This window comes from Vicia villosa, unplaced genomic scaffold (genome assembly GCF_029867415.1).
Source record: "Vicia villosa cultivar HV-30 ecotype Madison, WI unplaced genomic scaffold, Vvil1.0 ctg.002685F_1_1, whole genome shotgun sequence".
Taxonomy (NCBI): domain Eukaryota; kingdom Viridiplantae; phylum Streptophyta; class Magnoliopsida; order Fabales; family Fabaceae; genus Vicia; species Vicia villosa.
Genome location: NW_026706004.1, coordinates 177,998 through 250,086, shown reverse-complemented (window position 1 = coordinate 250,086; position 72,089 = coordinate 177,998). Strand labels below are relative to the sequence as shown.

Sequence of the window (72,089 nt, the reverse complement as noted above, 5' to 3'; positions counted from 1 at the left end):
AACGTCTATAAATACGAAACCGAAAAGAAACTTGCATTTGCCCTAGCCATGGTGTTCCTCGTCCCACACGTCCAAGATTTGTTCTAACGGTTCTATTCTTCTCTGAACATCATCATAAACTCAAACAGGCCATCAAATTACATTAAAGCACACTAACATGAGAGATACGAAATTTTGAGATGTGCATGAATATGCTAGCCATGGTTTATGAATTGCAGATACCTTAACGTGTTAGAGGTTACCTGGACTTACCTTTGGATGCCTCGGCAGTATAATGGAGCGATCCTCTTGCGTTGAGAATGCTTGGAATGCTATGTACGATTTTTTTCAACCTTGAGAAAAATTTTAACTTGGAATCCTAGCTCTCTCTTCCTTCTTTTTCGTCCCCCTTTTAGGTCTGAATGTTTAGAATATATAGTGCAGAAACTTAGGGTTTTTGATGGGCTTGGATCCTTGAGTTAGGAGAAAGAAATTTTTGAATAAAAAATGTAATTTCTTTCTAATTTAAGTTCCATATTATTTCCAATCTTTTCCAATCCCTTTTTCCACGAATTTTCATCAATATAATGATATTTAGATGATTGGGTTTGATGGGAAATCAAATCTTTTGATAAAAAATAATTTTACATATTTTATAATAATTTACTATTATTTAAATGAATTAAAATCCACATAAATAAAATAAATATTATAAAAATAAGATAATTATTTAAAAGGTATTTCCTAAGCCCATGGTTATGTTTAGAATCCAAAAATTTGGCCCAAAGGTTCAAAAATCTCAAAATCCAAACTTTCCCTTTTGTGTATTTTCTCCAAATCGCCCAACTTGCGCAAGCCATAACTCACTCAATAATTATCATATGGAGATGATTTAGGACTTTTTAGAAAGCTCAAGATGTCCCCTGAAGGCTCCTTTTGGTTTCATCTCAATTGAGTCTATCATGTCCAAGTTATGAGCTTTGAGAAAAAATGGCTTTTCGCGATCCTTTAGAGGGACCTGTAATGTATTGGCTTATATCTTCCAAATGAAGAAATTTTGGACCTGACATGTGAGAGACAAAGTTGTAGAGAATCAAATTTCCTTCAAGATGAGCTTTGGATGGAAAATTTTGGATGTTCCATGTGAAAGTTATGGCTGGTCAAAGTTCAGTTGACTTTTCCTTAAAAACCCTAATTTAGAAACTCGGGTTCTTAATGATTCTGGAGCTTTTCTTGATGAACCATGATCAATTCTTGATCAAATGTTGAATGATACTTCATAATGAGGATGTTGACCAAAAATCAGAAGTTTTGACTGTGGTTTGACCATAGTTGACTTTTAGGTCAAACTGGTCGACCGTTGATTATCTGAGCAATTGACTGAGCAATCTTTTGAATCGGGGTTTGAAACTTGGCATGAGGATCATTTGAATCATATGGGAGGCCATGGAGTCCAGTGGAGGCATCAGAACCTGACTTTTCTTTGAGAAAGAGAAAACCCTAGTTGGAAGGCTGTTGTTTAGGAGAGTGTATACTCAGTCGAGTATTGATACTTTGATATTCAAATGAGCTTGAGTATGAAAATGTAATGGGCAAATTTTGGGGTATGACAAAATGGAAGGAGAGTTACCAGACTTTATAGTTCCAGAGCCAATTATCTTGCCCTTCTGATCTCCTCCGAACTTGACTTCTCCTCCAGACTTAAGCACCAGGTCTTGGAACATAGACCTTCTTCCTGTCATGTGTCGTAAGCATCCAGAGTCCAGGTACCATGACATGTTGTGCTTTGTCCTTTTTGCAGTCAAGGATATCTGCAATAGGAATAATCTTATCCTTAGGTACCCATATCTTTTTGGGTCCTTTCTTGTTAGATTTTCTCAAGTTCTGATTGAACTTGGGTTTAACATTGTAAGCAATAGGAGGAACAACATGATAATTTTTAATGTGAGTTTCATGATATTTCCTAGGTTGTGTCACATGCTTTTTGGTGTGTGTTATGTGAAAACTTTGAGCATGTGAAGTGTGTCTAATATCATGGGAGTGGCCATACTTGAACTGATCATACAATGGCTTGTATGTGAGTTTCATTTCATCAACAGGTTCAAGTTTGTATGGGGTTTCGCCCTCAAAACCAATGCCAACTCTTTTGTTTCCAGACACAGCATATATCATAGAAGCTAGCTGACTTCTGCCAATACTTCTAGATAAGAACTTCCTGAAACTTAAATCATATTCTTTCAGAATATGGTTTAGACTAGGAGTGGATTTTTCTGAATCAGAAGGAGATCCAACATTATTGGATAATTTTAAAAGTTTTTCTTTTAATTCAGAATTCTCCAACTCAAGCTTCTTTGTTTCAAATTCAAATAGCTTTTTCAGCTTTTTGTATTTGAGACTAATCTGAGACTTGAGTTCCAAAAGTTCAGTTAGACCGGAAACTAACTCATCTCTAGTAAGTTCAGAAAATACCTCTTCAGAATCTGATTCTGATGTAGATTCTGATTCGTCATCTTCTGTCGCCATCAGCGCACAGTTGGCCTGCTCATCTTCAGAGTCTGAATCATCTTCTGACTCATCCCAGGTTGCCATAAGACCTTTCTTCTTATGAAACTTCTTCTTGGGATTTTCCTTCTGAAGATTTGGACATTCATTCTTGAAGTGTCCAGGCTCATTGCATTCATAGCACATGACCTTCTTCTTGTCAAATCTTCTGTCATCAGAAGATTCTCCACGTTCAAATTTCTTTGAACTTCTGAAGCCTCTGAACTTCCTTTGCTTGGTCTTCCAGAGTTGATTTAGCCTTCTGGAGATCAAAGACAGTTCATCTTCTTCTTCAGATTCTGATTCTTCAGGATCTTCTTCTCTAGCCTGAAAAGCGTTAGTGCATTTCTTGATATTTGATTTTAATGCAATAGACTTACCTTTCTTTTGAGGCTCATTTGCGTCCAGCTCTATTTCATGACTTCTCAAGGCACTGATAAGCTCTTCCAGAGAAACTTCATTCAGATTCTTTGCAATCTTGAATGCAGTCACCATAGGACCCCATCTTCTGGGTAAGCTTCTGATGATCTTCTTTACATGATCAGCTTTGGTGTATCCCTTGTCAAGAACTCTCAATCCAGCAGTAAGAGTTTGAAATCTTGAAAACATCTTTTCAATGTCTTCATCATCCTCCATCTTGAAGGCTTCATACTTCTGGATTAAAGCTAGAGCTTTAGTCTCCTTGACTTGAGCATTTCCTTCATGAGTCATTTTCAAGGACTCATATATGTCATAGGCCGTTTCCCTGTTAGATATCTTCTCATACTCAGCATGAGAGATAGCATTCAGCAAAACAGTTCTGCATTTATGATGATTCCTGAAAAGCTTTTTCTGATCATCATTCATTTCTTGCCTTGTCAGCTTTACACCTCTGGCATTTACTGGATGTTTGTAACCATCCATCAGAAGATCCCATAGATCACCATCTAGACCAAGAAAGTAACTTTCCAGTTTATCTTTCCAGTATTCAAAGTTTTCACCATCAAATACCGGCGGTCTAGTATAACCATTGTTACCGTTGTATTGCTCAGCAGAGCCAGATGTAGATGCAGGTGTAGGTGTAGACTTTTCACTTTCATCAACCATCTTTTACTGAAGCGTTTTTCTCTTCCTGAATCTTTTCTAAACACGGTTAAGTGCTTGCACCTTAGAACCGGCGCTCTGATGCCAATTGAAGGATAGAAAAACACTTAGAAAGGGGGGGGGTTTGAATAAGTGTAGCTTTAAAAACTTGACAGATAAAAATAAATTGCACAGTTATTTTTATCCTGGTTCGTTGTTAACTAAACTACTCCAGTCCACCCCCGCAGAGATGATTTACCTCAACTGAGGATTTAATCCACTAATCGCACGGATTACAATGGTTTTCCACTTAGTCAGCAACTAAGTCTTCCAGAGTCTTCTGATCACACACTGATCACTCCAGGAACAACTGCTTAGATACCCTCTAAGACTTTTCTAGAGTCTACTGATCCACACGATCACTCTAGTTACAACCTGCTTAGATAACCTCTAAGACTTCCTAGAGTATTCTGATCCACACGATCACTCTAGTTCCTTACAACTTAATGTAATCAATTCTAAGAGTATTACAAATTCTTCTTAAAAGCGGTAATCACAAACTGTGATATTTCTCTTAACGTTTAAGCTTAATCTCACTAATATATTACAACAGCAATGTAGTGAGCTTTGATGAAGATGAAGATTCTGAGCTTTGAATTTGAGCAGAGTTTCAGCAAGTTAATTTGAGTTGTTTTTGTTCAGGATCGTTAACCTTGCTTCTCATCAGAACTTCATATTTATAGGCGTTGGAGAAGATGACCGTTGAGTGCATTTAATGCTTTGCGTGTTCCGTACAGCATCGCATTTAATGTTATACGCTTTTGTCAACTACCTCGAGCCTTGTTCACGCTGTGTCTACTGACGTAGCCTAGAATAGCTTTTAACGTTCCTTTTGTCAGTCAGCGTAGCTTGCCACTTGTACTTTCTTCTGATCTGATGTTTGTGAATACAACGTTTGAATATCATCAGAGTCAAACAGCTTGGTGCATAGCATCTTCTGATCTTCTGACCTTGAAGTGCTTCTGAGCGTGATACCATCAGAACTTCAGTGCTTCTGTTCTCTTGTTCTTCTGATGCTTCCATAGACCCATGTTCTGATTCTGCTTCGACCATCTTCTGATGTCTTGCCAGACCATGTTCTGATGTTGCATGCTGAACCCTTTGAGACAAAGCTTCTGAGCGCTGAATTATGCGTACTCTTTATATATTTCCTGAAAAGGAAATTGCATTGGATTAGAGTACCATATTATCTTAAGCAAAATTCATATTATTGTTATCATCAAAACTAAGATAATTGATCAGAACAAATCTTGTTCTAACACTATAAGGTGCCATCGACACAGGATTGGTTCCAGGAACCAACTCAATAGCAAACTCTACTTCCCTTTCAGGTGGTAGCTCCCTAACATCTTCTGGAAAAATTTCTGGAAATTCTCGTACCACTGGTAATTCATTACTCACTACTCTTCTTTCATTTCCATCGATGCAATTATCATAAACACGGCTGCCCCGTCTTGAATTGCTTCACTCACTTGTCTTGCAGTCATTGCCAACTCATCGACATTAACTTCTTCAGGAAAGATGACCGTCTTCGTAAAACAATTAATATGAACTCGGTTAAATTACAACCAGTTCATCCCCAAAATAATGTCAAGTTGTTCAAGTGGAAGGCACACTAAGTCCATTCCAAACTTTCTACCAAATATATCAACAGGACAGTCAAACATGCAGATGAAGTGGTCACTGAACCTGACGCAGGAGTGTCAATAACCATACTTCCATTAATCTTTGATATCTCTAAATTTAACCTCTTAGCACAATCCAATGAAATAAACGAGTGAGTCGCACCAGTATCAATAATCGCAATTAAAGGTGTGTTATGTATGAAACACGTACCTTTAATCAGTCTATCCGCCGAAGTAGTTTCTGATCCAGACAAAGCAAAGACTTTCCCTCCAGACTGGTTCTTCTTTGGCTTGGTGCACTGCGGACTGATATGACCCTCTTCGCCACAGTTATAGCAAGTTACAGTTCTCATTTTGCAGTCAGCAGCAATATGACCCATTCTATTACACTTGAAGCATTTCCTTTCCTCGCGATTACACTCGTTCCTCTTATGCCCTGGCTCACCACAGTTATAGCACCTAACGGAAGAGCCAGAATCTCCCCCACTAGGCCTTTTCCAATCACCAGCTCCTGGGTTTCCTCTATGATTGCGACTTTACGTGTCTATTAATCTTATGACTGCAAGTGCACAGTCGTGTCGTGTAGTTTTAAAAGATATCGAATCCACAGGGACTATGAATCGATCTACCGTTATCTAAGGTTACTATGTAAAGCTAGGCTACTAATATTTTGATTGTTCCTAAGGGAAAGTGATTGTGAATATTAAGAAATATAATAATAGACGGATATCAGTATGTATTTCGTTTAACTTAAGGTGATCCGAAGGTCCATTGGCTAATGCATAATTCGATTAAAAATCTTTATTAATTCAATTGATTAAAAATCCTCCTCTCAAACTTTCGCTCTGTTGATTTAGATTACTATCCTAACTCGTAATGTACGCTTTCGCCATCCCATTAGATTTTAGTAAAGCTTTTTGGAAACAACGTAATTAATAAAATGCTCGTTTTATGAAGTCGTTATCTATTTAAATCCCCTAATCTCAAACTTTCGCTCTGTTGACTCGGAACATGCTAATATCCCTAACGTACGCTTTCGCCATCCCGCTCGGGTGTAAAAACATTTTTTTGAAAATAAATAAGTTCTAATTAGTTTTAATACGCTTTCGCCATCCTTAAAACTAATGTCCTATGTCTACTATCAAGTTAAAGATCTCAAACTTCCACTCTATTGATTTTAACCTTTGACCGTCTTAACCCCTCAAACTTTCGCTCTATTGGTTTTAAGACTTACTAATTAAATTAGACATACAAACCAAAAACAAGTGATATTTAATAAAATAATATTAAGCCAATTTATTTTGGATCCCACGGTTAACTTACTTTACATACCGATATCTTAGTTAACTAGCTAGACATATTAATACGGTTAAGCATGCATAAATTAATTTGGTTTATAATAAAAGGCATGTTAAATGGCATACAATATATCATGCAATAAAAATAATAAATAAAGCGGTAAATGATAAACCTGAATTAAAATAAATCTGAATTGAATCTTGAAGTATCGAACTTCCACCACAGGTCGGCTGGATCGTTCTTCGGAATTACACGGAAAGAAATTTAAAACAAGGAATAAAAAGGATAAATCTAACGTAAGGCTAGATTTATAAAAGGTTCACAACAATTTCCGGTGTAGAAATTGCTGTGAGAAAATAAGACTGTTTAATTGAAAGCAGGAAGAAAATAGCAATCGCGAAACAATTTCGGCAGCACTTCGTTAGCAAAAAATCGGACCGGTTGAAGTGAAGTATCTGCCTCTATTTATAGGCGAGCCTTTGCAGTTGGAATCCGTGAAATGAGGGACTTTCTCTGACCGGGACTTGGAGACGTGCGTCTCCACTTTTTTAGGGGCTCCTTTGAACGACTTGAGACGTGCGTCTCAAGTGGAGAAGATTTAGAAGGATTGGAGACGTGCATCTCCACTTGGTGACATGGCAGGAAGTTGCTGGAGACGTGCGTCTCCTCTTGCTTGTGTGATTTGGGCCACGTGCAGATTTGTATCTTCGTGGGCTGGACTTGAACTTTGCACATTTGGGCCTTATTTGCACCTCCTTTTCACTTCAGCACCCATTTTTCATCTTTTAGGCACAAATAGTAGTCATCTTAGCTCCTTTTCACAAATAGTCTCAATAAGAGAGTAAAACCTGAAACAAAGCAAATACTCGCATAATATCATAATAAAACAATATAATAAACGGAAAATGCTATAAATATTTATGGATTTCGAGCTAAATATACGATATAAAATCGTGTTATCACTCTACCGTATGGTTTACCTTTGTCCATAGGCTTCTTACCCTTCTTATCAACTAACTCGCGAGAGTAAGATGATTTCAGCTTAAGACTATCTTCCTCAAAGATCCTGCTACAGTCCACCAAATCAGCAAATCGGCGAATTCTTTGATACCTGATACCCTGTTTGATCTCGTCACGAAGACCATTCTCAAACTTGATACACTTAGAGAATTCTCCAGCTGCATCGTTGGTGTAGTGTATGTAGTACTTAGCCAATTCCACAAATTTGGAAGCATATTCCGGCACTGTCATACTACTCTGTTTCAGCTCCAAGAACTCGATTTCCTTCCTTCCCCGCACATCTTCAGGAAAGTACTTCCTCAGAAATTCACTCTTGAATATGGCCCAAGTGATTGCGATTCCATCTGAATCCAACTCAGTCCTAGTAGTAACCCACCAATCAGCAGCTTCTTCTGATAGCATGTGAGTACCGTACCTCACCTTCAGATTTTCTGCACAATCGATCACTCGGAAGATCCTCTCGATCTCTTTCAACCATTTCTGAGCACCATCAGGGTCATGGGTGCCTTTGAATAGTGGAGGGTTGTTCCTCTGGAAGCTGTTCAACTGCCTGTCAGCACCAATCGCAGCTCCATTAGCATTCCCTCCTAGTACACCAGCAATCATGCCTAGAGCCTCTGCAATAGCGTCATCGTTCCTTCCACCTCTTCCAGCCATTGTTCTGCTCAAACACAAAACAATCTCGTTAGGATAAAGGTATCGACAATGTTTACCTTACACTAGTCGCATACAAGGGAATACTGACACTAAGACTCTGACTCTAACGACCGACTATGCTCTGATACCACTATTGTAACACCCTTCTAAACCCCCGCGGAAATATAACAAAAATCAGAGTAAATTTTCAGCAAGGATGCTACAATTAATAAAATAAACAAAATACCAAGTCGTTTGTCATGCTTTATTAGAATTAAACCAAATATCAAACATGTGTTTAGCACAGCGGAAACTCATTTTAACAATGTTAAGGAACATGTCCAAACAAATCAACAATACATAATCCATAACCAATAATGGAAACAATGTATATCAAGTAACGCTAAGACTATCAATCCCAGTGTTACAATCAAAGCATGACTCGACACGAACTACGGGCTAGCCTACGAGCTATCCTCACCAAGTGAAGCCGCTACATCCTTAATCTGGAATCATCAAAGTAAGGGTGAGTTTCATTCGAATTAATAAGCATTATACAGTCATAAGCAATAAAATCTCATAGTAATTATCATCCACTCAATCATGTATGCAATCGGAATTTATTACAACAAACAAGCATCAGTACATAAGCATCATCTATCACACCACACAAACATTCAGTTATATCAGACTATAATGCAATGAATGGACTGACACTAATGCATGTGGTACCAAAATTCGTGAATCACATTCACAGGACTTCTCTCTTTGATACTGCCCTTTAGTCGCTCACACCCCACATGGGCACACGACTAACCTCATCGCTCACACCCCACATGGGCACACGATGACTGCCTGCTAATCTCCGCACAATAGGAATTAGCCGTCAAGGATCCGTTCACCAACGAGTCCAATGCAAATGATTTATGAATGAATGCACACATGTCACATACTTATATCATCATCAATCCGATGCTTAACATCGCTTTATCACATCTTACCAATAATGTCACAACAAGTATGTACATGTACAAGCGTCATTCAATCATTTATATACGTACACCACAACAACATAATAACATATACATCATGTTAATGTTAATATTTACCATAATTCAATTCATCAACAATTTAATCGAATAAATAAAATAAAGTCGGCCACTGCCCGTTTTATCACTTTATCAGATAAAGCATCTAATTAGCTTCGCAACACCCAAAACGGCACATAAATCGAATACTCGGATCAAAAGTTATGGGTTTTTAAAAATAAAACATTTTTAGAAAAATATGCAGTAGAACCCGATTCGTCCCACATGGGAACCGGTTCCTGGCTGTTTCCCAAAACATGCTTCAGGTTTTTACTATGGGGAACCGGGTTGTCCCTATCTGGGAACCGGTTCCCAGCAATCCAGAATCCTCACGTCTCTGTTTTTATAAGGGGGAACCGGTTCGTCCCACATGGGAACCGGTTCCTACGTACCTGCACAGCCAAATTCACCATTTTGACAGCAAATCCCCTACCCCATTTCCCCAAATCATGTACGTACGAACATAACACACAAATATCATCAATTTTTTACACCATCACACATTTCAAACAAGTTTCAGACATATATTAACAGCATATATCGTGGGTATTATCAAAATCATGCTAAATCATACAAGTTCATCAAAACCTAACAAAAGTTCCCAAACCCGACACGTACGATTGAACTAAACAACAATCTTAATCAATCCTACTACTTACAATCGCATAAGGTTTACTAACCCGAAGAATCCCCCCTTACCTCAGAGTCGAATCTTCGAAGGTCTTCTTCTCCTTTGGCTCTTCTCTCTTTCACGTGTTCTTCAGTTCTCAGACTCTGTCCCTTTTGCTTCTCCTCCTCTTTTCCCAATTTCCTTTATTTTATGAAAAATAAAATATCTTAATGGGCTTGCTTAGTTAACACTCCCCCTTCGCTAACTACCACACTAAGCCCAATGCCAATATTTCATCATTTTCCACATAATTCCCAGAAATAATTAATTCTAATAATTTAATTAAAAAGAATAATTAAATTAATAAACAAGAATTAACGGGGTGTTACAGACAGTGGAACACGTTGCTAGGTTTCAAACTGAAGCAGGCGATATATCCAATAATGAGAACTTAAAAATGAAATATTTTCCAAGTTCTTTGACAAAAAAATCCTTTACTTGGTTCACCACTCTGTCGCCACAGTCTTTACATTCTTGGAGTCAATTAGAGAAAGTATTTCATGAAAAGTTCTACATGGGACAGTAAAAAATTAGCCTCAAAGAATTGTCGAGTGTAAGGCGAAAAGTAGTTGAGTCGATTGATGAATATTTGAATCGTTTTAGATTAATGAAAGCACAATGTTTTACACAAGTCCCTAAGCATGAGATAGTCGAAATGGCTGCCGGAGATCTAGATTATTCTATTAGGAAAAAGTTAGACACACAATACCTTAGGGATATGGCAAAATTGGCGGATAGAGTTCGCCAAGTCGAACGTTTGAAAGCTGAAAAGGTGAGAGCGAATAAATATCACAGAAAAGAAAAAGTTGCATATATTGCAGCTATTGAAACTGACTCTAATGTCGATAGTGTTGTTAACGAGAGTGAGGTTAATGTGGCAGAGTTAAAATTTAGACCTCCTTATGTGTGTAAATTACTCAAGCTGTCGAACGGAAAAAATCCCATAGAAAATAATAAGAATGAAAAATTTGTCAACAAAACATATACATTTGATATCACCAAATGTGACGAAATTTTCGACCTGTTAGTGTCTGATGGTCAAATAATAGTGCCCCCAGGATAAAAAAATCCTCCTTTGGAACAAAAGAAAAAAAGGGGATTTTGTAAATTTCATAATTTTTTGGGTCATAAAACATCTCAACGTGTGCTTTTCATAGATTTGGTGCGAAAGGCTTTGAAGGAAGGCATGCTGCAATTTGAAGAAAAACCAAAGTCTTCGATGCAATTTGATGTTGATCCATTGCTGGTTGGAGAAGCCAACTATGCTGAGACTTTCGACATAATGATGGTCGAAGCTACTGAATGTTTCAACAGAGGAAAAAGTGTTGCTACTGATGGCAAATTGTTGAGTCTGGTTTATCCCAGGCCTAACGAAAGTTTGTTGAAGTTTCTGGAGAGGTGTCACCAGAATAACTCTCAAGTAGGTCTTTGACCAAGGTGTGACGCTGTGTATGACGTGGATGCTACCAAGAAAAAAAGGTTTGATCCTCGTCGAAGTCAGGATCGCCAGTTTTTGTTCGAAGGAGAAATTAGTGTTCGTCGTAATGAAGTTTACAGGAAAATGTTTGAGAGACCTAAGACTTTTTGTCCTCCCTCTGATGTCTCACGAAAAATGGGTGAAGCCCATTAACTTTCACGGTGGAAAGCATCCATAATGGAGAATACATGATTCTGGAGCAAGTGCTGAGGGTTCCAAGAGTGGCAGTAGGTCGAGAAGACATGATTAAGTGTCTCCAAGTTATAAAGGAAAAAATCCTATGTCAAGGACCCAGTGGAGACGTTATCAAAGGAACCAAAAGTCCAAAATAGAAGGCTCGACTCCAGTTCAAGGAAAGTTTGATAGGTATCAGCCAAAACCTTATTATAGGAAGATGACTGAGGAGCAGACAAGGATAGCGAACAAGCGGTTGTCGACAGGTGTGGTTCTAGAAAAGAAAAATGTTGCTGATGGGATAATGTTAGGAAGGAGCCTGAGTATACTCCCGGGTCAGACGAGGAACTAGTCGATGATAATTTCGATGTTGAGTCGGATGAGTTGCTGATCAACTGTGGCATTGTCTCTGTGCTTCCTGCGGAATATGATAGAATTTCGGAAGTGTCAAAAATGGTGATGATTTCGTTCAAGATGAAGCTGCGGATGAAAAACCTGTGTGTTATTATGTGATGGGAAATGGTGTGGTCGAAGAACAAAAAGCTGTGGTTGAGAAGCCAGATCATGGGATGATGTATCACCTTAAGCCATTGTTCATAAAGGCTAAGGTTGTGGTGTCCCAATAAATAAGGTCTTTGTCGATGGTGGGGCTGCTGTGAATTTGATGCTTCATTCTTTACTTTAGAAGTTAGGTAAATCTGACAAGGATTTACGGCCACACAATATGGTCCTTTCTAATTATGAAGGAAATACTAGTTGTATACTTGGAGTGATACAAGTAGATTTGGCTGTTGGTTCGACTACCAGGCCAACAATGTTTATGGTGATTGCTTCTCAGGCTAACTTCAAATTGTTGTTAGGACGAGAATGGATACATGGAGTGGGTGTCGTACCATCTACTTTAAACATCAGAGAGTTGCTATTTGGAGGCAAGATGGGATTGTGGAGAATGTTGAGGATGATCAAAGCTATTATAAAGCTGATATGATTAAAGTCAGTCGAAAACACTTCGACCAACATTTGGCCAATGTAGCTCATTGTTATAAGGCAGAAGAAGTCTATTCATCAGATGAAAGTGTGTCTAAGTATTTAAACTTGGACCCCAATTATGGCTTCATATGGAACAATGAAGATCCAAATGAACCATTAAATGAAGAGAATCCACCCTCTGGGTGGACAGGTGTCGACAATAATGACAGCTGAGTTAACATACTTGGATCGAATTTCGTCCTATTTGGCCGAACATAAAATGAAAACGGCTTTAGATGCCAAGTTGGAACAAGAAATGGCTTTGGAAGCCGTTGTTGAAAATAGTGAAGGTGGCTCACTCAGCCAGAACAAAGATTCACAAGACAGGTTCGACTGTATATATGACGACGAACCATTAGGATTTGAAAAGGATCCAAATAGCCTGGTTCAAAGAATGCAAGCTCAAGATCCACTTGAAGAAATAAATCTTAGGTATGATAACAATAAAAGACCTACCTATGTGAGTGCTAACATTGGGTCAGAGATGAAGGCGAAGCTTGTGCAACTTTTGAAGGAATTTAAGGACTGTTTCGCCTGGGATTATGGTAGATGCCAGGTTTGAGTCGAAATGTAGTTGAGCATCAATTGCCAATGAAACCTGGTAAGAAGCCTATTAAACAACAACCTAGGAGGTTCTCCCCTGAAATCATGACGAAGATTAAAATGGAAATAGAACGGCTGTTGAAAAGCAAGTTCATTCGAACTGCAAGGTATGTCGAATGGTTAGCTAATATTGTGCCTGTAATTAAGAAAATGGCACTCTTCGAGTATGCATTGACTTTAGAGACCTAAATAATGCTACACCTAAGGATGAATATCTAATGCCTGTGGCTGAGATGTTGATTGACTCCGCTGCTAGTTTTGACTACCTAAGTATGCTAGATGGTTACTCTGGCTATAACCAAATTTTTATAGCCGAAGAGGATGTGCCTAAGACGGCACTTCGATGCCCAGGTGCTTTAGGTACATATGAATGGGTAGTAATGCCATTTGGTCTCAAAAACGCAGGGGCTATGTATCAAAGGGCTATGAATTCTTTATTTCATGACTTTATTGAAAATTTCATGCAAATTTATATTGACGATATAGTTGTGAAATCTTCCTCAGAAAATGGTCATTTAGATCATCTTCGACAATCCTTTGAAAGGATGAGGAAATATGGTTTAAAAATGAATCCTTTGAAATGTGCTTTTGATGTTCATGCAGGTTATTTTCTTGGTTTCGTTGTACACAAAAAAGGAATCAAGATTAATCAAAATAAAACTAAAGGCATTCTGGAGCTAAAAGCGCCAACAACAAAAAAGCAGCTTCAATCTTTATTAGGGAAGATCAATTTCTTGAGGAGATTCATATCAAATCTAAGTGGCAAGACGAAGATATTCTCACCACTACTCAAACTCAAGAATAATAGTGATTTCCATTGGGAGGAGGCACATCAACAGGTGTTTGATCAAACCAAAGAGTATCTAGTGAAGCCTCCCATACTATTGCCTCCCAGTAGAAACAAATGTATGAAGCTGTATATAGCTGCGTCTGACTTGACGATAGGGAGTTTGTTAGCCCAAGAGGATGATAATGGTGTCGAAAGATCCATATATTATCTTAGTGGAGTTTTAGTCGATGCAGAGACTAGATATAATGATATAGAAAAGTTATGTCTATGTTTGTATTTTTCATGTACTAAATTAAACCAATATATAAAGCCAGTTAATGTGTATGTTTCGTCTCATTATGATGTTATCAGACATATGTTATCTAAACCAATTTTGCATAGTCGAATTAGGAAATGGGCTTTAACATTGACTGAATTTTCTTTGACGTATGTCCATTCGAAAGCTATGAAAGGACAAGTTGTTGCTGATTTTATAGTCGATCATGGTATAGTTAATGTGCCACTTAATATGGTCTAAACACGCCCTTGGCGTTTGTACTTTGATGGTTCTAGCCATAAGGATGGCGCTGGGGTTGGGTTTTAATAATTTCTCCTCAAGGAATTCCAACGACTTTCAAGCGTCGAATGAGTAAGTCTTGTTCAAATAATGAAGTCGAATATGAAGCTTTTATCACTGGTCTAAAAGCCTTAATAGATTTGGGGGCAACCTAAATCGAAATCAGAGGTGACTCTCAATTAGTAATAAGGCAAATTAAGAAAGAATATAAGTGGATTAAAGAAATTTTAATTACTTATTATGCTTTAGTAACTAGGTTGTTAGAGAATTTCGACTATGTCAATGTAGTCCATGTCCCTCATGGCGAAAATCATGAAGCAAATGAGTTAGCTCATATTGCTTCAGGTTACAGAATTTCTAAGGACAAATTAGAGGAGTTAATTGAGATAAAAGATAAATAGGATTCAACTTTATTTCCTTCTGAACATTTGTCTATAGAAAAACTTGGGGGGGGAGGGGAGATGAAGGCATAACTCTCGACGTATTACAAAAAATAGAAATTGGTGAAATTTTTGCCATAGACAATATGTCAGAAGTGGATTAGCAAAAATTGATAGTTCAATATTTAAAAAACCCAGTCGGATTAACTGATAGAAAAATTAAATATAGAGCTTTGAGTTATGTAATTCTGGGAAATGAACTATACAAGAAGACTTCAGAGGGTGTATTATGGAAATGTCTAAGCGAAGGTGAAGCATATTTAGCAATATCAGAAGTCCATAGTGGATCTTGTGGGGCTTATCAATCAGGTTACGAGATGAAATGGCTTTTGTTTCGACAAGGTTTATATTGGCCAACCATGTTGAAAGATTGCATTGAATTCGCAAAAGGTCGTCAGGAGTGTAAAAAATATTCAGGTATTCAATATGTACCAGCCAGTGAGTTACATGCTATAGTTAAACCTTGGCCGTTTCGAGGATGAGCTTTGGACTTAATCGGGGAAATTAAACCTTCGTCGTCTAAACAACAGAAGTATATCTTGGTTGGAATAGATTATTTCACAAAATGGATAGAAGCAATTCCTCTAGTTAATGTTGATCAGGAAGCTGTAAGTAGTTTCATACAGAAATATATTATTTATAGGTATGGGATACCTGAGACTGTCACTACTGATCAAGGATCAGTTTTTACTGTTCGAAAAATGCAAGAATTTACAGTCGAAACAGGATTTAAGTTATAAACATCGATGCCATATTACACTCAGGATAATGGCCAAGTCAAAGCTGCTAATAAAGTCATCATAAATTTAATTAAGAAACATGTGGGAAGAAAACCAAAAAATTGGCATCAGACTCTCGATCAAATTTTATGGGCATGTGGAACTTCCCCAAAAGAAGCAACAAACACTACACCTTTTCGTCTGACTTATGGACACGATGTTGTATTACCTGTGGAAATATATTTACAGTCGACAAGAATTCAAAGACAAGTTGATATTCCATCAGATCATTATTGGAACATGATGATTGATGAATTAGTCGACTTATACGAAGAGAGGTTAATAGCTCTGGATATATTAATTAGGCAAAAACAAAGAGTGGGTAAGGCTTATAACAAAAGGGTAAAGGCAAAAGTGTTTGCAGTAAATGACTATGCTTGGAAAGTGATTTTGCCTATGGATCAGAAAGATAAATCATTAGGCAAATGGTCACCAAATTGGGAGGGACCATTTAGAATATTGCGAATATTCACAGATAATGCTTACGAGATTGAAGAATTAGCTTCAGATCATCGAATTATGAAAGTATTTGAAAAAATATAAACCTATACTTTAGGAAATTGACATAGCAAGAACATAAAAAATAATAATATTAGAGCAATGGCCAGAAGGCTAGGAGGTACAAAAAAGGTGTTGTTTAAAACACCAGATATAAAAAAGATAGTTCTTATTCTAAAAAGTTGGGAATCTATTCTTAAAATCGACTAACTTAGGCTTTTCTAAAGATAGCTTGGACTCAAGTCGAGCTAATCCAGTCTTGAGAGCTTGAATATTTTCTTTAAGCTCAAGGGCTCTTTCACTATGATCGATTCCTTTCAAAGCCTCTTCATTGATGGCTTCATAAGAAGGGAGTCCTTCGATCTGGGCCAAAGCAGTCTTTTCTTTCTCAAGTTCGGCTACTTTCTTGTTAAGCTCGATGATTTGGGCTTGATAGTCAGAAATCTTGCTGTTGATCGTGTCTCTTTTTCACAAAACTGTTGGACTTTCTCTTGAAGTTCTTTGACCTTTTTAGTAGAAGCAGCACTGAAGTCCCATTCTCTATCCATTTCAAGAACTTTGTTCTTCGTTTGAAGATTAGTGTTCCTACTCAGCATCAAATCTCGCCAAAGTTGGTCAAAATAGGCCTCGAAGTCGAAGAAATACTGGGATATTGGTGCAGGAAGTGACGCCTTGATGATTTGGTCAAGCATTTTCCGTATTTCTCCTCCAAGAGAATCTGATTCTTCAAGGACCAGTAGAAATTCAGGTTCATGGAGATGGTCATGAAGTTGACAAATTAGAGACACAATGGGAGCTTCGATTTCATCTTCTAGAGTCCTCGACTGCGTAGGAGTTTTCTCTATAAGAGAATTCTCCCTAAGCTTTTGCAAGCGTAATAAGGCCTCTAAAGGGTCAATCTTCTTCAGATTCAGGATTTCTGATTGATCAAGAGAGCTGTTAGAGTTGTTATCTTCAATCACGGTTTTGAGTTGAGTTTGGGGTTCAACTATAGGAATGCTTGTCTCGACAAAAGGTTGAGGGTTATTCTCTTTGTGAACTGGAGAGGGAGCTAATTTCTTGTCATTGGTGGAAGTCATGTGAATCGTCTCAGGATGTTTTTGAGTTGGAGAAGTGATAATGTTGGATTTTTGAGGTTGACCAGGAGGGGTATTGGTTGAATCAACATCACTCCCAAAAGCATATGTCCTCTGTGGACTAAGGAGGCTAGTAGTTTATGGGTTTGGTTCGACAGTTGCCTCAGTATTTTTGTGGATCTCATCGACATTGTCCAAAATTATTAGGGGTTCCTACAAACAAAATTGTCACACTCTGTTAAAAAAAAGACTTAGTTGAGAAAAGACGAAGTGGAAATAAAGCTTTACCTCAATTTGGGTTTTTGATGATGATGCTTCTGTTTGTTTATTCACAACAATTTTGGGAGGAGGAGGTTGTTTCTTGGTAATTTGTTTCTTATTCTTTGCTGGAGTCGGAGCAGGAGGTCGAGAAAAGATTTCACCTTCGTCATCTTTTGGTGAAGTAGTTTCTTCAGAATCATCACTCACAATTAACTAAGAAAAATGGTGATACGCATGCTATCATATAAAGATTTCTTAGGAGTCGAATAAGATAAACGAAAAGGAACTACCTTTCTCACAGTGTTTGTTTTTTATTTTTTGATGATATTGGTGGTGTTTGAGCTACCCTGACGCTTTCGACCCTGAGAAATTGAATTGAGTTAAATTCAAGATAGGAGCTAAAGACAATCATACACCAAGATAGTCATACCTGTCTAGTCGTAGGACCTTCAACTTCGACAGCAGGGTCGTTACCTCCAAGACCTGAAAAGTTGAAAGTTAAGAAATTTTGTTCTTTGCATAAAGGAAATGGCGAAATTACTAGGAGCTTACTTATGTTCAGTCGGTCTTCCAAAATATCAAAGGCAGTTTTCAATTTGTTGACGAAGAAGGGGGCATCGAACAGTTGGTAGTATTGGCACCACCAGTCTTCAAACTCTTTAGTTGTCAAGTAGGAGTTTTGGAAGGTAAACTTGGGAAGTTCTAGAAACTGTTTATTATGGAACTTTAAACAGTCGACATGGTTTCGAGAGGTGAATGGTCTTCCCGACCAACAAATGCCAGTCTCATGAGTGTATAGACTTTTGGGTAACATTTGGCTAAGGCCAAATTATCGAGACACCAGGTTAGGTTGATAACCTATAAACCCATAACATTTGCCAGTGGATTCAATTCGATATGATAAAAGAGTTGGAATTAAAAATGCTGCCTAAATAGCATTCAGGTGAGCATGTGTTATAGGAGTTCTTCTGGGGAAGATAGCCCTAAACCAACTAGGCCCAAAGCACCTGTTGGAAAAAGGAGCCGTGGACGAAAGGAAGAATTTACATTCTGGGAACAGTTTAGTGAACTTCATGAAGTTCGTCTTGTTGGACTCACATTGGGGAGTCTGCAGAGCAAGCTTAATGCCTTCGACACGACGGTCATGCATGACTTCCAAAATAGTTGGTGATACTGTGAAACCAAGATATGATTCGAAAGTGGCATTTAGCCAGTGTTGAAGTAGCCAGTAAGGGCCTGATAAGGAGAGTGGTTTTGGAGTTTCGTGAAGGTGTTTCAGTCTTAAAGAAGCTAAGCCTAAGTTTTGATAAAGATAGGCTAACAACAGCTTACCTAAGGAAATCTTTTGACCCTCATGCACTTGAATGGCTGATAACGCGAAAACGTATCGCATATTTAGCTTAATTTACATGCATTATTATTCTATTTTATTTTGATTTTATTATTTTATTTTGTATTATGCCGGTATTTCTATTTGTTTTCAGGAATTTATTTAATCGGAGCTCGCAAATGAAATAGTCGGAAAAAGGACTTAAAATGGAGAAGAATTGCTTAAAATGCCAATTAAATAAGGAGGTGCAAATAACAAGAAGCAAAGGCCCAGAACACACGCAAGCCCAACACGCACAGGAAGTGGAGCACGTGACGTGGGGCACTTTGAAGTGCCTGCCGGTCGGCATACACCCCCTCCTACCGGTCCGCACCCCCTTGAATATTAGTGTGTGACGTTAGTGTCGCGGGGAAAAATCGTTATCTTTTTTTTCTGGATGAGACACCTGATGCCTTCTTTGGGCTCGAGTGCTCAAAAAAATGATTTTTCTTTTGTACCGACCAAACTTTTTATTGTTTCCAAAGTAGGAAAAGGAAAAAAGCTGCAATAACCTAAAAAGTGGGGGAGAGATTCCGGGTAAGAGGGTTGGTTATACGAAGGGAAGGTATTAGCACCCAACGTATCTATAGTACTCTATAGGTTTCTTTGTTTTGTTTATTCCATTCTTGTTGTGGTGGAGGTTCTTGTGAGAAAGAGGTGGGACCTAAGGTGTTTGTTTGATTATGCTCGCAAAGATCATCGCGATCCTCTGCATACATATCCCTTAGAGGGAATCAGAGCATCTGTAGCTCGGGGTCTACGGGTGCTAAGGTTTGAGTGGTTTGAGAGAGAAGTTTTGCTCGCCAAGGATACGACCTTGTGCCTACGTATTCTCAAAGGGATGTTGAGAAAGTCAGAGCAATCGTAGTTCCCACTTATGCTAGTGGAAGCAAAGGAAAAGAGACAAATGTCATCTAAATGTTCGATGTATCTAATCTATATCATCACATACATCTGTTTGATTTTTGTTTGAAAATCTTTTCATTATAAGCCCTGGGCTGTGCCACTTATGGCGCTTAGAATGATAAAGATGTTTTTGTTGTTTAACCAGCCTTGTGGCAAAAACTTTCAATGAAGTCAGCCTTGTGACAAAAAGTTTTGATTAATCAGCCAGCCTTGTGGCAAAAGTTTCAATGAAGTCAGCCTTGTGACAAAAACTTTGATTAATCATCCAGTACGGTGGTAAAACAGTTTGATTGATTAGCCAGCCTTGTGGCAAAAAAGTTTGATTGATTGATTGATTGTTTGTGATGATATAAAAGAGATACTCCTATCATAGAGATGAAAAATGTCTAATCTCCTAGGGTATTTGTTTTGGATATTGGGGATGCTTATAAGAAGCCCGTGGGTCCTTGTACGAAGCCCAAGAGGAGGCTATCCAAGGGTCCTTGCATTGTAAGCCCAAGAGGAGGCTATGGGAGGGACAATCCAGGGTCCTTGCATTGTAAGCCCAAGAGGAGGCTATGGGAGGGTCACTCGTTTGTACAAAGCCCAAGGGGAGGCGTGGTATAGTTGGTTTGAGCTCTTAGAGCGATTTCACCGGGAAACCATACTCTATGTCCTAACCTAAACTAGGGGAGATTCTTTGCACGAAGCCCAATAGGAGGCTATGGGGAACCTAGTGTTGTACTAAGTTGAACAAGTATATATAACACAATCACAAATATGAACAAGTACGAACAAATATGAACAAGTACATAAACAAATATGAACAGTTATACATATATGACAAAGTGTGTGTGTATATAATGGAGTTTATGAAGGAAATATACCTGTAAGCATGATCCATTTGTATACACAGGGGCTCGGGACTCATACTCGGGGAGAGGTCCACTTGAATTTATTCAAAAGCTATGTAAACAAGTATTTACAAAGGGGCTTGGGACTTATACCTACATGGAGGCCCATGGTATTTTTTGGGAAGATTTAAAGAAAACCTTCATTTTTGGTTTGTTATTCAAAGTTAAAAAGACAGATTGAGATATGTACAAAAATGTGTGTGTACAATGAAATACCTAATTTCATGTACTGGAATGGGTATGTACAAAAGGGGCTTGGGACTTATACCTACGTGGAGGCCCGTGTTTTATTTTATAAAACATGGTTGATTGTTTATTTACAAACGCGTCGTTTCGTCGTTTTGAAAACAGTTTGAAAAGTATTGTTTTGAAAGAGTTTTCTGTACAAAGAAAAACTGTGAAAAGAAAGAGGAAAGGGACTTATACTCTCTAATATTCGAGAGGCCCATATCGCTTTGAAAATCAATTGATCAAATAAAAAGATTTAATCAATAGTTTCTTTTGAAATCAAAAAGAGATGGTTTATCGTTTTTTTGAAAAGAATTGCGATCGCTTGTTTTAAAACGATTTGAAATTGAAAGAAAACAAATTAATCAAGATAAACAAAAAGATTATGCTTAATTAACACCTAAATGATTAGGGTTTGATCACAAAATATTTATAAGTGATTAGGTTTGAAAATTAAATGAAAAAACAATATTTAAAGTATTTAAAAACATTTAAAATGTATCATTTTAAACCTAATTAAAAACATATTAAATAAATCTTTTTTTTTGTGATTTTTTTTGATATTCATAAAATATATATATTAAATAAGTGGTGTGTAAAAAATGAATGAAAAATGAATTAATTTGGTTAGTTAAATAATTAATTGAAGTTGTGAAGAAAATGAAAGAAAATAGGTACTAAAAAATTGGTTTTGTCTCTACAAGGGTTTGAACCCACGACCTCACGCTCACCACTCAAAAACATAACCAACTGGACCACGCGCGTGGTCCGATTATCAAAGGCAAGGATTAGGTTATATTTTGAGTCAAGTTACTAAATTCAGCTTCAAAAATATGGCGCCAAGAACATGAATCCCAATTGAATTTGAAAATTCTGGAAACTGGATCAAATTGATCAAGTGAAGGGTCTAATTCACTCGTTTTTTCACAAGGATCACGATGGTGGTCTTTAATTCCATTTATTTTCACTCTAAGGGGGTCAATTCTCTGATGAACACGAAGAACCCTAATTCTATGATTCATTCTAAAATCGTGTATGTGCAAGTTAAGATGCAATTGATTGAGGGTTAATGATCCTCATAGGTGCAGAAACAAGATGGTATGCTCACATTTCATTTATGATGCGTGCAAGTATGAGTTTGAAGTTCATGAGGCATACCTTCAAAAACGGCCAAAGTGGAGATTGAATTCTTCAGTAGAGGTGTTACAGATGCTTTGCAATAATCTGGATAGCTTCAATGATGATTATGGAACATGTTTGGATGCTTGGAGTGAACTGAATTCATCTGAGCATAGCCATGGGACCCGATCTGCAGTTGCTTGGAGTGAGGATCGAATTTGAAGATTATGAGGTTACAGGTCATATGTGAGTGTTTGGATCATTCATATGAAGTATATGGAGGGTGTTAGAAGTGATAGTTTGGGCAGATATGGCTTGATGTGAGAATTGGCATGTTAAGGTTCACTTTATGCAAACATGGAGGTGAGATGGTGATTCTGAGTTTTAAGGTGTTTTTGGGTGTGTGGATGGATCAAACACATCACATTTGATGTTTATGGGATGTTAGAACCCTCACTTTGCTCAGAAATTGCAAGGAATGGAAATTGCAATTCTCCCTCTTTGAAACTCATGAAACTTGTAACTTAAGAAAGAAGAGAGAAAACCTATGATTATGAGGTTTTGGTGTGAGTTTGAAGATGATTTGAACCTCTATTTATAGGCCAAGGATTCTGAATGCAAAGCTCTTGCAAGTTGATCAAGAAGTGATGATTTGGCTTAAGAGATAAAATGGAATCTTTCACATTAAATGCAAATGGTTAAAAGTGACTTAACCATGGTTATTTCTCTAGCTTCTTATCCTCTTCCATTCTGATCTTCAAATCAGAAAATATCATTCAATTATTGCTTCTATGCATCATTGCTTGGATTATAGGTCATGTAGTCTTGAAACTTAGTGAAAAATGGTGCAAATCCAAGTGAAAATGATCACTAATGTCAAAATTCAAAACCATGGCTACACTCCATATTTTTTCATGCTCTTGGTCATTTTGGAAAGCTCATATTACACACTTCAAAACCCTAGTTGAAAGTTTCTTCAAGACCTTTAAGGAAATGGGTGAAAAAGATCCATGAACTTTGAAGAAAATGAAGTCTTAAGTGAAATTTTCAAAAGATACCAACTTTGAAGCTCCATATCTCTTAAATGGTTGATCTTTTGGAAAAAAATTATATGTGACAAAGTTGTTCATTGGATCAAAATCTACAACTTTCATGTTGGAAGTTTTTTTCAGTTTGTAGGTGAAATTTTGAGTTATTCCCTTCCAAAGTTTGAAAAAAAACCATGAAAAACACTTAGAAATTTTTCTAAGTATGGAAAGTCAAACTTTTGACTTTTTGATTCTTGATTGATTTTCTTGATTTTTCTTGATCAAATGACTTCATATATCATACATTGATGATTAAAAACTTCAAAAGTCATGGTTGACCAAAATTCTCCAAAAGTCAATGGTGATCTTGTACAGTTGACTTTTTCAAACGAATCGCGTTTCTGGAGATTTCAAATGAAACAGGCTATCCTCACCAAATGAATGGTATGAATGGATCATATTGAGGCATTAGAGGATATTGAGCCATGGTTTGAGTTGTGGCACCATGTCCTGATTAAAAAGTCAGTGGTTCAGTGAATTAGGTCAAAAACCCTAATTGTCGACCTGATGAAATTGATGACTGTGGATCTTGAATTGAGATGTAATTTCCATTGTATATTGTCATAGGGATTATTTGAGGATGATTGAAATCTTTGATTGGATTCCTGGGGGTTTTTAGGGTTTCCCAAATGTGATCCCTGATTTCAGTCCCTGATAGTTCAAAAACCCTAATTCTGATGACTTGAAATTTCACTGTTGATCAATCCTTGTGTAGGAGATGTATTGAGCCAATAGATTAGGCTAAAATGATGTACTTGGGATGTGAGGTCATGTCCCCAAGTCATTATGTCAAATTCTGAGCAAAAGTCAGGAGTATGCTATCTTCAGTCAAAACCCTAATTTGGTTGATTCAGAGCCTTTGAGCTTGTTGAAATGAATCTCTGAGGACCAAATGTTGATTGTTGATGAAGATGATTCATTTGAGATGAAGGGGGAACAAAACCCTAATTGATTGTTACTTGTACTGATGAGTGATTTCCTGATTAAATCCTGCTGAGTCACAAGTAGCAAACACAAGCTATGCAATTTGTTAGGGATGCAAATGATGCATATGCAATGATATGAGGTGGTATCTTAGGTCAAAAATTGGGGTATGACAGATGCCCCTATTTAAGTTTCTTCAACCTGAGACATGAAGATTGAAAATCTTCGTTTTGATAGGGTGGAAGAGACTTAAATATCAGAAGACGCGAATTTTGGACCTAAGATACCAAAATTGCGAAATAATGCAAGGATGCCTTTACCGAGGGGATATCAAAAACTGACTCCACTGAGGACAAGAGATCGGGAAGGATGTCTCAATCCGTTTTAGGAAGAGAATCCATTTTTCCCTGTTCGGGAAAGCAAGTGTATGCTTCACCGGGGAATGATAGCTTTGTAAGAAAAGCTTACCTACCGACATTATCGACTATCAGCACGGGGATAGACTTGTTTAATAATGCGAAGGTGAAAGGTATGAAACTGTATTACCGACTACCAACATTGTGATAGACTTGACAAGGTAAAAAGAGTTTCAAAGGTTCGGTTAATATTACCGACTATCAGCCTTGTGATAGACATGTTTAATAATATAACCAGAACAAAAGGGTTACCGACTATCAGCCTTGTGACAGCGGTTTTGAAGACATGATCAATTATCAGCCGAGTGATAAAATGATCTTGGAGACTTTGCTAGGGAAATTACTGGTTATTCAGCCTTGTGAACAGTAATAAGGCCCTGATTTGTCAAATGGTCTTCATGATTGATTTCCTGGAGAGGAAAAATCTTTTGAAAGAGAAATAAACCGCTCAGATGATGAGGCTATTGCTTATTGTCTGTTTTCAACGACTCTGTTTGGTGGAATCGGAATTTGAATTTCTGGCAAAGACAAGGTTCTAACCAAGAATGAATTGGAAAGAAACGGTCAAACAAGACTTTGTACCCAATGAGGAATGAACTCAAATGGGATTTTCTCCTTCGTTTTGAGAGGAGAAAACTAAAGCAACCTTCTTCCACGAGGAATGATCTCAGTGGGGAATTGGAGAAAGAAGATGTTCTTTCTGCTTATGGGTGACAACCTGTTAGAGAGATGACACGCCCATACCTGCTTCTTTTTTTTCTTTTTTTTTTAATTTTTTTGCTTTTTCTCTTTTTTGGGATAGATATATCCTGAACAAGTGATTTTAGGCAGACATTTGAAAAATGCAATGATGCATAAATGATGCAAATATGTATGAATGATGAATGTCATGAATGTCGCATGCATGCTGACGAAACTGACAGACAATGAAGTATATACTGGAGATGGACCAACGCCGCAATACAACCAGATACTTGGCAAATGTTTTTCAACATGTGGTAGATAGCACGGGTGATGAATGGTGTTGCATGCTTTCAACTTCTTTGGGGAAGATAAGCATCTTTTTCTCACTGAGATGGAAAAATCTTCTTTACTGGAGATGGAAAATCTTCGACACTGGGGATAGAAGACCTTCTTCACTGGGGATAGAAGAGCTTTTCCTATCATAATCCTTGATTCGTCCTATGGAGATAGCTGTTGATGTTCCTTCTGTTGTTCACAACTCAAAGGAAAGTTTCGCTTTTATTTTGAAAAAGTGAAGTAAAATTCATTTAAAACTTTTTTTTCTTTTCTTTCAAAAACGAATAACACAATTAAAGCGTCATTTTGCAAGCTAAAAGAAATTAGAGATTGCAAACAAGTGGGCACAAGACTCAAATTTATTTAATAGGATGGTAATCAGCTAAAGGCGTGATTCCATGGAGTATTTACAAAAGTTGGAAATGGTAATTATGCGGAAAAGGCTACATTGAAAGCAATAACCACTATTCCCCCTAACAAATTTGAGTTCCAACTGTGCTTGTCGCTTCAGATTGACAATGATTTGTTTGAAGATCCTTTGATGAAAATGACTCCTCAGATGACGAAGTACGGACTGATGCAGTTACTTTGTCATAATTCCTTAATTTTTGCCTAGATTGCCCTTTCAGGTTTTCAATCTACCAGGATGAATTTTTCTGTTTATTGTCTCTAATTTTTGCCTGGACCGCCCTTTCAGGTTTTCAGTCCACCGAGACGCTCATTTTTGCCTAAGTCGCCCTTTGCGGGTTTTTGACTTACCGAGCTGTTCTTTTGTTCTTTTTTAGACAAAGTATTTCTTGACTGCATCAGCATTCACAGGATGTGGGAGTTCATCACCATCCATGGTTGTAAGAATCATGGCGCCGCCAGAAAATGTTCTTTTGACAACATACGGGCCTTCATAATTAGGAGACCATTTGCCCCTAGAATCTGGTTGAAAAGACAAGATCTTTTTAAGCACGAGGTCGCCTTCTCGAAATTCACGAGGTCGAACCTTTTTGTTGAAGGCTTGTTTCATCCTTGCTTGGTATAACTGTCCATGGCATAGAGCAGTCATACGTTTTTCTTCGATTAAGTTCAACTGATCGTATCTGCTTTGACACCATTCAGCCTCTGATAACTTGGTCTCCATGAGGACTCTCATTGATGGAATTTCAACTTCTACGGGGAGCACAGCTTCCATGCCGTATACTAGAGAAAAGGGAGTTGCCCCTGTTGAAGTACGCATTGAAGTACGGTACCCATGTAAAGCAAATGGCAGCATTTCGTGCCAGTCTTTGTAAGTGACGACCATTTTCTGGACAATCTTCTTTATGTTCTTGTTGGCGGCTTCGACGGCGCCGTTCATTTTTGGTCTATAAGGAGAAGAGTTATGATGCTCAATCTTGAATTCCTCACACAATTCTTTCATCATTTTGTTGTTCAAGTTTGAACCATTGTCAGTAATGATCTTGCTGGGAATACCATATCGGCAAATGATGTTATTCTTGATAAACCTCACAACCACTTGTCTTGTAACATTGGCGTAAGATGCTGCTTCGACCCATTTGGTGAAGTAATCAATGGCTACCAAGATGAAACGATGACCGTTTGAAGCTTTCGGTTCGATCATTCCAATCATGTCAATACCCCACATGGAGAAAGGCCATGGAGATGAGAGAACGTTGAGTAGAGTCGGTGGCACATGGATCTTATCTGCGTAGATCTGGCACTTGTGACATCTCTTCACGTGTTTACAACAATCAGATTCCATTGTCAACCAATAGTATCCTGCTCTTAAGATCTTTTTGGACATTGCATGCCCATTTGAATGAGTTCCAAAGGACCCTTCATGCACTTCATGCATTAACATGTCTGCTTCGTGTCTATCCACGCATCTGAGCAAAACCATGTCAAAATTTCTTTTGTATAGTACGTCTCCGTTCAGGAAGAAACTGCCAGAAAGCCTCCTTAGAGTTTTCTTATCTTTGTTTGATGCCCCAAGCGGGTACTCTTGAGTTTGAAGGAAGCGTTTGATGTCGTGGAACCACGGTTTATCATCGATGACTGCTTCAGTTGCAAACACATAGGCAGGCCTTTCAAGGCGTGTAATTCTGACTTTAGGCATATCATTACAATGATTGACTTTGAACATGGAAGATAGAGTAGCCAAGGCATCTGCCATTCGATTCTGATCTCGAGGTATATGATGCAATTCAACCTTGTTGAAGAAAGTCAACAGACGTCTTGCATAATCTCTGTAAGGAATCAAGCCAGGGTGGAAAGTTTCCCATTTGTCTTTGATTTGGTTGATCACGAGGGCTGAATCTCCATATATGTCAAGGATCTTGATCCTTAAGTCAATGGCTTCTTCGAGACCCATGATACAAGCTTCGTATTCTGCGATGTTGTTGGTACAATCAAATAGCAGTCTGGCGGAGAATGGGATATGAGTACCCTTGGGAGTGATGATGATTGCCCCAATTCCATTGCCAAAAGCGTTTACTGCTCCATCGAAAATTAGGCCCCATCTTGATCCAGGCTCAGGACCTTCTTCAGGTAACGGTTCGTCACAATCTTTCATCTTCAAGTACAAGACATCTTCATCAGGAAAGTCAAACTTGAGAGATTGATATTCATTAATTGGTTGATGCGCCAAGTGATCGGCGAGAATGCTTCCTTTGACTGCTTTTTGAGCACGGTATTCAATGTCATATTCGGATAACAACATTTGCCATCGGGCAATCCTTCCTGTTAAGGCAGGCTTTTCAAAGACATACTTGATCGGATCCATTTTGGAGATTAACCAAGTAGTATTGTTGATCATGTACTGGCGGAGACGTTTTGAAGCCCAGGCCAAAGCACAACATGTTTTTTCGAGCATGGAGTAACGAGACTCACAATCTGTGAATTTCTTACTCAGGTAATAGATGGCATGCTCCTTCTTACCGGTTTCATCTTGCTGTCCGAGCATACAACCCATGGATTCTTCCAACACAGTAAGGTACATGATTAATGGTCTTCCTTCAACTGGAGGAATCAATATTGGTGGTTCTAACAGGTACTCTTTGATACTGTCGAACGCTTTCTGGCAATCTTCAGTCCATACAACCCCTTGATCTTTGCGGAGAAGCTTGAAAATTGGCCCACATGTAGCAGTCATTTGAGAGATAAATCTGGAGATGTAGTTCAATCGTCCGAGAAATCCTCTTACTTGCTTTTCAGTTTTTGGTGCAGGCATCTCTTGAATAGCTCTGACTTTGTCGGGATCTACTTCGATACCTCTTTGGCTGACAATGAAACCTAAGAGTTTTCCAGATCTAACCCCAAAAGTACATTTGTTAGGATTCAAGCGAAGCTGATATTTCCTTAGTCGTTGAAACAACTTCAAAAGGTATTCAATGTGTTCTTCTTCTGTGCTGGACTTGGCTATCATGTCGTCCACATAAACTTCAATTTCTTTATGCATCATGTCATGAAAGAGAGTAGTCATTGCTCTTTGGTAAGTTGCGCCTGCATTCTTTAATCCAAATGGCATCACTTTGTAGCAAAATGTACCCCATGGGGTGATGAAAGATGTCTTCTCCATGTCTTCAGGAGCCATCTTGATCTGATTATAACCGGAGAACCCGTCCATGAAGGAAAAGACGTTGAACTTAGCAGTGTTATCAACCAGCATGTCAATATGTGGTAATGGAAAGTCATCTTTTGGACTGGCCTTGTTCAAGTCACGGTAGTCAACACACATTCTGACTTTACCATCTTTCTTTGGAACTGGCACTATGTTGGCCAACCATTGAGGATACTCAGAGGTGACAAGAAAACCTGCGTCGAGCTGCTTTTGAACTTCTGTTTTGATCTTGTTAGCCATATCAGGGTGAGTCCTTCGCAATTTCTGCTTAACTGGCGGACATTCTGGCTTCAATGGCAAGTAATGCTGAACAATATTGGTATCCAACCCAGGCATATCTTGGTAGGACCAGGCAAACACGTCAACATATTCTTTGAGAAGGTCTGTCAACTTACTCTTGATATCAGCATCAAGCAGCGATCCAATGGTAACTTCTTTTTTGTCTTCTTCAGAACCCAAATTGATCTTTTCTAAAGGCTCTTTGTGAGGCAGAATGGCTCTTTCCTCGTGCTTAAGTAATCGAGAGATCTCGTCCGGAATCTCCTCTTCTTCCTCTTCCTCGGCTTCGAACACAGGAAACTCAAAGTTGGGAGAGGGCATAGGGTTATTGCATTCAATGGGTTTATCAATAGTAAATCTGCACATGTGATTTATATTTATTTCAGAAAATTTATGAATGCAAGAGTGTATGCAGATTTTTTTTGAAAAAGTTTTTTTTTTATTTTGGTTTTTTAGGATTACCATTTCCAGAAAAAGCAAAAATAAAACATATAATGTAGGGAATTCAAAATGACACTTTATTTATGATTCATTTTTGAAACAAAGCCCTAAACACAAACTCATTTGCCTTGGGCAGGACAAAGAGGGAAACTTTTAAAACAAAGCCCTATACACAAAGTTATTTGGGCGGAATATTTAAAAGCTAAGCCCTATAAAACATCTCTCTGCTTTGGGCAAGGCAGGAGGTCAAAATAACAACGAGGTGATTACTTTGAGCGGCGAACAACATTCGGAACGTCGACAGCCTTCCAGTAGCAACGAACTCCTCTGTGCATTATGTATTCAGGAAAATTCTCCCCAGAATTATCTTCAGCTTTGACATTGACCGCTGGTCGAGCAGGATTTGAAGGTCCTGGTTTGTCAACCTTGTTCTTTGTAGAGTTGAAACGGTCTTCTTCTACTTTTTGAAGAGCATAAGACGAGTCACAATCTTCAGAATTTTCAGGGTGTTCTTCCCAGTCTTCAGGATGAAGAGACTCATTGTCAGCGACACTTTCTGAGTCAACTGCGGGACCATTTTCCCCTTCATCTTCAAAAATGGCATTTATGTGATAATAACCATCTTCAGGATTATAAACCTTGGCAGATGCATTGAAGCTGAAACCTTCAGTAATTTCAAGCTGCTGAGGAAATTGACAGGGCTGATAAGCCTCTTCTGGTTGACTATTATATTCGAAGGAATCTCCCCATCCAGTTGGTTGGATATCCTTAATCGCAATCTTGTAACTTTCAGGTGCAGTGTATTTCACCATATAATCAAATTTTCCACTTGGTTGTCCCAAGGTGTCCCAAACCTCTGCAGGAATAGGCGGAATTTCTTTAGCACTTGTTTTCTCTGAAGGAGGATATGGTTCTTCCTGAGATATGTATCCCGAGTCATTGAGATAACATTTCCATTCTTCTTCAGGATCAGGTAGACCTTCTTCAATGCATTCTTCAATAAGGACATTAACCTCTTGAGGAATTGGGTTAAGGAATCCTCCACTAATGAATGTTTCTTTGATCGGTCGAAGGGTTTCATCCTTCTTGGTGCAGTTTGAGAATGTTGGTGAACATCCGAGACCTGCTCTAGTTTCATTCTTGGTAGGGATCACAACTTGCCCCCAGCTAGTGGTAGTTCCATCTTTCACTACTTTCACTGCCTCTTTGTAAGAAGAGATCGATGCTTTCTTCTTGGAAGACTCGTCTTCTAAAGAGAGACCTTGGAACTGAGTTCCTTCCACATCATCAGCACTGATGAAAGAGAAATTGGATAAATGGCTCACCATCAAGGCTTGTTCTCCACTTATTATTACCAATTTTCCATTTGTTACAAATTTTAACTTTTGATGGAGCGTAGAAGTTACTGCCCCTGCTTCGTGGATCCATGGTCGTCCTAACAGACAGCTATAAGCAGCTTGAATGTCCATGACCTGGAAAGTGATTTGAAATGTATGTGGACCAATTGTCATGGGAAGGTTGACTTCGCCGATAACAGACTTTCGCGATCCATCAAATGCTTTGACAACTACACCACTGAACTTCATAGGCATTCCTTGGTAAGACAAGCGAGCAAGAGTCGTCTTTGGCATCACATTCAAGGAAGATCCGGTGTCTACCAACACATTGGACAAAGAGTCTGACTGACAGTTCATAGAAATGTGCAAAGCAAGATTGTGATTTTTACCCTCCTCGGGGAGTTCTTCATCACAGAAGCTTAAATTGTTGCAAGCAGTTATGTTGGCTATTATCCCATCAAAATGGTCAACAGTCACATCATGATCTACAAAAGCCTGATCCAAGACCTTCATCAGGGCTTCCCTGTGGGCTTCTGAGTTTAACAGCAATGAAAGTATTGAGATCTTTGAAGGAGTCTGCATAAGCTGATCCACAATCTTGTATTCACTTCTTTTGATAAGCTTCAAAATTTCGTCAAAGTCAGGATTGACATTGGTTCCACTGGACTGACCAACATCAGTGTTTGTATTACTGACAGGAGTTTCCACAGGATTCCCCACTGGTGTATTAACAGGATTTTGCCCAGTTACAGGAGCAACAGGCTGCTTTGGAGGTAGTGGAGTATACACACGTCCACTTCTTGTTACTCGACTCACATCAGCGATGTTTACGATAGATGAGAGAGTTGGTAAAGGAACTTCTTGTCCATCCTTTATCATTGTTGCATTGTAGTTGTATGGAACTGCCTTGTCAGAGTCATAAGGAACAGGTCCAGGTAGACAAATGATCAAAGGAGCAATAGGAACCTTTGGCTTGTTGTAAGTAACTTCTATGCGCTCAGGCATGTTGAAATGAGGAACGATGACGTTAACTGTAGGCATTTCCGAGTTGATATCTGAGACTAAAAGCTCATGCGGATAACATCCTATCATGTTAACTTCATTTTCATCCCTATTTCTGTAGATCTGAATAGTACCATTATCTAGCAAAACTTGGAGATCTCTTCTCACAATCGAACACCCGTGAGGATCCACACAACATATTCTACAGGAACCGTATTGATGCTGGCGAAAATTCTGCCCCCGACAAAGAGTAGCGTGCATTTGTACCAAATCTGCTCTTGAGAAGTTGATATTATAGACTCGGTATTGGCCAGGACATCCATATACCATGTTTACAACATGCCCTCCATGATTGGGCAGCGGATTTGCTTGCACATTAGGGTTCAAATTTCTGAAAGAGAGAAGATTAGATCTAACCAACCTCTGAACTTCATATTTCAAAGCTATGCAATGCTCAAGATCATGGCCAGGTGCTCCTTGATGATAAGGGCATGAGACCTCAGCTTTGTACCACCATGGGAGTCTCTCAGGTACTGGTGGTGGTGCTCTAGTTTGAACGAGACCTTTTTCAATTAAAGCAGGGTACAATTCTGTATAGGTCATTGGAATCGGATCAAATTGTGGAGCTCTTTGCACACGATTCTGATTGTTGTTAAGTTGTTGAGCCTGTTGTCGAGGCTGTTGTTGTTGAAACTGCGGGGTAAATCCCGGATTTGGCGTTGTATTAACGACTGGCGCAATAGCAGAAACCTGTTGTTGACGACTGACATTTCCTCTTGGCCTCCCTTGGGATACCATGTCAACACTTTGTTCTTTCTTCTTTGGGAAACCACTTCCGAACTTTTTGGTTCCGCTTGAAGATCCACCTTCTTTAGTTAGACGTCCAGTTCGAACTCCTTCTTCTAGACGCATCCCCATGTTTACCATTTCGGTGAAATCACTTGGAGCACTAGCAATCATGCGTTCATAATAAAACGGACTTAGAGTATTCAAGAAGATCTTTGTCATCTCCTTCTCTTTTAACGGTGGATTAATCTGAGCAGCAGTTTCTCTCCATCGTTGGGCATATTCTTTGAAAGCTTCATGATCTTTTTGAGCCATGGATCGGAGCTGATCTCTGTCTGGAGCCATATCCGAGTTATACTTGTATTGTCGGACAAAGGCCTCACCTAGGTCATTGAATGTTCGAATATTAGTGCTATCCAAACCTGTGTACCACTTCAGTGCGGCACCAGTCAAATTGTCTTGAAAGTAATGGATAAGCAACTGATGATTATCTGCATAAGTAGACATCTTTCTGGCATACATCACGAGATGACTTTGTGGACAAGAACTACCTTTGTACTTCTCAAAGTCTGGGACCTTGAATTTAGCTGGTATTTGTACACTGGGAACCAAACATAGCTCCTGGGCATTCTTTCCAAACAAATCTTTGCCACGAATAGCTTTGACTTCCAGTTGAATCTTGTTGAACTGTTCTTGGAGATCTTCCACAAGGTTACGCTGATTTGTGCTATCACCTTGATCATGATAAATCTCATTGCCATCATAAGGAACAGTGTGAACCGTAGGGGTCGGAACTATCATAGTGGGTTGAGAAAGTGCCATAGTGATTTGGGAAAAAGTTACCCCTGAATGTGGAATAAATGCTGAACCTTGTGCAGCAGGTGCTTCAGTTGTAGCTGTTTGAACCCCAGAGAAATTATGGCGGAAACCTGTACCAAAACTGAAAGGCGGGCCCCAACCTTCTGGCATGGAGAAAGATGGAATGTTGAATGCAACTGTAGAAACTGGAGTAGTGACTTCAGATGTTACTGTTGCTTGACTGTTGGGTGGCGGCGGCTGATTCTGTGCGGCCATTAAGGAGTCAACCAGAGTAGTGAGACTTTCCAACTTTTCCTGAAGGGTGGTCACCGTACCACGGAGCTCAACATTCTCTTGTTCAGAGTGTTCCATTACTCTTCTTCTGCTTGAACGAGTATTGTATCTGTGATCTGATTGCGAGCGTGGTCGAGAAACTTTGAGACGCGACAGCTTGACGATCTATTGGAGAAAGATCCAAAAGATAAGACTCTATACAACAGACTCGATATGCAGAATGATGTATGCAAAAAGAAATTTATGATTTTTCCAAACATTTTAAAGATTATTTCCTTGCAAACATTTGAACACAAACAATTCTTTTATTGAAATAATGGGAAATGTTACAACATTGGAGCGTAGCTCCTTACAGAATCAAATGATACATGAAAATCTAAACAAATCCTAAACATCTTCATCAGACGAAGAACCAAATGCGTTGTGCAGCTTGAGCTTCATGATTTCTTTCCCATAGTAAGCTTTCAACTCGGCCTTTTCAGCCCTCAGCTTGTCAACAACATTCTTCCAATTGTCAGGCATCGGAGCGTTGCTTGTCGAGGCTTCAGGATTTTTCTTGCTTTCTTTGATGTATCTTCTGATTGCGGCGTCTTTCCGACGGATCTTCTCATCTTTGCTCATGAGCCATCCATCTTGATAATAGAGAGTTTCTTCGTGATCTTTCACTCTTTTCTTCAACTTTCTATTTTCCTCATCAGTTTTACGAAACTTTTCTTCCCAAGAGTCCTTTTCTAATCTCATCTTGGCTAAAATCTCCTGGTATTCTTCCACAGTGTTAATGGGAACATTGGGTAGTTGAGACACCACAGGGAACATGGGTTTTTCATAATCATAAGGCATTCGAAACTCCTTTGCTCTTTTCTTCACCCAGCTGGTGTAGGCGTTCGTAGCAATGCAGTTCCTTATCTCACCTTTTCCTTTCCATCGGACGTCGTACCAAGCTCTCACCATTCTTGTTTTCAACCCTTGAGGATCCTCCCCTTCTTGGTAGAAGTAGCTTTCCACTGCGAGACCAACAGGTTTAACTGAATTTGCATACCCGAGTTGTCGTCGGGCTAGGACCGGATTGTAGTTAATTCCTCCTTGTGTACCAATGAGGGGTACATTGGCGAATTCTCCACAACTATCAATGATTTCTGTGCCGCAGCGAGCCAGAGCATACCAATGGATATCATTATTAGTAAGGGACATAAGTCTTCGAGGCCAATGCAAACCTTCTCGGTTTTCCGTGAAAATAGGAGACTTAGGTAAGTGTGAAACAATCCATTTGTACAAAAGAGGTGCACAACATACAATGATTCCACCACCTTGGCGATTTTTGTGATGAATAGAGAAATACATGTCACCAAGCAAAGTCGGAACAGGATTTCCATTCAGAAAGATCTTTATGGCGTTGATATCAACAAAGTCGTTGATGTTGGGAAACAGAACCAACCCATAGATGAGCAAGGCTAATACAGCTTCAAAAGCTATCATGCTACCAGTGTCAATGAAATCAAAAGCTTTCTTTATTAGAAACTGCGAAGTCAAACCCGGAAGGTTTCCTTTGGTAGTCCAATTACTTTCTATTTCAGATTTCTTTAAGTGGATACTTGCTGCAATGACTGGTGACTTAGGAATGGCTTCCAAACCATTGAAAGGTATTTTGTCAGACACAGGAATACCCAAAAGATTGGCATATTCTTCCAAGGTTGGTACCAACTGATAGTCTGGAAAGGTGAAACACCGGTAGACGGGATCATAGAACTGAACCAGAGTTTTGAGAAGTCCTTCATCAACATGAGTGTTCAAGATAGGCAAAAGCTTTCCATGGCTTTTCCTAAAATCGGAAGGATCTTGTACAAAAGATGCTAATTCTTTCAGTCTTTCCACATTAGGAGCTTTGAAACCGTACTTCTTGGTATGCCTTTTTACCCACTCCATAACTTAACCCTATAATGTTTGCAAGGAAAATTTCTAAATTTTTTTTTTTGGAAAAATCATGTTTTTATGGAAAAAGATGGGTTTTTTAATGAATGTATGAATGCATGGATGCATGGATGCCACATATTCAAACATGGTAAAGCAAACATGGTAGTTCAAACATGGTAACGCAAACATGGTACTACAAACATGGTAACACAAACATGGTACACACAAGTTCAACGGTCCAGCGTCACGAGCATGAGGTCAGAGAACCAAACATGGGATAGTACTAGGGTTTATCACCTGCAAAACATGTTCTACTGATACGTCAGAGTCCACATTTTTCTTTCGGATATTACCAGCTTGCACAACTGAACTTGTGAGCCAGCAATATTCTCAAGAAAAACTCGTCTGAGTGTGGTTCTCCGCATGACAACTAATCCAAGTCTACACCTGAATAGTTTCTGCACCACAACCTAATAAGGCCAGGATGGGTTGGGGTTCTACAGCCAACTCAGCTTCTACAGTTCAATGAAAGCAATAATGTCTTCGCAACTGAACTTGCTAAACATATACTACCAACAAGGAACCTCCACTGAGCGGAAGGATTCTCATGCTGACTTTTTAAGGACTGAACTCCTTGTATGCCATACATGACTATACCCTCCACCTAATTCTTATGTGTACTTAATCCGGGTTAGGATTTGTCCATAATGTATCACTTGTAACAGAATCACACAAGTAACAGGACCAAGGAACCACACATGTAAATAAAATAAAAACAAAACAAATAGAAATAACCCTTTCTTTGGAAACAACACAAAGTTTATATCCCCAGTGAAGTCGCCATTTTTCTGTCGCGGGGAAAAATCGTTATCTTTTTTTTCTGGATGAGACACCTGATGCCTTCTTTGGGCTCGAGTGCTCAAAAAAATGATTTTTCTTTTGTACCGACCAAACTTTTTATTGTTTCCAAAGTAGGAAAAGGAAAAAAGCTGCAATAACCTAAAAAGTGGGGGAGAGATTCCGGGTAAGAGGGTTGGTTATACGAAGGGAAGGTATTAGCACCCAACGTATCTATAGTACTCTATAGGTTTCTTTGTTTTGTTTATTCCATTCTTGTTGTGGTGGAGGTTCTTGTGAGAAAGAGGTGGGACCTAAGGTGTTTGTTTGATTATGCTCGCAAAGATCATCGCGATCCTCTGCATACATATCCCTTAGAGGGAATCAGAGCATCTGTAGCTCGGGGTCTACGGGTGCTAAGGTTTGAGTGGTTTGAGAGAGAAGTTTTGCTCGCCAAGGATACGACCTTGTGCCTACGTATTCTCAAAGGGATGTTGAGAAAGTCAGAGCAATCGTAGTTCCCACTTATGCTAGTGGAAGCAAAGGAAAAGAGACAAATGTCATCTAAATGTTCGATGTATCTAATCTATATCATCACATACATCTGTTTGATTTTTGTTTGAAAATCTTTTCATTATAAGCCCTGGGCTGTGCCACTTATGGCGCTTAGAATGATAAAGATGTTTTTGTTGTTTAACCAGCCTTGTGGCAAAAACTTTCAATGAAGTCAGCCTTGTGACAAAAAGTTTTGATTAATCAGCCAGCCTTGTGGCAAAAGTTTCAATGAAGTCAGCCTTGTGACAAAAACTTTGATTAATCATCCAGTACGGTGGTAAAACAGTTTGATTGATTAGCCAGCCTTGTGGCAAAAAAGTTTGATTGATTGATTGATTGTTTGTGATGATATAAAAGAGATACTCCTATCATAGAGATGAAAAATGTCTAATCTCCTAGGGTATTTGTTTTGGATATTGGGGATGCTTATAAGAAGCCCGTGGGTCCTTGTACGAAGCCCAAGAGGAGGCTATCCAAGGGTCCTTGCATTGTAAGCCCAAGAGGAGGCTATGGGAGGGACAATCCAGGGTCCTTGCATTGTAAGCCCAAGAGGAGGCTATGGGAGGGTCACTCGTTTGTACAAAGCCCAAGGGGAGGCGTGGTATAGTTGGTTTGAGCTCTTAGAGCGATTTCACCGGGAAACCATACTCTATGTCCTAACCTAAACTAGGGGAGATTCTTTGCACGAAGCCCAATAGGAGGCTATGGGGAACCTAGTGTTGTACTAAGTTGAACAAGTATATATAACACAATCACAAATATGAACAAGTACGAACAAATATGAACAAGTACATGAACAAATATGAACAGTTATACATATATGACAAAGTGTGTGTGTATATAATGGAGTTTATGAAGGAAATATACCTGTAAGCATGATCCATTTGTATACACAGGGGCTCGGGACTCATACTCGGGGAGAGGTCCACTTGAATTTATTCAAAAGCTATGTAAACAAGTATTTACAAAGGGGCTTGGGACTTATACCTACATGGAGGCCCATGGTATTTTTTGGGAAGATTTAAAGAAAACCTTCATTTTTGATTTGTTATTCAAAGTTAAAAAGACAGATTGAGATATGTACAAAAATGTGTGTGTACAATGAAATACCTAATTTCATGTACTGGAATGGGTATGTACAAAAGGGGCTTGGGACTTATACCTACGTGGAGGCCCGTGTTTTATTTTATAAAACATGGTTGATTGTTTATTTACAAACGCGTCGTTTCGTCGTTTTGAAAACAGTTTGAAAAGTATTGTTTTGAAAGAGTTTTCTGTACAAAGAAAAACTGTGAAAAGAAAGAGGAAAGGGACTTATACTCTCTAATATTCGAGAGGCCCATATCGCTTTGAAAATCAATTGATCAAATAAAAAGATTTAATCAATAGTTTCTTTTGAAATCAAAAAGAGATGGTTTATCGTTTTTTTGAAAAGAATTGCGATCGCTTGTTTTAAAACGATTTGAAATTGAAAGAAAACAAATTAATCAAGATAAACAAAAAGATTATGCTTAATTAACACCTAAATGATTAGGGTTTGATCACAAAATATTTATAAGTGATTAGGTTTGAAAATTAAATGAAAAAACAATATTTAAAGTATTTAAAAACATTTAAAATGTATCATTTTAAACCTAATTAAAAACATATTAAATAAATCTTTTTTTTTGTGATTTTTTTTGATATTCATAAAATATATATATTAAATAAGTGGTGTGTAAAAAATGAATGAAAAATGAATTAATTTGGTTAGTTAAATAATTAATTGAAGTTGTGAAGAAAATGAAAGAAAATAGGTACTAAAAAATTGGTTTTGTCTCTACAAGGGTTTGAACCCACGACCTCACGCTCACCACTCAAAAACATAACCAACTGGACCACGCGCGTGGTCCGATTATCAAAGGCAAGGATTAGGTTATATTTTGAGTCAAGTTACTAAATTCAGCTTCAAAAATATGGCGCCAAGAACATGAATCCCAATTGAATTTGAAAATTCTGGAAACTGGATCAAATTGATCAAGTGAAGGGTCTAATTCACTCGTTTTTTCACAAGGATCACGATGGTGGTCTTTAATTCCATTTATTTTCACTCTAAGGGGGTCAATTCTCTGATGAACACGAAGAACCCTAATTCTATGATTCATTCTAAAATCGTGTATGTGCAAGTTAAGATGCAATTGATTGAGGGTTAATGATCCTCATAGGTGCAGAAACAAGATGGTATGCTCACATTTCATTTATGATGCGTGCAAGTATGAGTTTGAAGTTCATGAGGCTTACCTTCAAAAACGGCCAAAGTGGAGATTGAATTCTTCAGTAGAGGTGTTACAGATGCTTTGCAATGATCTGGATAGCTTCAATGATGATTATGGAACATGTTTGGATGCTTGGAGTGAACTGAATTCATCTGAGCATAGCCATGGGACCCGATCTGCAGTTGCTTGGAGTGAGGATCGAATTTGAAGATTATGAGGTTACAGGTCATATGTGAGTGTTTGGATCATTCATATGAAGTATATGGAGGGTGTTAGAAGTGATAGTTTGGGCAGATATGGCTTGATGTGAGAATTGGCATGTTAAGGTTCACTTAATGCAAACATGGAGGTGAGATGGTGATTCTGAGTTTTAAGGTGTTTTTGGGTGTGTGGATGGATCAAACACATCACATTTGATGTTTATGGGATGTTAGAACCCTCACTTTGCTCAGAAATTGCAAGGAATGGAAATTGCAATTCTCCCTCTTTGAAACTCATGAAACTTGTAACTTAAGAAAGAAGAGAGAAAACCTATGATTATGAGGTTTTGGTGTGAGTTTGAAGATGATTTGAACCTCTATTTATAGGCCAAGGATTCTGAATGCAAAGCTCTTGCAAGTTGATCAAGAAGTGATGATTTGGCTTAAGAGATAAAATGGAATCTTTCACATTAAATGCAAATGGTTAAAAGTGACTTAACCATGGTTATTTCTCTAGCTTCTTATCCTCTTCCATTCTGATCTTCAAATCAGAAAATATCATTCAATTATTGCTTCTATGCATCATTGCTTGGATTGTAGGTCATGTAGTCTTGAAACTTAGTGAAAAATGGTGCAAATCCAAGTGAAAATGATCACTAATGTCAAAATTCAAAACCATGGCTACACTCCATATTTTTTCATGCTCTTGGTCATTTTGGAAAGCTCATATTACACACTTCAAAACCCTAGTTGAAAGTTTCTTCAAGACCTTTAAGGAAATGGGTGAAAAAGATCCATGAACTTTGAAGAAAATGAAGTCTTAAGTGAAATTTTCAAAAGATACCAACTTTGAAGCTCCATATCTCTTAAATGGTTGATCTTTTGGAAAAAAATTATATGTGACAAAGTTGTTCATTGGATCAAAATCTACAACTTTCATGTTGGAAGTTTTTTTCAGTTTGTAGGTGAAATTTTGAGTTATTCCCTTCCAAAGTTTGAAAAAAAACCATGAAAAACACTTAGAAATTTTTCTAAGTATGGAAAGTCAAACTTTTGACTTTTTGATTCTTGATTGATTTTCTTGATTTTTCTTGATCAAATGACTTCATATATCATACATTGATGATTAAAAACTTCAAAAGTCATGGTTGACCAAAATTCTCCAAAAGTCAATGGTGATCTTGTACAGTTGACTTTTTCAAACGAATCGCGTTTCTGGAGATTTCAAATGAAACAGGCTATCCTCACCAAATGAATGGTATGAATGGATCATATTGAGGCATTAGAGGATATTGAGCCATGGTTTGAGTTGTGGCACCATGTCCTGATTAAAAAGTCAGTGGTTCAGTGAATTAGGTCAAAAACCCTAATTGTCGACCTGATGAAATTGATGACTGTGGATCTTGAATTGAGATGTAATTTCCATTGTATATTGTCATAGGGATTATTTGAGGATGATTGAAATCTTTGATTGGATTCCTGGGGGTTTTTAGGGTTTCCCAAATGTGATCCCTGATTTCAGTCCCTGATAGTTCAAAACCCTAATTCTGATGACTTGAAATTTCACTGTTGATCAATCCTTGTGTAGGAGATGTATTGAGCCAATAGATTAGGCTAAAATGATGTACTTGGGATGTGAGGTCATGTCCCCAAGTCATTATGTCAAATTCTGAGCAAAAGTCAGGAGTATGCTATCTTCAGTCAAAACCCTAATTTGGTTGATTCAGGGCCTTTGAGCTTGTTGAAATGAATCTCTGAGGACCAAATGTTGATTGTTGATGAAGATGATTCATTTGAGATGAAGGGGGAACAAAACCCTAATTGATTGTTACTTGTACTGATGAGTGATTTCCTGATTAAATCCTGCTGAGTCACAAGTAGCAAACACAAGCTATGCAATTTGTTAGGGATGCAAATGATGCATATGCAATGATATGAGGTGGTATCTTAGGTCAAAAATTGGGGTATGACAGTTAGTCACACACCCAGGCCGAGAAGACGCTGTTTTCAGTTTCCGCCATTTTCGCCTCCGAAAGAATAGCAACAGACGGAAACAAACTCCACATCAAGACTCTGCACATACTCTATAAATACCCTTCAAGAATTATTGAGAGGGTGACGAACCTTGACCTAGTGCCGTATTATTTTTCTTCTGCAATTTTATTCTCCCCCGAACCAATACTCTGCAATAGTTTTCCACCCCGGAACACTATTGCGTTTCAATTTCTTTCAAGCTCCAGATTTTAGTTTTAGATTCAGTTTATTTTCTGTAATTGATTTTGTTCCGGATCCAAGGATTGATACTTCAAGATTATTCATTACAGTCTAGCATTTTAATTCAGGTTCATTTAATAGCTTTAATTATTATTCTCTGTTTATGTTAATTTATCGAATTATGCCCGGAATATTATTTATTTGCTATGCTTATTCTGTTCCGTCTATTAAAATAATGTCCGGCTAAATACTTTTTATCGGTATGTAAGGTCACATAATCGAGGGAATCGAGTAACTCTATCGACGTATTTTATTAATTAAATTTATTTATCTGGTATTAATTTCTAATGCTTATTTTAACTGTTTTGTAATGAGAGTTAAAAAGAATAGAAGTTAGGATCAATAAAAACGAGAGTTTGAGATTTTAACTGGACAGTAGAAATTAAACATTAACTTTAAATACAGCGAGAGCGCTTTAAGATTAATTAGACTTCATCGATTTTCAAAAATCATCTTTAAACTTTATTTGATACAGCGAGAACGCTCACTTAGGTTTAATAATGAGATCGTAATCAATAAACATGAGAGTGTGAGAGGAAGGTTTTTAAACAAGTGATTTCTATAGAAAGAATATTTTAAATCACGATTCACGTCGATAGTTTACTAGATCCCCTACGTCCGACCATTACATACCGATAATATTACCGCTTATTTAATTTAATTATATTTCTTTTAATTCCCCGTCCGATCATAATAATCAAATATTAGCCTTAGGTTTACGTAGTAACGATTAACTACACTAGGTCGATTCTTAGTCCCTGTGGGTTCGATATCTTTTAAAACTACGCGATAGACTGTGCACTTGCAGTCATAATCACAGACATACCCCATTGCCGCGATCAAGTTTTTGGCGCCGTTGCCAGGGAGTAATTTAGTTGACAATCGTAATTAACTGTTACGTTATAGAGACTAAGGCAACTTAATTATTCTAATTCCCTTTGTGCATGCTAAGTACTCGCTCTCGAAGTGAAGACTTAATGCTGTCAATTCCCGAACCGGAGCGTTCTATATCTGTATCACGTCGATTACAATGTACTCGCACTCTTTTTCCTACTCCTACTTCTGAACCAGTTGAAGAATCAATCATGGGAGAACAACCGCGTCCTCTCAAATCTTACGCTATTCCTTCGCAAGCTGAACCACACAACAGCATTGCTGCTCCTGCTATTGAGGCAAACAATTTCGAGCTAAAACCATCATTGTTGTCAACTGTACAACAAAACCAAATTTCTGGAAATGCGACGGAAGATCCTAATCTTCATTTGTCAGTGTTCTTGCAATACGCAGACACTGTAAAGGCGAATAATGTCAGTGCGGAAGCTATCCGACTGCGCCTTTTTCCTTTTTCACTGAGGGATAGAGCTAGAGCTTGCCTCTAGTCTTTACCCTCCAATTCTGTCACGACCTGGAATGAACTTAGGAAAGTCTTCCTGGCACGTTATTTTCCACCTAGTAAGACCGCCATGCTAAGAGCCCAAATCAATGGGTTTAGACAAAAAGACAACGAATCGCTATTCGAAGCGTGGGAGAGATACAAAGACATGCTTAGACTCTGTCCACATCACGGATTAGAAGAATGGTTAATTATCCATACCTTCTACAATGGTCTCCTCTATAATACGAGACTTACAATCGACGCCACCTCAGGTGGCACACTGATGGACAAAGCGTATGCTGATGCCTATGCACTTATCGAGAGTATGGCTCAGAATCATTATCAATGGGGAAGCGAGAGAGCTCAATCATAGAAAACTTCTGGAGGCAAATCTTCAATGAAGAGTGGGATGTACGAGATAACTAGCCTCAACCGTGTTAACGCCAAAGTCAATGCCCTAACTCAGAAGATCGAAAACCTCACTGTAGCACCTGTAGCCGCCGTGGCTGCTGTTTCCCCAAATTGCGAAATATGCGGGATGTCTAGACATGCTGCCCCCGAGTGCCATCTTTTGGCAGGAGTTTCCCCTGAACCAGTAAACTATGCTCAAGGAAACCCCTACTCAAACACGTATAACCCAGGATGGAAGAATCAACCTAATTTCTCGTACAAGAACAATAATGCTTTGTACGCACCTGGTCAAGCACACCGTGTACCGCCTGGGTATCAAAAGGCACCATTCGCTGCTCTTAACGTCCCTAGGAAGTCTAACTTAGAAATAATGATGGAAAATTTCATAGCCACTCAAACTCAGACTAATAAGGATTTCATAAACCAGAACATGCACACTAATGAGCAAATCAAACAGTTAGCGACTAAAGTAGACGCGTTGGCCACTCACAACAAGATGCTCGAGACACAAATCTCTCAAGTGGCACAACAACAAGCACCTACTGCCACACCTGCTAGGACATTTCCAGGACAGCCACAACCAAACCCAAAAGAACATGCTCATGCTATTATTCTGCGAAGTGGTAGAGAGATGGACGAACCGATTGATCCTAGGCTTAAAAACCCTGCTATGTTCCAAAGCCCTAGTAAGACAACTGAGGAGGAAAGTAGACCCAAGGATAAACCAAGCAACCCGAAAGAGAAAGAGGACAAGGAAGGCGAGACGGAGGAGAAAGAAGCGCCATACATACCTCCACCACCTTATAAACCACCCATCCCGTACCCTCAAAGACTCGAGAAATCTAAAAACATAGGGCAGTTTAAGAAATTTGTCGAACTTCTTAAACAATTGAACATCATGATAACACGATTTTATATCGTATATTTAGCCTGAAATCCATAGATATTTATAGCATTTTCCGTTTATTATATTGATTTATTATGATATTACGCGAGTTTTTGCTTTGTTTCAGGTTTTACACTCTTATTATGACTATTTGTGAAAAGGAGAAGAAATGGAGCTAAAACGACCTCTATTTATGCCTGAATGATGAAAAATGGGTGCTGAAGTAAAAAGGGAGTGCAAATAAGGCCCAAATATGCTAAAGATGACCCAAAGCCCACAAAGGAACAAATCTGCACGTGGCCCAAACCATCCCAGCAGTTGGAGACGCACGTCTCCAACGTTCTCTATGCCACATCAGCAAAAGGGAGACGCACGTCTCCATGCCCCTATTTTTGCTCCACTTGAGACGCACGTCTCAAGTCGTTCAAAGCACTTCTTGAAGAAGCGGAGACGCACGTCTCCAAGTCTCAGTCAGAAAAGCTCCCTCAATTCACGGATTCCAACTGCAAAGCCTCGCCTATAAATAGAGGCAGATATTTCACTTCAATCTGTCCGATTTCCTGCTAACGAAGTGCTGCCGAAATTGTACCATGCATTATATTTTCTGCCTTCCTTTAATTCAAACAGTTATTTTCTCACAACGATTTCTACACCGGAAATTGTTGTGAACCTTTTATAAATCTAGCCTTACGTTAGATTTATCGCCTTTTATTTTCCTTGTTTTATTTTCCGTCCGTTTAAATTCCGAAGAACGATCCAGCCAACCTGTGGTGGAAGTTCAGTACTCGAAGATTCAGTTTCAATTTATTTAATTCAGGTTTAATATTTACTGCCTTTATTCATATATTTATTTGCATGATATATTATATGCCAATTAACATGCCTTTTATTATAAGCCAAATTAATTCATGCATGCTTAACTGTATTAATATGTCTGGCTAAATTACTAAGGTATCGGTATGTAAAGTAAGTTAACCGTAGGGATCCGAAATAAATTGGCTTAATTATGTTTTGTTAATTATCACCTGTTTTTGGTTCGTATGTCTAATTTAATTAGTAAGTCTTAAGAACAATAGAGCGAAAGTTTGAGATCTTAAGACAGTCAAAGGTTAAAATCAATAGAGCGAAAGTTTGAGATCTTTAACTGGATAGTAGACATAGGACATTAGTTTTAAGGATGGCGAAAGCGTATTAAAACTAATTAGAACTTATTTATTTTCAAAAATTGTTTTTACACCTGAGCGGGATGGCGAAAGCGTACGTTAGGGATATTAGCATGTTCCGAGTCAACAGAGCGAAAGTTTGAGATTAGGAGATTTAAATAGATAACAACTTCATAAAACAGGCATTTTATTAATTACGTTGTTTCCAAAAAGCTTTTCTAAAATCTAATGGGATGGCGAAAGCGTACATTAGGATTAGGATAGTAATCTAAATCAACAGAGCGAAAGTTTGAGACGAGGATTTTTAACCATTTGAATTAGTAAAGATTTTTAATCGAATTATGCAAAAGCCAATGGACCTTCGGATCACCTTAAGTTAAACGAAATACATGCTGATATCTGTCTTTTATTATATTCTTTATTTCTCACAATCACTTTCCCTTAGGAACAATCGAAAAATTAGTAGCCCTAGCTTTACATAGTAACCTTAGATAACGGTAGATCGATTCATAGTCCCTGTGGATTCGATATCTTTTAAAACTACACGACACGACTGTGCACTTGCAGTCATCAGATTAATAGACACGTAAAGTCGCGATCACATCACAATTCCGTTTACAGAAGCTATTACCCAAATGCCCTCATATGCTAAGTTCCTAAAAGAAATCCTATCGAATAAGAATAAATTAGAAGACAACGAGATTGTAACACTCACTGCCGAATGTAGCGCTATAATTCAAAATAAAATGCCACCTAAGCTGAAAGACCCAGGAAGTTTCTCCATACCTTGCAATATAGGGAAATTTGTCATAGACCAAGCTTTGTGCGACTTAGGAGCTAGTATTAGCCTAATGCATTTGTCCATTTGCGAGAAACTAAACATGGGAGATCTAAGACCAACCAAGATGTTAGTACAACTTGCAGACCGATCTGTCAAGTATCCTGTAGGTGTTCTTGAAAATGTACCCGTCCGCATCGGACAATTCTACATCCCTACGGATTTCATAATTATGGACATAAAGGAAGACGTCAATACTCCTATAATCTTAGGAAGACCTTTCCTAGCTACCGCTGGAGCCATTATAGACGTAAAGAAAGGAAAGTTGACATTCGAAGTAGGTGACGAGAAGGTCGAGTTTATTTTAACACAGTTCCTTCAAGCCCCAGCTATAGAGGACACATGTTATTTGGTGGATGTTATTGATGAATGTGTAAGAGAGATAGGATTATCAGAAGAATCTTACTCTGAGGTTATAAAGATTCCGATGCCCCTGATTTTCGAAGATGACAATTGGCATTCGGAATATCGAGACGATAGTTTAAGCGAATGCTTAGCATTAACACCCAACCCTATGTCGTTCCCTAAGAAACCAACCTTGTACCTTAAACCATTACCCAAGACTCTTAAGTATGAAGATCTAGACAATAAGCTCAAAAGACCAGTAATAGTCAACGCAGAGCTAGGAGCCACAGAGACCGAGAAACTATTACAAGTTTTAAGAAAGTATCCATCTGCGTTGGGATATAACATTGCTGATCTGAAAGGAATAAGTCCTTCCATATGTATGCATCGCATCATGTTGGAAGAAGATTGCAAAACCTCTAGGGAGCATTAAAGAAGGATTAACCCTATCCTGAGCACAGCAGTTAAAGATGAAGTTACCAAACTTCTTAATGCTGGAATTATATATCCAATCTCTGATAGTCAGTGGTTAAGTCCGGTCCATTGTGTACCAAAAAAGGGAGGCATAACTGTTGCACCCCAAAATTTGCCCATCTAATTTTATTTTTAATTGGCTTATTGCTTTGACATCAATTGCACCTTAGGCAAACAATAAAACCATGCATCTCATTGAACACATAATTAAAGGATCAAGGATCCTGGATTAGGGCTTTCTCTTATTTATATCATCAACTTTTGGCATCAAGAATTGGTTCATTATCTCTAAGTACGATATAAGCATCTTGGATTGAGTTACTTCCTAAGATTGGACTTGTTTAAAAGGGCTTTTATTATCATTTGAATTATTGGATCACGAGATTACATGGATTACGAGATATCATAGCCCAACATTCTTTGTTTATATCTCTTCAAGACGATAAAAAAAAGATTCAATTGGGACAAGAGGATTAATTTAAATATTTGGAACTTGTCGTTTGGATCCAAGCAATAATTTGAACATAATTCACTCAGTGTTCAAGAGTCGACATCGGAAAGGTCAATTACTTAAATTCTACTACAAAAAAAAAGATCCACTACAATATGCTCCAAAGTTTCATTGCACAGTAAACTATACAAAATAAATAATAGCCTATTGTTTCCAATCTCATGCTTCATCCTAAGTGACAATTGCTGATCTTCAAGCTTCCATATCCCCACAATGCTTCATGTAAAAATCTCCATGCTGAAATTATCTTCATGTCCATGCTAGACTCAGTTTTTCTTTTATAACCCATCAGCCTCCAAGAGTCAGCTAACGATCCATACCAGCATTCATCCAACATCATCCCAATACAAAGCTCACGAAGACTTGCAGCCATATTAAACCTTCACATCTGGAAAAGTTCAGCAAACCAAAGAAAATAAACCAGTTAGCAGCAATACTTAACCAAACAAGACCAGTCCCTAGAAAAAAATACAACATCAGCATATAACTAACTATCCATTTACTTTTTTAAGCTGACAGTTGCAACTAAATTTAACTATTTTTAAAGTAACTGTCAAACCAATTCCCTAACTATTTCACTCAACACTTAACCACCTCATAACAGAATTGAGAACTTGCAACTAACTGTCAAACAAAAGTTCTCTAACAGCTTCCTAACCGATTTTATAACAAACTTTCCTAACCTAACAGATTGGTAACCATTGGTAACTGAGATTCAATAGAGAAACCAGAATTTGTAACTAACCTTGGATACCCCTATATAACACCATCTTCATCATTCTTCAAGCTCTCCCACCACTTTTCCGCAAATCATCACAATCATTCTCAATCTTCTTCTTCAATTCACCATTCTCCTCCACAATCCTTCCATCACCATTTTCCACTTTCACCTTCATCTTCATCCACTCTTATCCTTCAATCGACCTCCATTGCATCATCTCCTTCACTCTTGAATCTTCTTCTTTCTCTCTTCATCTTCTTTACCTCTGAACCAAGCTCCAACCTCCATAATCGATCAACCTTCATCTTCTTCACCTGGATTCATCACCTTTAATCCGCAATCTCAATTAACAAAAACTTCCATCGATCCCTCTTCATTCATTCTACAGAAGAAGCAATAGAAAAGATAAAAAGAGGAAGCTGACATCGAAAAGAAAATCAGAGAGGAAAGAGTAACAAAAAAAATGAACCTGCACAATCTGAGAGAATCGTCACAGCAACTTTCATCATCAATCTTGCTCTTCTTCAATAATCTTCAAGAATAACTCCACTTCACGATAATCTTCACGGCAACTCCAAGAAATCATCAAACTCTATTCTTTTCTTCAGATCCTGCATCTTAACGCTTCAAATTAATCATCACCAACGCAGATACGAAAAGAAGAAGACGCGAAATCTGAAGGTGCGCAAGCAACGAAGGATACCTAATTGGAAGTTTTCCGTCACGTTTATTTCGTCAATTCGAGCTCTGAAGAAGCAGCGGACGTTTCTCCGACAAGTAATCCGATCCTTTTCATTCACCTCTATTGCTTGTCGTTGGTATTCGTGATTATTACTTTCAAGCAAAATCGGAGACGAGATTGAGTCGGAGAGGACGGCAAGGTTAAGACGTCCATCGCGCCGTCGTCGTCGTCGGTTCAGGAGAGGATCTCCGGCCGCCGCTCTGTAAGTTCTAAGTTCGTAAGAGTTAATTCGTCGCATCCCGAACCCTAATTCCCCCTTTTGTTTATTTTTATTTTTATTCTTAATTCTTAATTAAACCAGTAATTAGTTCTGAATGAATGATAATTGGATCTGAATCAATCCCTCTTGGGCCATGAAATTGCTCTTCACACCATCCCATAGGCCCGTCCTCTTTTTGGCCATAGAATCTGAATATGAAAACATCTCTTGGGCCTGATCCCAGTTCGCACCCCCTCTGGGTCCATATAACCTATTGGCAACAAAAAGCTCTGTAAACAAAAAATGCCTTTGGGCCAGACTTGGGCCCTGCGCCCAGATTCACTTATGCTCCATAATTTCAACATGCACCCCCTGGATTCACATAAAAAAAATTAACTAGCAATTTAGTATTTTACTTAGATTTTGTTATTTCTTTTAGATGATAAAAATACTAATTTTTCTACTATCATTTTTAGACTTTAATCCAATTTTTTGACATATAAAAATAATCACTAAAAATATTAGTTTTTAGGCTATTTGTTTTTTAGCCTTTTTTTCTTGACTTGTAATTCAATTTCTCTCATAAAAATCAACATAAAAATAATAGTACTTTTAATTCACTTTTGTGCTATATTTTGACTTGTTCAATTTCATGCTCTTGTACTATTTTCATATATCCTACTTATGACTTATAATCGTGACCTTATTTTCATGTCTCCTTTAATCCTAACCTTAGGTAGAAATCCCATTTCATATTAGGCTAGTTTTCACTTAGGCTAGTTTCTTTTCCTTTTCATATTTGACTTGTATTTTTTATGGGATTTAATTCAAGTATTTGTTAGATGTTTTAACTCTTCCTTATTAGATGTTTCACTTAGGCTAGTTTCTTTTCCTTTTCAACTTTAAAACATCTAATAAGGAAGAGTTAAAACATCTAACAAATACTTGAATTAAATCCCATAAAAAATACAAGTCAAATATGAAAAGGAAAAGAAACTAGCCTAAGTGAAAACTAGCCTAATATGAAATGGGATTTCTACCTAAGGTTAGGATTAAAGGAGACATGAAAATAAGGTCACGATTATAAGTCATAAGTAGGATATATGAAAATAGTACAAGAGCATGAAATTGAACAAGTCAAAATATAGCACAAAAGTGAATTAAAAGTACTATTATTTTTATGTTGATTTTTATGAGAGAAATTGAATTACAAGTCAAGAAAAAAAGGCTAAAAAACAAATAGCCTAAAAACTAATATTTTTAGTGATTATTTTTATATGTCAAAAAATTGGATTAAAGTCTAAAAATGATAGTAGAAAAATTAGTATTTTTATCATCTAAAAGAAATAACAAAATCTAAGTAAAATACTAAATTGCTAGTTAATTTTTTTTATGTGAATCCAGGGGGTGCATGTTGAAATTATGGAGCATAAGTGAATCTGGGCGCAGGGCCCAAGTCTGGCCCAAAGGCATTTTTTGTTTACAGAGCTTTTTGTTGCCAATAGGTTATATGGACCCAGAGGGGGTGCGAACTGGGATCAGGCCCAAGAGATGTTTTCATATTCAGATTCTATGGCCAAAAAGAGGACGGGCCTATGGGATGGTGTGAAGAGCAATTTCATGGCCCAAGAGGGATTGATTCAGATCCAATTATCATTCATTCAGAACTAATTACTGGTTTAATTAAGAATTAAGAATAAAAATAAAAATAAACAAAAGGGGGAATTAGGGTTCGGGATGCGACGAATTAACTCTTACGAACTTAGAACTTACAGAGCGGCGGCCGGAGATCCTCTCCTGAACCGACGACGACGACGGCGCGATGGACGTCTTAACCTTGCCGTCCTCTCCGACTCAATCTCGTCTCCGATTTTGCTTGAAAGTAATAATCACGAATACCAACGACAAGCAATAGAGGTGAATGAAAAGGATCGGATTACTTGTCGGAGAAACGTCCGCTGCTTCTTCAGAGCTCGAATTGACGAAATAAACGTGACGGAAAACTTCCAATTAGGTATCCTTCGTTGCTTGCGCACCTTCAGATTTCGCGTCTTCTTCTTTTCGTATCTGCGTTGGTGATGATTAATTTGAAGCGTTAAGATGCAGGATCTGAAGAAAAGAATAGAGTTTGATGATTTCTTGGAGTTGCCGTGAAGATTATCGTGAAGTGGAGTTATTCTTGAAGATTATTGAAGAAGAGCAAGATTGATGATGAAAGTTGCTGTGACGATTCTCTCAGATTGTGCAGGTTCATTTTTTTTGTTACTCTTTCCTCTCTGATTTTCTTTTCGATGTCAGCTTCCTCTTTTTATCTTTTCTATTGCTTCTTCTGCAGAATGAATGAAGAGGGATCGATGGAAGTTTTTGTTAATTGAGATTGCGGATTAAAGGTGATGAATCCAGGTGAAGAAGATGAAGGTTGATCGATTATGGAGGTTGGAGCTTGGTTCAGAGGTAAAGAAGATGAAGAGAGAAAGAAGAAGATTCAAGAGTGAAGGAGATGATGCAATGGAGGTCGATTGAAGGATAAGAGTGGATGAAGATGAAGGTGAAAGTGGAAAATGGTGATGGAAGGATTGTGGAGGAGAATGATGAATTGAAGAAGAAGATTGAGAATGATTGTGATGATTTGCGGAAAAGTGGTGGGAGAGCTTGAAGAATGATGAAGATGGTGTTATATAGGGGTATCCAAGGTTAGTTACAAATTCTGGTTTCTCTATTGAATCTCAGTTACCAATGGTTACCAATCTGTTAGGTTAGGAAAGTTTGTTATAAAATCGGTTAGGAAGCTGTTAGAGAACTTTTGTTTGACAGTTAGTTGCAAGTTCTCAATTCTGTTATGAGGTGGTTAAGTGTTGAGTGAAATAGTTAGGGAATTGGTTTGACAGTTACTTTAAAAATAGTTAAATTTAGTTGCAACTGTCAGCTTAAAAAAGTAAATGGATAGTTAGTTATATGCTGATGTTGTATTTTTTTCTAGGGACTGGTCTTGTTTGGTTAAGTATTGCTGCTAACTGGTTTATTTTCTTTGGTTTGCTGAACTTTTCCAGATGTGAAGGTTTAATATGGCTGCAAGTCTTCGTGAGCTTTGTATTGGGATGATGTTGGATGAATGCTGGTATGGATCGTTAGCTGACTCTTGGAGGCTGATGGGTTATAAAAGAAAAACTGAGTCTAGCATGGACATGAAGATAATTTCAGCATGGAGATTTTTACATGAAGCATTGTGGGGATATGGAAGCTTGAAGATCAGCAATTGTCACTTAGGATGAAGCATGAGATTGGAAACAATAGGCTATTATTTATTTTGTATAGTTTACTGTGCAATGAAACTTTGGAGCATATTGTAGTGGATCTTTTTTTTTGTAGTAGAATTTAAGCAATTGACCTTTCCGATGTCGACTCTTGAACACTGAGTGAATTATGTTCAAATTATTGCTTGGATCCAAACGACAAGTTCCAAATATTTAAATTAATCCTCTTGTCCCAATTGAATCTTTTTTTTTATCGTCTTGAAGAGATATAAACAAAGAATGTTGGGCTATGATATCTCGTAATCCATGTAATCTCGTGATCCAATAATTCAAATGATAATAAAAGCCCTTTTGAACAAGTCCAATCTTAGGAAGTAACTCAATCCAAGATGCTTATATCGTACTTAGAGATAATGAACCAATTCTTGATGCCAAAAGTTGATGATATAAATAAGAGAAAGCCCTAATCCAGGATCCTTGATCCTTTAATTATGTGTTCAATGAGATGCATGGTTTTATTGTTGGCCTAAGGTGCAAATGATGTCAAAGCAATAAGCCAATTAAAAATAAAATTAGATGGGCAAATTTTGGGGTGCAACAGCTGCCCCTATTTAATCATCTTAAACCTGAAGGTGAGATTGGCGCTAGCCTTTTGAACATTCAAGATAGAAGAAGATTAAATATCAATGGAACCTGAAAAATTTGCCTGATGAAAGATAGGATCCACCGGGGAAAAGGAATGGTGTCAACTCTACTGAGGAAGAACGTATCAACTCTGGATTGAACAAATTAACTCTGAGTTAGAAATGAAATATAACTCAACTCTGGGTTGAAGAAGAAAAGTGAGTCAACTTTGGGTCCAAGAATAAAGGGAATTCAACTCAGGGTTGGATAAGAGGTAAACATCAATTCTGGATTGAGAACGGAAATGGAACTCAGTATTAGTGGGACGGGTATCAACTCTGGGTTGAGACAAGGTAAGAACATCAACTCTGGGTTGAAAACAAGAGATAGACATCAACTCTGGGTTGAGAGAAAGCAATTCAACTCTGGGTTGAAAGGGGAAGGATGAACAATTAGAAATAACCGTCAACTCTGGGTTGAGTGGGAAAGAGAAATCAATTCTGGATTGAACAAGGGACAACCGTCAACTCTGGGTTGAGTGGGAAAAGCAAAAGATAACCGTCAACTCTGGGTTGAGTGGGAAAGGAGAAAAGATAACCGTCAACTCTGGGTTGAGTGGGAAAGGAGAAAAGATAACCGTCAACTCTGGGTTGAGTGGGAAAAAGAATCAATAAGAAATATCCGTCAACTCTGGATTGAAAGACAAAGAAACTAGAAACATCCGTCAACTCTGGGTTGAGAGGGAAAAGACAAGAGACAACCGTCAACTCTGGGTTGAGCGGGAAAGGAGAGGTCAATTCTGGATTGAACAAGGGATAACCACCAACTCTGGGTTGAGAGGGAAAGGAATCAATTCTGGATTGAATAAAGGGTAACCGTCAACTCTGGGTTGAGTGGGAAAAGGATAAAGGACAACCGTCAACTCTGGGTTGAGTGGGAAAAGACAAAAGATAACCGTCAACTCTGGGTTGAGTGGGAAAGAGAATAAAAGATAACCGTCAACTCTGGGTTGAGTGGGAAAGATAAAAGATAACCGTCAACTCTGGGTTGAGTGGGAAAAGACAAGAGATAACCGTCAACTCTGGGTGAGAGGGAAAGAGAATAAAAGATAACCGTCAACTCTAGGTTGAGTGGGAAAGAGAATAAAAGATAACCGTCAACTCTGGGTTGAGTGGGAAAAGACAAAAGATAACCATCAACTCTGGGTCGAGTGGGAAGATATAATTAACTCGGGGTTAAAAGATGAAAGGAGAATCAACTCTGGGTTGAACACAAAAAACGTCAACTCTGGGTTGAAGAAAGATGAACGTGATTGACTTTAGAAGATGACACCACAATGGTAACTCTGAGTAATCCAGTGGAATATCAATTGAATACTTTGTAGATACCTCATCTGATGAGTAACTTGGCTTATGCTTCGTATGCAATATTTAATTTGTTTGTGCACTTCTGGAGATGCAATGCTATGAGTTCTATATGCAGTGTACTAATGGGATGGTCAGGGTTTCTGCTTTTGTGGGAAATAGATTATAGATTCTAAAATATTAAAACAAATAGACAATAACAAACATTTTTATATTTACAACTATAAAACATAAACACAATAACAAACACATAGATCACAAAATTACAAATCAAACCATACTATGACTACAAATAACTATTGATCATCTTAGTAATAAGGAGACAATTAATAGGAAGTCCAAAATCAAGGACATCAAAACATTCACACATAATTCAAAGCAAGCGTCACACACTCATCCCAACCCAAAATATTTGTCCGAGGATTATTGCTCTGATACCAATTGTAACGTCCCAGATTTTCATCCAAGATATGACTTAGAAATTATCAATTATACTTGTTTGAACGAAAGTAAAATGGTTTAAAATGAAATACATTCAACTTCAATCCAAATTCCTAAGCGGAAAACCGCGCTTCTAATTAAATAAAAAAAATAATAAATAAATAACTTCAAAATTTAATGCGGACGATTTAATTACTACATAATATTGCTTAAAAGAAAATCTCTTTTTCCCCACGATCACACATAAGACAACATCACTCACTTTGAAGTCCTGCATCCATACCTAAAATATTGTTGTAAGGGTCAGTCACTCATGGCAAACTAAACCAAACAAGAATTAAAAATCAGACAAATATAAATACATATGTCATGTTCAAGAAAATTTAATAAGAGTACTCATCAACGATTACTAACAACAACACGGTCAACTTGAGACGGGATACACGTTCAAGAAAATCATAACTATCAACCATCCACGTTATGTCGGTCATATGCAAAATATGAATGCTCTTAAACTATATGATCCGGATATTTCAGCCCGCCACTAAGGCACCACAAAGAATTCATCTCATATCAATGAGGAAAATAACCTGCCACTAAGGCACCACACAGAATGCATATGCCATGTCATGCATGATGACAAATATAATTATAATTACCCGCCACTAAGGCATCCACACAGAAATTCTACCCGCCACTGAGGCAACAAAAATATAACACAATATTCATTCATGTGTATGTAGGATTTTCCTTTTCCGCCATAATATTTCACTATGTCATAGACATTTATCCTGATGATACTTCACATTACAACATATGTATTTATTGATCATTGACTTACAATAGCCACACACACAATAATTATGTACCACATTTGTATATTAATACACATGCATTCAAAAGCATCTAGCTACAACAATAGGTATACACTAAATTATTTACACTATCAGACATACATTTCAAGTAACTAGCAAGACAAATTTTAATAACGACCGATGTCACTTAATTTACTAACTTTAGATATATTACACTAATTTAATTTTAAAAAAACTTGCTTTAGTAATATTTACTTTCAAAGGACATAACTTTCCATTCTAGTTGAAATTTCTAGAACAAAATGTTAATTTCTAACATGCATATTCATTTCAATTTAGCTAACCAAATGACTATATATAAATCACGTGAAACCTATAATATTTACAACCACACAATATAAATCGAGTGAAATCTATAATATTTACAACCACACAATTGTACTATCCTCTCTTATTACTATCCTAGAACTATTTGATTAGCCTATGATGTTTAGCAACACATACAAAAATGCACCTATATGTTTCAAAACACAAAATTAATTAAACAAAGATCCATATCTATTTTTCGATTAGAGTTTTAATTTTAAATCTCTAAAACATTGAAATATATATATATAATATCTACCTAAGATCTAACTCAAGTCTAATTTAGAGTTACATGATAAAAAACCCTTACCTTAATGTTTTCATTGACACCACTTCAATTGATATTCTCACAGCAGCCACAAAACGAGATAAGCAAAATGTTGATGATGAACAACAAGGATAAAAATATTTTAACGCCAAATATACATTTCTTTTTGTTCGGTAAAAGGTTTATATGTGAACTCTATGGAGGTTTAGAGATGGAAGTTGAGAAAAAAATGAAACATCCGTGTAATTCTAAAAATTAGGAGTCAAGAGTATTGAGTTAGTGGAAGGACTTATTCAACTTGTAAATAGGAAGAGAGAGAGAGAGAGAAATTTGACCTAATCTAATTTCATAATAATAATAATAATAATAATAATATTATTATTATTATTGTTATTATTATTATTATTATTATTATTATTATTATTATGGATTAATATTTAAAAACTATTACCAATAAGTAATTTTTCTTAACTCCTCACGTCTCATTCTTCTATATTTTTTTATTCGTTTTATTTTTTTTCTTTCTTTTTAAAACTCCACCTTATCATTTTATTTTTTTAATTAAAAAAAATTCACATTAAAATTCTTTAATTATAAAAACAATAGAATAATAAATATAATAATATTAATTATTAAATATAATCAATATATTTATAAAATTAACTAAATAAAGGAGGTATAAGAATAATAATTTTAATATTATCGAATTATCAAAATAATTATATTAGAAGGGTTGAAACAAATAGCTAGAATAAATTGATAATAATAATACTTAATTAAGATATAGATATACACATAAAATAAATTATTCACTAAATTTTTTTTTGTAAAATGATAAATATGTATCGCGTATAAAATATCGGGATGTTACAGAAGTTTTGTTCCGAATGCTATGTATCTTTATTAGATGCAATATAAGTATGTTTGTTTGGTTAAGTCAAATTGTGACATCCCATCCTTTTGGTGAATAATTTTAAATGCACTCTGATTTTCGCTTATAATTGCGGGGTAGAATATGGGTGTTACACTTGACGCCTCAAAGTAAGTTTTAAGCACGAAGATCCTATTGATGTTGGTATAAAATTTCATCTTTAGATGGATCATCGAGAATACCATGCATAACCCTGTTAATATTTGTCTCCCCACGATATAATTGTAAATAAATTTGTACCCAATGATAAAAAATCTAACTCTGCTGATTCTCCTATGTTTGTTTTCACCAAGAGCTACCCGTAATTCTAAGTACCCCAATGATTGTATATCAGAGCCATCTAAACCTTATAGGTTTCCTTTGTTTTAAGGTGTAAAGGGTTTGTTCCACCCATCTTATTACTGTTTAACCTGGAATTTGAAAAACAAGCGCCAGTCCTCGAAAAACAACTAAGTTCTGGTTACTCGCAAGATCGACTAGATTGATCCTAGGACATGTGTTTAGTTTCAAGATTATGACATTTGTTTGGTATACATTATTTCAATTGTTTGTGGCTAACTCATGTGTAAAAGTAAAGTTTAAAGAAACAAAATAAAGACAGAAAAGTAAAGACTTTAACTTGAAGATAAGAAGAATTTAAAAGACTTTGGTAAGGATAAAACCGGTAAAAGATGGTAATTGAAATAAACTGTTGTGTATCATACATACATTCTTAGAAACTCGTTTGTCGATATATATTGGTACTTTGAGTATATTTGAGTGTTTGTACATAATTACACACTAAATCCTAACGCTAAGATTCTAATTTATAATAATTCGACCATAATGGTCTTTTCCTAACGGAATGCCACGTTTGTTGCTTGCATGCTCCTCGATCTCTAAGGCTTCCACACGTCCTTTTCAGATAAGATTGATCATTTGAATCTTCTCTCCTTTCGAGGCGCCAAACTAACCAACATGATCGTCGAAGCTATCCCTCTCGAATGCTCCAAAAATATTCTAAGTCTTTTTTTGTGTTTCGAGAATAATTCTCTTTGATTCCATTTAGCAAGATAAAAACCCTTCGTACACTTGATATTCCTAAAAAATTCCATAAGCTCCCACTACTACGGAAAAGAATTTAACAATGGTGGGGAAAGATATATAAACATGCAGGACCAGGCATTGTTATATAACGTGTGATAGTATATGCGACACTTTCAATCACAGCCCAGTGACCGTCGTAGTAAACAGGAAAGTGCACGCTCTTTAACAATGGTTATTCCTATTAAGCGTTGTGATATTATATATGAATAAATATCAATCGTATCATACCAGAATCAACACTACACCATTTTTGAATTGTTATTAAAACTTGTGTTATAAGTACACAATAAATTTGAACAGCTCGAGGTATGCAATCTTTCCAACTTCTAAAGAGAATAGAAAGCATATAGAATTAAAGAAACAATAATGAGCATCTTTAGTTTTTAATCTTCCAAGAGAAGAAGATGAAGAATCCGAAGGAACAATATAAAAGCGTAAGAACCAAAACACAAAACAACTTCATTCAAAGGAATCAACATGTGTTATCCTGCTCAAGCTACCAACAATGTTGAGAATCCAAATGTTGTTGTAAAGGATGCTGTGATGCAAAACCAGCCTGAGCCTCAAGATGTTGCTGTAGATGGTGTTGTGGTACAAAACCAGCATCAGATTCAAGATGTTGCTGAAGAAGGTGTTGTGTTTAGACTAATGAAAGCTCTCAGGGTGAGGAGAAGAAGAATAAGAAGAAGAAGAAGGTTGAGGCAAATAAATAATTTTTTCGATTCTGATGATGATGATAAGGGCGACTATTAATGGTCTAATTTTATCTCAGCGAGAGGGTTTAGATAAGATTATGGTTTTTGATTATATAATGAAGTTTTAATCTTTCTATTTAACTGTTTTAAGGTTATCAACTTAAACTATCAGCTTAAACTATCAACATAAACTACAAATTAGATAAACTAACAAACAAATAATTTTAATTGAAAATTCAACAGTTTGCGATGAACTTACTCGTAAGAAACCATCTTTTAGTTACATTCATGTCAAGTTCATCGCATCTTCAACTATTACATTTCATAACAAAGTAAATATTAAACATAAAACAAATAAGAATCAGTGTAAAATTTTCAAATTTCAAACCCTACTTCAACTATTACGTTTCATAACAAAGTAAATATTAAACATGAAGAGATAAGAAAACACAACAACTTCAAATTTCCAGAAAATCTCTGACTTCAATTTGTTCTTCAAATTTTTGTTCTTCTTCTTTGAATCTTCATACATAACCTTCAAATAGCCCACAACTTCTAACTCTGACTTCATATTACTCTGATCTTCATTTCCCAATTTTTCTCTCATGTCTTCATCCCATATGAACAAATTACATGTTTCATCACTCCTCCAAAATGGACATCTCCAAAAAAGCCTTCCTATATTATGCCCCTTCTTGCATTGGTACGAAATCATACGACTATCACAACCACATAAATTTCTAGATCTAGATTTTACAGTGGAAGAAGACATAGTAAAACCTTTGGACGAGTTTGTCTTCAAATGCAACATTTGAAACCAAATTGAACAACAACAATGAGTATGAGTGTCCCAACGATGTCGACAATGTTGGTGTTAGGGTTTGTTTATTTTTTCTGTGAAAAAATGGATACTTAGTATTTAACATATATAAAGAAGTGCCAGTGTATAACAACGATATTGAATAAGCGCGCATTAACGTAAAATGAATTAACTATTTGAGAAACCTGAGGATCGATCCCGAAAAATCTGGGTTATATCACCACGATTAGGTAGTTAACCGTAATTTTAACCTTAAATTTTTTAATAAAAAAATAAAAAACAATTGTTAGTGCATGAGTTTAGAAGTGTCACCACGGTTTTGTGGCGAACCGTAGTGATTTTGGCGTTGTTGTTTTCGTGTTTTGTAGTAGTGTCTGTTTTGAACCTTCATTCGAAGCAACTTATTTTTTCAACAATTTTCATTAATAATAATTTGAATACACCAATAACCATCAAGGAAAATTTGGTAAAATTATTTTTCTCTTTTTTATTTATCATATTTTTTTAATCTATATGAAAGTATGAAGTATAACACTTATTTTAGGATGGAGAGAGTAATTTATGATGTAAAATTATTTTATATTAACATTGGAGAGCATATCCTATTTTTTCTTTAAAAGTCGTTTTACTTGGCAAAGAAAGATAACTTCAAATTTATATAAAAAGTAGAAAAAGATAACTTCAAATTTATCCAAAAAAAACAGAAAACAATTTTTCTTTTGAGAAAGTAGCACCGGAACGAGATGAGGTCCCACACAAGATGTAGGAGGGGGCCAAGAGGGCCACACTTCAACTGATTTCTTAACCAACTCACGACGAGTGCGGAAACAGTGTAAGAACCACCACCAACACATGACGCATTACATTCCAAAGCAATATCCAAAAAGGAAATAATCGATTACCAATTTTCGATCAAATCAAAACGCGCGTTTCCGTTTTCTCACTCACCAAACAAAAACTAAAAAACGATAGAAAATCAGTGAAAAATCATTCACTATGGGAATTCCTCAAGCCATGGTCGCTCTCCGAGAAAGAGCATCGTTCGTGAAAGACTCTCTCCATCGAAGCCAAACCATCACCGATAACATGGTCTCCATTCTCGGCTCCTTCGATCACCGTCTCTCCGCCCTCGAAACCGCAATGCGTCCCACTCAGGTACTCTGACGGAAATAATGCGATAATGTGATTACGCGTGTGGTTTGAGTTGGATTGAAGTGTTTTTTTAGGTTTTCTTTTTGTTGTGTAAGGTTTGATTTGTTGTGTGATAGATAAAAACGCATTCGATTCGAAGTGCTCATGATAATATTGATAAGACTTTGAAAGCTGCGGAGGTGATTTTGACGCAGTTTGATCAGACACGCAAGGTATGTAAATCTGGTTTTGCTTCATTTTCAATTGATTTGGTGTTCCTGCAGCAGGTGGTTAAGTTTCTGTAACAAAATTTGATTGCTACTCTTTTGTGTCTTAAATTTCCATAACAATATGAAGTTCTAACCGAGAAAACGGTTCGTTACGGTAAAAACGGCTGCGACAAAATAGTATCGGAAGATGCTGATACTGATATCTTTATTCACGTTTTTGTAATAAAGAATGAAGTGTGGTTATTTCACACCACGACGGTAAAACCTTGTATGTAACAACGAACCAATAATTGTTCCAACCAACCAGAGTTCAAACTCGGTGCTTCCAGTTAATTCGACCTTAGTTGAAACACTTTAATCACATAAGTCTAACTAATTGATTAAATAGCTAGTCGTTTGTATTGTTCTAGAAGCACCGAATTGAGCTGTTTGCAAATTGTTAAACGTGAGAGAGGAATGATAACAACATACTTTATTTCCAAACTTTCACTATGAATGGATAAAATTCGGGTGGGGCCTGCTAAATCATGCCAGTCTTATTTTCCTAATTAGTGGATCAATTTTCCAAAGGAGTACAACCCACGTGAATTTTACTCAATCATGAAGAGTGTTGGAAATATATTATTAAAGAGTGTTGGTACTTGGTAGAGTTTCTTAATGTGAAAATATGAACTGGTGGAACTTTCATGTTTATGTCATATTTTCTTGTGTGTTTATTCTCTACTAGTCCAATGTCTATGTAATTCTGGTCTTGAAAACCTAAGGCACAGAAAAAAAATGTTGACTCCTTGTAATTGATAGGTTTTGAAATACTACATTTTTGTTGTTCTTCTATATGCTGCTCTAGTACACATGAAAGTGGTCTACTAAGTTTAATTTGTTTGTTAACTTTAAAACGAAATAAAATGAAAAGTTTTATCACTTAATGTAAGGAGCATGCTTGTAGACAAAATTGACACCATTGTTTTCCATATTGATGACCCTTCCACGACCTATTATACTAAATTTTGTTTTTAGGTATAAATTCAGTGTTGAACTTCAGATTAATGTTTTTACCATATTGGGCAACTGTATCTTTAATTGCATCTATAACTGAAATCTTATATACATATTGGATTTTTAATGATTATCGATCAAATTTGATTGTTAGGCGGAGGCTAAAATACTGCGAGGGCCTCATGAGGATCTAGAAAGCTATTTGGAAGCAGTTGATCAGCTTAGAGCTAATGTTCGTTTCTTCAGCAGCAAAAAGAGTTTCAAAAGCAGTGATGGTATCATCAACCATGCAAACAGCTTGCTTGCTAAAGCTATTTTAAAGCTAGAAGATGAATTTAAACATCTTTTGACAAATTACAGGTTTTTTCCAGTAGGCTTGTGTTTATGTATGCATTACATTTAACCTCTTCTTATCTTTGGATTTTCAGCCCTTTTAGACGCTATCTTAAGCATTTTATAGTCCTTCTTTCAGGTAGATTATCACTAGTGAGTTTATATGGTTTTGGATACCTAACAACTGCAACCTTAGTTTTCTCATTTAAATTATGTCTGTTGTAGTAATTTTCAAATCTTATATGTAGATAAATAGATTTTATTTGCATTTTTATATACTATTCATCGGCTCAACTTTTCCCATTTGAATTACTCCCTTGATCCAAGAGACCCGGTTGAATTCACATTTCAAGTTCATAAAATTAACTATTCTTCTCACTTTTTCAATGTTTTTTTCTTTAGCAATAATAACTAGGTTTTGCATCATATTTTTTCCTTTCTTGGAAGAACTAAATAACAAAGGGAAAGAAAGAAGTATTAAAGAAGAAAGAGTGTTGTCAAGGAATATTATAGAGTTTATTAAATGATTTTGTTTGAAGATTTTACTTCATCTATTGTACTCTTGGTGCTTTAACTTGGCCAGGAAGCCTTGAATGCAAAGGCTTGTTAACTTTCCTACCAAAGGTACAGAACATGATGGAGTTGATTAAATGATTTCATTTGAATATTTGACTTCATACATTGTACTCTTGGTGCTTTAATTTTTTCAGGAGCCTTAAATGCTTATTAACTTTTCTACTAAAAGTGCTGAACATGATTTTTTCCGCATGCAGCACAGTACAAACTTACCTATTACGAATTTTCCATTTAATGTATACTTATTAGATCTAGAACAGGAAAAACTTCTTGCATATTTGCTTTGCATTCATAAAAGTTTGCAGCTTCTTCAGATGAGTCTTGTTGTTTGTGCATATCTAATTGTAGATGCTCTCAAGGTTTCAGCAATGTTTTTCTGTCTGAAACCTTCAAATCCTCATGATATAAGTTTTAAAATATTGGCTTTTAATTTCAGCAAGCCTGTGGAACCTGATCGCCTTTTTGACTGCTTACCTAACTCTCTAAGGCCATCAGCTTCTGGGCAGCAGAGCGGTGGTGGTGGCAAAAACCATTCAGACAAACCAAGCATAGAAACTGTCACTTTCACTCTCCCAACTCTTATTCCCCCCAGAGTTATACCTCTGCTTTATGAATTAGCACAACAAATGGTTCAAGCAGGCCATCAACAACAGCTCTTTCGAATCTATACGTAACAACATTTTCTTCTCTCTTTAATATTTGATGACTAGGCTAAATTTTTTATGTACAGCTGGAGATATGAGATCAAGCGAAAGAAAATCTGCACATACATTCTTCCAAACTTACATTGATTTATGATAATTATATGTTTCATATTTATAGAGACACCCGTGCTGCAGTCCTGGAGCAAAGTCTAAGAAAGTTAGGTGTTGAGAGGTTGAGTAAGGAGGATGTTCAAAAAATGCAATGGGAGGTTTTGGAGGCAAAGATTGGAAACTGGATTCATTTCATGAGGATTTCTGTAAGGATGAATATGCATCTCCATTTTTTTTAATCTATTCTATTTCTGTGTCCTACGAATCACTATAAGTTTATTTGACCAGATCAAATTGTTGATTGTGGGGGAAAAGAAAATCTGTGATCAAATATTTGATGGTAATGAGTCTGTAAAAACTCAATGCTTTGCTGAGGCCACAGGCTGCAGTGTGGCAATGCTTCTTAGTTTTGGAGAGGCTGTTGCCAGAAGCAAGAGGTCACCTGAAAAACTATTTGTTCTTCTCGACATGTACGAGATAATGAGAGAACTTCAACCAGAGGTATTGTTCAGTTTAAACTTCTTGTCTTCGTTTCACGAGATTTACGCATATCCATTTAGCTTAGGGTTGAGATGATGCTTGTCAATTTGAAGAAGATTGTTATCTGAAGGATGCATGTCAATCCAAAGAAGCCTAAAGATAGTCTTCCTTAACTAGGCTTGGAGGCAAGGAAAAAGTTGAGGAAATAAAAACGTTTCTAAAATAATTATAGTTTTGATTGTAGGTTTGCGCTGTCACTTTTTGTATGAAAATTACAATTTTAAATAACTTCTATGCATAGCCAGCATCATTGTAGACCTGAACTTGGTTCCTTCTGTCATATGTATGCTCCATCTGTTTCTAATTATGAGGTCCTTTTAGAAATTTTGTTTTCCCTAAATATAAGACTCTTTGCAAATTTACTAGATACATTTATTATTCATTTTCCAAATATATACGTCATTAATACCACCAATTTGTAATAGTTAGACATAAAGTATAGACTTATTTTACTATTACTTTTCTTAGGATGCATAAATATATGAACAGTTCTTCAAAATAGGAACATATTATATAGATATTTACTTTGTATGTTATTATTGTACTATTTTCTTACTCTATTTTTTCTTTTTTGGGTGGGATTGGTACATGATTCAGATTCAGATACTGTTTGATAGTAAAGTTTGCGCTGAAATGCGGGAAGCTGCAATCAATTTGACCAAGCGGCTTGCTCAGACAGCCCAAGAAACCTTTGGTGACTTCGAGGAAGCAGTTGAAAAAGATGCTACCAAAACTGCTGTGCAAGATGGAACTGTCCACCCTCTAACCAGCTATGTCATCAATTACGTGAAATTTCTCTATGAGTGAGTAAAACTTATGAAGTTTCTCTGAATTTTCGTTAACTGGACTGTATTGTTTTTGTAAGTTTCTCTAAGACCATCAGCTTTAGGTTCTGAATATGGGTTCTGAATATGGTCAGTTATCAAGCAACTCTGAAGCAACTTTTTCAAGAGTTTGATCCTGGCGATCCAGAAGCTCAGTTAGCTTCTGTTACAACTAGGATTATGCAGGCTCTCCAGAATAACTTAGATGGAAAATCTAAACTATATAAGGACCCAGGACTAACCCAATTATTTCTTATGAACAATATCCATTACATAGTGAGATCTGTGAGAAGGTTGGTTGTATATTTTTTTCCTTTTCCGTAATGAAAGATCTTAAGTTGGAGATTCTATCTGGATTCAGCACAAATTTGCCTATTGTTACTTACAGGTCAGAGGCAAAGGACATGTTGGGGGATGACTGGGTACAAATACACAGAAGAATTGTGCAGCAACATGCAAATCAATATAAAAGGATCTCTTGGGCAAAGGTTAGTTTCCTTATATTTAATTCTCTATTCCCTTTTTGTGGCCGTGAAATTTTTTTCCACTTGACCCTTGCTTGATGTCTCAATGGCACATTGTTCTTAAATTGACAAGCTGCTTTTTTTGTAAATATGTACCAACTTCGGTATTGTATTTGTTATGCAATATATGGGTGTTAGTGATGTTAATCCAAATCGTATGATGAGGTTTTCATTGATAGCTAGCTGGTGTGATATGATCCTGCAGATCTTGCAGTGCCTCACTGTCCAAGGAACTAATTCATCTGGTGGAGGGGACAGCGGAATTTCAAGAACAGCAGTTAAAGACAGGTTCAAGACATTTAACGCTCAGTTTGAGGAGCTTCATCAGAGACAATCTCAGTGGACTGTTCCTGATAGTGAGTTGCGCGAATCACTTAGATTGGCTGTTGCCGAAGTTCTGTTGCCTGCCTATAGATCTTTCCTTAAACGTTTTGGGTAATATTTCTTATCTGTTTTCTAATTATCTTCTCACATATATTATTTTTATCCTCTCGTTGGTGACACATTATTTGATCTCTCAGGCCCATGATTGAGAATGGCAAAAATCCTCAAAAATACATCAGATACTCTCCTGAGAATCTTGAACAAATGCTCGGTGAATTTTTCGAAAGCAAGGCATGGAGTGAACAGAAGCGATAAAAATAGTTTCATAGATCACTGTGTGAATTTTTCAAAAGTGAGGCGTGGAGTGAACAGAAGCGGTGAAATTAGTATCATAGATCACTGTTTTGCAAATGTCTTTTTCTCCTTCCTATCTCCTTTTCTTCCTACTTGTTAGAGGGCGCTCAATTGGTAAATTGCCATCAAAAAGTTCAGGCAGGAGTTCTTTTTTACGGACTGGATCGTAGCCATGTGATATTTTGTTCATATGACATTTTTGACTGGACATATGTTCAATGATAATCACAATATAAACTGTCTTAATTGTTGATAATTCAAAATTTTCAAAAAAACAAAAAATATATTCAAAATGTATTTTATATTTTAATTAAGTCTAACTCAATTCTAAAACTTGTCAAGGAAAAAAAAAACTCAATCCTAAATATTAACCCAATGGGTGTGGGGATCGATAGAAATGGAACTTTGTAACAACTAATGGTTAGAAATATCGGAGAGATCGAATGGATCCAGGCTGAATCGCGAACGGAATCACTTTCTTTAAAAGTATTTCAAGCACACTCTCGATTGTCTTGGAGTTGGAACGGCCCGAATACCCAGGATAATTCAGCCTTACTCGAGTCTGCACAAGACCGGTGAAGAAACTCGAATGCAAGGAAGCTGTCTGGAAAATATATTAGAGGATAATGATTTTTGTGTGTTAATTCCGAAATAACAAACTGGTATTTATAGCCCATGCAAATGTTTGTTTCATAAGTTGCAACTCTTCATGAAACAATATCATTTAAATAATATTTGCAATGGTTCATAAAAATACAATGCACCACTTCATGAAATGTCATGTATTTCGAATTCAAATTCAAAAATCAAACTTTAGGCAATAATCAAAACAAATTCGCAGTATGTCGGCCGAAGGCCGGGCCGCCCGCCGGAGGCGGCCGGAGCGCCACTGGCGCCGCCTCATTAACGTCGCGAATAGCCCGATCGCTCCGATGCGACGTGCCTAAATGCTCAAGTGCCGTCTACAAGCCGCCACTAGCGCCTCTACGCCCACGCCCTCGGACCCGGTCCCGGAGCCGGAGCCGGAGCCGGTGTCGCCACCGGCGACACCGGCGAGGGTGTTTTTGGTAGAGACAAGTGGCATAAGGCTTGGGACCACCACATATGACTATGTGGCACTTTATCCTCTTTGGCTCCTTTTGGAAAGTACATTGTTCCAAGGACTTTATAAATGCTTTTAAAGTTTGCTCCACTTTCTATGTGAGACTATTTATGAAGCATTTATTGCCATTCTCACATTTGTCATTTTGGAACATAACTTGATGAAATTAATGCTCATAATTTCCAACAATCCCCCACTTGTTCTAATAATGACAAAACTAATAATTCCAGAAATTTAATATAAAGAGTGTTAATACAGTTAGGTATCTTTCGATTTAAAACTTAACCTTAGTGAGGACAACACAAAGTTTAATCGGAATATTAGGTAGCAAAGCTTTTAAACCATGAATCCATATGATTAGACCGGTGTCGCCTTACACACACTCTTTAAAGGTTCTTCCTCTGCATAACTCGCTTAGCACTTATTTATGGCCATGTGCTATCCTGTTTCATGAATTTTTCATGAGAGAAACTCCAACTCTCACTTTGAGACGACACCATCTCGAAATTCACATAGGTGAAGTTCATATTGTGTCCTTTTCCACTAGACACGTACCCTTGGTATTGAACTTCATTAAGAGTTTTAAAGTAAAACTCAACCCTCGTTTTAAAGTCAACATTATCACGAAATGTTCGACAATTATCCAAATCAACGACTTGTTGTTACCCATTGAAAATCTTGAAGTTAATGTTCTGTTAACATAAGATTGGGTTGCCGCCGTTGTCGGAACTCTTACTCAAGGAGTTTCAACCCCATGCCTCTCGAGGTTGTTTTTACTAAGTCTCTGGTCAGTGGCTTAGTAAACGGATCAGCCAAATGATAGCTTGTTCGTATATACGTGAGTGAAATGATCCTTAATCAATTTTCTCACGAACGAATGTCTAAGTCCTTTATGCCTAGACTTTCCATTATACACTTCGCTGAATGCTCATGCTAGAGTGGCCTGGCTATCGCAGTGTATCATAACCTTTGAAACATTATCCTTAGCCAATGGAACTTCCAAAAGGAGATCCCTCAACCATTCTGCTTCTTGACCAGCGGAGGCGAGAGCCACAAACTCTGATTCCATGGTCGAAAGAGTAATGCATGTTTGTTTCTTGCTCCTCCAAGAAATTGCTCCTCCAGCTAGTGTAAATATCCAACCAGTTGTAGATTTATGATCTCCAACATTTGATATCCAACTCGCATCGGTATATCCTTCTAATATGGCAGGAAACTTACCATAATGAAGGCCAAGATTTTTGGTTTTCAGTAAATAGCCTAAAATTCTCGTGATTGCCTTCCAATGTTCATTACTCGGGTTGCTAGTAAATCTACTCATTTTACTAACTGCAAAAGATATGTCAGGTCTGGTACATTGCATTAAGTACATAAGACATCCGATTGCACTTGCATATTCTAGTTGAGCCACTGCTCTTCCATCATTCTTTTCAAGCTTGACTACATGATCAAATGGAGTGGTTACTTCCTTGAATTTTAGGTGTTTGAACTTATCAAGCATTTTCTCAATATAATGTGTTTGATTAAGTTCATAACCCCCACTATTTCGCTTGACTTTTATTCCTAAAATTGTGTCAACAAGTCCAAGATCTTTCATCTTGAAAGTGGAAGTTAGAAATTTCTTTGTTTCTAAAATTCCATTCATTTTGTTGCTAATTATTAGCATGTCATCAACATAGAGACACAAAAATATTACAGTGTTGTTGTGCACTTTTGTATATAAGCACTTGTCGCAAGAATTAGGAATAAATCCATTTGACAATATTGTAGAATCAAAATTTTGATGCCATTGTTTTGGTGCTTGTTTTAATCCATATAAAGATTTGACAAGTTTGCACACCTTTAGTTCATTTCCAGGAAGTACGTAGCCTTCTGGTTGTTCCATATAGATTTCCTCATCAAGATCTCCGTTTAGGAACGCTGTTTTAACATCCATTTGATGAACTATAAGATCATTCAAAGAGGCTAAGGCAAACAACAATCGAATTGTGGTTGTCCTTGCTACTGGTGCATAGGTGTCAAAATAATCTATACCTTCCTTTTGTCTGAATCCCTTTGCCACTAATCTTGCTTTATAAGTGTTTAAGGTACCATCACTATGATATTTCCTTTTAAATACCCACTTGCATCCAATGGGCCTTGATCCCTTTGGTAAGTCGACAAGTTCCCAAGTGTGGTTGGACATAATTGAATCCATTTCATCTTTGATAGCATCCTTCCAAAAAGAGGAGTCCCTGGAAGTTATTGCTTCCTTATAAGTTTTAGGATCATCCCCTACTTGAAGTATGACCGGAATACTTTGAACGAATTTTGTACTATTTCCTTCGACCAGATAAAACGAAATGGATTGAGAATCTATTTCGTCAGGTCCTAGGTTCTTTGTTTTCCGGACTCTTTTGCTTATCCTAGGTTCGGGTTGTGATTCAATGATCCGAGGAGTGCCTTCAGGTTGTATTTCTACAATCCGAGAAGAACCTTCTTCACAAGATTCTTTATTTGTGGCCGACTCCGATTCTTTATCCTTAGTGATAAGATTTTCAAAGAATTCTACATCCCGGGATTCAACAATGATATTAGACTCTAAATTTAAAAGTCTATATGCTTTACTATTTTGTGCATATCCAACAAAAGCACATCTTATCCCTCGAGGACCCAACTTGGTTCTCTTAGGATCCATATTTTTGTAGTAAGCGACACACCCCCACACTTCGAAATAACCAATATTTGGTGCCATGTTTTTCCATACCTCATATGGAGAAATACCAGTTTTCTTCAAAGGAATTCTATTTATTATGTGACAAGCGGATAGTAAAGCTTCGCCCCACAAATTGAAAGGTAATTCTGAATGCATTAACATGGCATTCATCATCTCTTGATATGTTCGATTCTTTCTTTCGGCTATGCCATTTTGTTGCGGTGTTCTAGGCGCCGAACATTCATGTATTATGCCATGTTCTTCACAAAATGCATCAAATTCAGTAGAGAAGTATTCACCGCCCCTGTCACTCCTAAGGACTTTTATACTTCTACTTAATTGATTTTCTACTTCTGCTTTATAAATCTTAAAGGCATTAAAAGCTTCATCTTTATGCTTTAAGAGATATACATATGTGTATCTAGAAGCATCATCAATGAATGTGATGAAATATCTGTTTCGCCCACGGGTTAACATGCCATTAAATTCGCACAAATCTGAATGTATAAGATCAAGTAGATTTGTCTTTCTTTCAACACTTTTGAAAGGCTTTTTAATCATCTTTGATTTAACGCATAATTCACATTTGTTGAAATCATTGATGTTACATGATATCATTCCAGATTTAATTAGTCTTTTCATTGAACTAATACCAGTATGTGCTAATCTATTATGCCATAAAGAAACAGAATCAAGCATGTAAGCAGAATCAGAAATTTCATTAATCATATTGTTGGTAATACATAGTTTGATCATTCCCTCAGCGGAATATCCTTTTCCAACAAATACACCATTACGGGTCAATATAAGTTTGCCCGATTCATAAACAGATTTAATACCAAGTTTTCCCAATAAATCCCCACTAACAAGATTCCTATTCATGTCGGGGACATGAAGCACATTGACAAGAGTAATTTTCTTTCCGGAAGTAAAGTTGAGTTCAATTGATCCAGTTCCAACAACCTTAGATCGTACTTCATTTCCCATTTGTACCTCTTGCCCATCATTTGTCTCGGAATAGGTTTTGAATGCAGCCCTGTCATAGGAGACATGCACCGTGGCACATGTATCGTACCACCAACCTTGTACTTTGCCCTTGATTGCCATAATTTCGCTCACAGTAGCAATTATGTCATCATTTGCATGAACAACATTGATCTCATTCTTTGAT

The 72,089-nt window shown here is 37.2% G+C and overlaps 4 protein-coding genes and 1 non-coding gene across 5 annotated transcripts in view; 3 read left to right on the top strand and 2 right to left on the bottom strand.

Moving 5' to 3' along the window:
- Positions 1 to 15,795: 15,795 nt before the first annotated feature.
- On the top strand, positions 15,796 to 16,371 carry LOC131639550 (uncharacterized). The gene has a single exon (XM_058910041.1). It carries the CDS (start codon positions 15,796 to 15,798, stop codon positions 16,369 to 16,371), a length of 576 nt encoding a protein of 191 aa, XP_058766024.1.
- A 27,297-nt stretch (positions 16,372 to 43,668) lies between these two features.
- LOC131639551 (small nucleolar RNA R71) lies at positions 43,669 to 43,775 on the bottom strand. The gene has a single exon (XR_009294985.1). It is a non-coding gene; the product is annotated as a small nucleolar RNA R71 (small nucleolar RNA).
- Positions 43,776 to 43,977: 202 nt separating this feature from the next.
- Positions 43,978 to 47,656, top strand: LOC131639549 (uncharacterized). The gene is made up of 2 exons (XM_058910040.1): positions 43,978 to 44,910; positions 46,694 to 47,656. Exons 1-2 carry the CDS (start codon positions 43,978 to 43,980, stop codon positions 47,654 to 47,656), a joined length of 1,896 nt encoding a protein of 631 aa, XP_058766023.1.
- Positions 47,657 to 61,249: 13,593 nt separating this feature from the next.
- Positions 61,250 to 67,399, top strand: LOC131639543 (exocyst complex component EXO70A1). Its single transcript, XM_058910031.1, has 11 exons — positions 61,250 to 61,689; positions 61,803 to 61,898; positions 63,046 to 63,251; positions 64,237 to 64,470; positions 64,623 to 64,761; positions 64,844 to 65,056; positions 65,693 to 65,898; positions 66,015 to 66,212; positions 66,308 to 66,407; positions 66,649 to 66,878; positions 66,965 to 67,399. The coding sequence occupies exons 1-11, from the start codon at positions 61,531 to 61,533 to the stop codon at positions 67,080 to 67,082; spliced, it is 1,899 nt and encodes a 632-aa protein (XP_058766014.1). The 5' UTR covers positions 61,250 to 61,530; the 3' UTR covers positions 67,083 to 67,399.
- Positions 67,400 to 72,077: 4,678 nt separating this feature from the next.
- LOC131639548 (uncharacterized) overlaps positions 72,078 to 72,089 on the bottom strand; it is an 843-nt gene continuing 831 nt past the window's right edge. The window contains exon 2 of the mRNA XM_058910039.1: positions 72,078 to 72,089. This exon is cut by the window's right edge and continues 428 nt beyond it. Coding sequence (XP_058766022.1) covers positions 72,078 to 72,089 — 12 coding nt within the window.

What these genes read in the sequence shown, in the direction of transcription:
- LOC131639550 (XM_058910041.1), top strand. Translation starts at nt 15,796, where the DNA reads ATGCCATATTACACTCAGGATAATGGCCAAGTCAAAGCTGCTAATAAA.
- LOC131639549 (XM_058910040.1), top strand. Translation starts at nt 43,978, where the DNA reads ATGAAGAGTGGGATGTACGAGATAACTAGCCTCAACCGTGTTAACGCC. An exon ending in TGATAACACGATTTTATATC is followed by an intron (nt 44,911 to 46,693) that starts GTATATTTAGCC and finishes TCATATGCTAAG; the next exon opens with TTCCTAAAAGAAATCCTATC.
- LOC131639543 (XM_058910031.1), top strand. Translation starts at nt 61,531, where the DNA reads ATGGGAATTCCTCAAGCCATGGTCGCTCTCCGAGAAAGAGCATCGTTC. An exon ending in TTCATTTCATGAGGATTTCT is followed by an intron (nt 64,762 to 64,843) that starts GTAAGGATGAAT and finishes TTATTTGACCAG; the next exon opens with ATCAAATTGTTGATTGTGGG. An exon ending in AAAGGATCTCTTGGGCAAAG is followed by an intron (nt 66,408 to 66,648) that starts GTTAGTTTCCTT and finishes ATGATCCTGCAG; the next exon opens with ATCTTGCAGTGCCTCACTGT.